This window comes from Triturus cristatus, chromosome 12 (genome assembly GCF_964204655.1).
Source record: "Triturus cristatus chromosome 12, aTriCri1.1, whole genome shotgun sequence".
Taxonomy (NCBI): domain Eukaryota; kingdom Metazoa; phylum Chordata; class Amphibia; order Caudata; family Salamandridae; genus Triturus; species Triturus cristatus.
Window position 1 is genome coordinate 486,737,403 of NC_140595.1, and position 72,089 is coordinate 486,809,491.

The following is a 72,089-nucleotide window of genomic DNA, read 5'->3' on the forward strand; positions in this document are numbered from 1 at the left end:
TATCTTGTAAGCACATAAAAAATACAATTATTACAATAGACACATAAAAAACACAGCAACAAGAAGCCAGTAGAAAATGCATAAGAAGATAAAAGGACCTAAATTGCCCACAATAAATTATCTAAAAAGAGAATTAAATAGCTACTGACAGTCTCTTACAACGAATAAGCCAGGACCATTTTAAAAATTTTGCAATTCCACACACTAAAAGGGGGGAAGTGTCCGTAGTTAAGATACGCAGGGCTTCAAGGTAACTACGTGTGCCCATATTGCGACAAAGGGGTTTCAACCAGACACTCCTAGGCCTTGCATAGTCCGGGCAAACAAATAAGACGTGTACAATGGTCTCGGCCTTACTTGGGCAACACGCACAGTTGGAAGAAATACGGGGCACAGGTGACCAACACGATACCAGTGCACCCAGGGGGAGGCATCCGACTCTGAATCTAAAATAAAGGGCTCGATCAAAAGGGAGAGTTATCAAGTCCAGGTAGGGTTCAAAAACCACAGTGTCTTTAATTTGCAAAAAGGCGACAGTCGACTTGCAGTGATTAGAGTTTGTAATTGTCCGCTCCGTACACCAGTTCCAATAAAGCGCCTTGACAACTTCTTTTGGAGGGGCTGAACGTGATGACCAACAGCCTCCTAGACCGACACTCTCCAGAAGCTTTTTAGTATCTCTTAGCCACTTTATCTTAGCCCAACCCCCCAAACTCATTATTTCCCCCAGGGCATCAGCATAAGATTTTAATTCTTCACCCCTCCAGATTCTTGTCCATAACAAAAGCGGGCGAAGCTGGGCCTGGTCTTTAATATTTTTACAGCCCATATCCAACCGGACAGGTACGGATGGAGTGCTCAGGGGCACGGAGATAAGGGATTTCAATAACTTGCTCTCCGCTGTCTCTAGGTCTTTCAAACAACAATGACCCCACAATTCTGCCCCATACAAGGCTGATGACACTACTTTAGCCTTGTAAATATCAACTACTGGGGTGAGTGATCTCCTTGGAGAGGCCCTGAACTCCCTCATAAGGGCACCTCCCACTCTCCTGTGGCTGAGGACCATTTTGTCAATATGTCTTGCCCAAGACATCCTATCCGTGATCCGAATACCGAGGTAATCGAATTCGGCTACTTTCTCTAGGGGGATCGAGTTTAGAGTCGGTGGGCGGCCCAGTTTCTTAGGAGGATTTAGGACTAGATATTTTGTTTTATCCACATTTATTGTTAATCCTCTTGCACCACAGAACTCCTGAAATCGTGTTAATAATTTCTGCAGACCTTGAGGGGTTTTCGAAATCAGGAGCGTGTCGTCCGCAAAAAGCAGGGTGGGGATACGGACTCCTCCGAGACAGGGGGCGTCGGCTGGTTCTTGTTGAAGATGTTTTACCACCCCGTTCACATAAAGTGAAAATAGGGTGGGTGCCAAGACACAGCCCTGTCTTACGCCCCTAGAGACTGGAATCTTCTCAGTGAGTTCACCGTTTTTGCCCCAACGGACCTGGGCAAAGGTATGGGCATGAAGGCTGATGAGAAGTGACAGGATGTAAGGGGGTAAAGGGGTAAGCCCAGCTCATGAAGTACCCTCCAAAGATCTTCCCGGGGGACTAGGTCAAAGGCAGTCTTCAGGTCTATAAAGGCCAGATAAAGACTGCCCTTGCCCAGTTTCACCACCTTCCACCCCAATAATACCAACCTAAACACCTGCTCAATTGTCCCCATTCCAACCCGAAAACCTGCCTGAAATTCTGAAAGAATTTTGTTCTCCTCCACCCAATGGAGAATCCTTCCAAGGATGGCTTTACCAGCTATCTTTTGGGTGGAGTCGATCAGACTTATGGGTCGGTAGTTCCCCGGTGTTTCCCTGCACCCTTTTTTGTAAATCGGGACCATCACCGCCCCTTTCCAAGATTCTGGTACTGCCCCTCCCATCATGATGTCATTAAGTAGTGCTGATATGACCCGTGCCCATTCCGCTGGATATGCCCTCATAAGGTCCCCCGGGAGGCCATCGGGACCCGCAGCCTTGCGTGGGGCTACCCACCCTATAACCCCCTCAAGCTCTAACGGAGTAAAAAGATCATAGGCATGAGGTTCAGATATTCGAGTGAGATCCACCCCCACATTACAATCCCCATCTGGAGGGAGGTATAAGGACCCAAAATGCTTTACCCAGCTTTGTGGCGGGATGTTACAGGGTCTCACAAGTGCATCGGGATTTTTCCGTGTACTTATAAGATGCCAGAATGCCCTTGAGTCCCTGGATTTACTGGCCTGGAGCAGGTCATCCCAATATTTGTCTTCCCACTCCCTCCTGGCTAATTTAAGGGAGTTATTGTAGGCCTTCCTTGCTTCCTGTATCGCAGGGCGGGACTTAGCTTTGATCGCCTCAACTAGCTTAGTCTTAAAAACCCTGCATGATTGGGTATACCAGCCATCAATAGGTTTTTTCGAATGTTTATTACCCAATTTGTTATAGTGTAGAGTAAAGACATTAGTTAAGGCTTCAATCAGGGTGACAAAGAGCGCACTCACTCTACCCACGCCCTCCGAAGATAATCCGAGGTTTAATACCGTATGGTTTAGGTGAAATTGTATTTCTCCAAGCTTCCCCTCTGATAAAACCAGTTTGGCCCATTTAATACGCCTACCACAAGGAGAGACTTCCGAGACCTCAGGTGGTGCTGTTACCCGGTTAATAGTATCCTTACTTGAGTCTCGCCACCATTGGGCCATACTCAAAGAAAGGAGGTTGTGATCGCTTTCAGACGAGGGGACCACCTGCATGTCGTTCACATAGGGCCACAGACATACATCTACTAAAAAATTATCTAACCTAGAGGTATGTCCAGGCCTATTGTAAGTGTGGGCGCCCACCCTAGTTGAGGGTGTCCTCCCATTAGCAGCCCTTAGATTGAATTCGAGGCTCAGGGAGTATAACTGAAGCGCCACTTCTGACCACCTTTTAATCGGTGGGATTTCCAGAGCCGGAATCCCCCACCTGGAATCCTCCTCTTCTTGGTCGAGGGAAGCGTCCGAGCCCAAGGGCTCGAACGTACAGTTCATATCACCTGCAACCAATATACGAGACTTATATGGGGTATTATTTAACAAAGTCTCGAGTAGAGATATTACAGGAGACTTTCTCCCGCCCACGGTTCCCCGGGCATAAACATTATAAACGTTTAAAACAACTCTCCCCCTTGGATCTATTAGGGTGATGTTTTGTATGTCAGGAGAGCCTGTGGGGAATTCCATAATTCTGCAATCAAGAGATGCCGCAACCCAAATAAGGAGGCCACCCGCTGGGCGCCCCCTCCCTGAAGACGAAACAAGCGCAGGGGCGAAATAAGAGGAAAAACCCACCCTGTGGACCGGCACACAACTCCACGTCTCTTGGAAAAGGCACAGAGAGTGCTCGTCAACCGGAGCAATAAAGTCAGGCAGGGCCAGCTTTCCTGCAATCCCTGCGACGTAGCAGTTTCTTTTATAGTTTTGGGAGACTCCCAGAGTGTAATAGCCTCTACCTTTTTGGGGTCCATATAAATGCCGTAGGGTATCAATAGGAAGCCAAGAAATTCCACTTTGTTAGTATGGACAAAGTAGTTCTTAAGCTTTCCGCAAATATAGTAAGATTGCACTCGCATGGTGAACATGTTCTATCAAAGAACTGGAATAAATAAGAATGATATTTATAAAAAAGGCACAGATATCGAGGAATTCATGAAAAGTGTACAGTTACATTATCTATTTGAAGCACAGGTTAAGCATTCATTGTTGTATTTGCCTTTAGTAGTGTCAGACTTTAATGCGATGCACTGCTTTCATGTATTAACAGTTCACAGCAATTTCTTGAAGTTAGTTTTCAAAAATGTCTATTTTTCCCTTTCACATAATCCAGAAGCAGAAATGCTGCAGGGAAAAATCGGTTATTGAAATCGGCATGTAAAATCAGTTTTTAGTATGAGAGACCACTCCCTATCTGTGTTTGAAACCATATTCCTGTTTTCTTTCGTGTCAAATAAAAATATACTGTGTTACAGATGAAGGAAGGTTCCAGAAGATGACCAATGGACAAACATTTCAGTCGAAAACAGTTAAGTATCACGAGAGTGACAACGACGGAGATTATCCTTCACTATTGGTCTTTAGAGCAAGCTACAGTAGAAATTCTTGGCGTACCTTATGTTCTAAGACATTTCCAAGATGGTCACCACTCCCACAAGAGCTACAGTACTAGTGGGACTCTCAACCATAACACACCTGTCACCTCCAAGCCTATTAATCGCCAGTGCAAGTTCCACATCGAATGCAGACGTGTGTAAACAAAAGGGTGTGTTTTGTGTTTTGGGCTTGTGTAGGGGTGAAATTTGATGTTTAGGCAGCGGGAGGATTGGTGGAGGGGAGATTAATTTCTAGACAAGACTCTTGTTCCAGGGTGGAGGTTAATGTACACCCCTGGAGGGTAAGCCGTGATCAATGACACTCTACACTGTAATTTGTGGTAGTATAGCACAATCAAACTTTACATATTTATTGACTCTGATTGGGAAGGGTTAAGCAAATCCATTCAAAGTCTTCTCTGTCACTCTATATATTGACCCTTAGCAGACTGTAGGTGGCTGAAAGGTCAAAGATTATTAAGGCACGTGCTTGCTTTCATTAAGTGTGAGTAGGAAATCCTATTGTGCTTGCCAGTGATGATTCTGTGCCACCAGCAGGTCTGAATCCAGTTGGCCAACAGTTCTACATGAGATCCCAGAATGATGCCTTTTTAGTAAGCAGTGTGAATTAGACATATGAGGTCAGCTGCAGGGGATGGGATACCTTTTTTCATGAATGCAGCCAGGGAATGTCCCTCAAGAAGTTTAGAAGTTTAGTCAGATTTATTGAATATCCTTCTGACAAATGTTTGAATGAGGAATAGGTAGAATGACGAGGTGGCAGTGTCAATGGTTCTACAAGAACACATTGAACTATTGGAAATGGATACAAAGAAAAGGATGGTAGTTTAATAATCCATATAGGAATTACAGTATCAAAACAGAGTAATCAAATCCTAGTATGTCCTACTGAAATGAATCTCAAATATGGCAATAGTTATTTAAATCATGTTCATTCAAATACTTTCCGGCAGACCCCACGTTTAATGAGAGTGTGAAAAACGTCCTACATGTGTGAGAATTTCTATCTTACCAGTTTTAGCTGGACATATCTCATCGCTCTCTGAGTTAACCTGTTGTAGACGAAGAATGCCAGATCCATTTGTCCTTTGTACATGGCGTGTCACTGAACAGGGCGATACCAGACCACAGTGTTGTATGTGACACCTAGTGGGGGCAAGGCATACCTGCATCATTGCATGAAAAATGACAATAGTGGGGTAAAAGAGTCATGCGCTTGTTAGCAGCGCATCTTACAGTATTTGTTATCCTGATAAACTATAAAACCAAAGCCATACTGTGCTGTGCTGGTAAAGACGGCTTAAAAACCTATGTTAGTCTGATCTTCATTCTTGATTTATTAATCTAGGAATTAAATGACTGTCCCTTGCAGGGGCTACCCCTACTATTTCCGTTTGAAAAGATAGTAAGGGAAAATAGGAAAAACAAGCCATCATATGATGTTCGATTACTTCATGACAATTGGTCACTCTTTTAGTAGCAGAAAAAAACATTAAAAGACTTTACATATGGCACACGCTCATAAGAACCAATGCTTCTCGAAAAGCAGATGTCCTTATAGCTGTAATGAGTATTCTAATAAGTAATCATTTCCTTATGTGCATTGTGGAAATTAGCCCCAAGTCGTCATCTGTCAATAACCATCCATAAAAGTGATGAGTCTGTTTTCAAAAGCCAAGGTGTAGTAATGGCAGTCCCATCCAGCTCCACTTAAAGTCATCATTAAGGCCCTGTTTATAGATAGCCAGTCTGTACACCAAATGTTGTTCTTTTACATGTACGCTATGTAACCTTTGGGTTGGAGTTGGGTATTAGCCAATCTTTTCGATAACTATCCAGAATAGGCCATCTTCTGGGTGAACTTTTGCTTAGGAATTTATTATAAGCTTGGTTGTCAGATTGCCACAGGTAATACTGCTGAAGTGTTCTCTGGTCCTGGGTTTGACCTGTTATGAAGGCATTCCTATATATATGAGCCCAAAGGGATATGTAAACCAAAAAACTACTCGCCCGCAGGTGAGTCAGAGCTATTTTTAGCACCAACTCTTCCATTGTGGGAGTGGACCTAATTTGGAAGCAACAGGTGTTCTGTCCATTCAGAAAGTCATTGAGCACTAAAGATGCCTTTGAATCTTGTTTTATCTTGACACATTTTCTGTCTGTTCAAGGACAGAGGTCAAATGTCAGTTTTTCTTTTTACTAATTGTTTCTTATCCTGAAAATGTTTTACTTTTTTTTCTCTTATTACAGTTAAAGATTGTTGTTAAGTGAGCTTTCTGACAATCACTGTGAAACAAAAGGCTGCAGTTTTTTTCTAATACACAACATTTAAACAGCTTTTAAACGAATAGAATGACAAATGTTTGCAGAAACTTGATTTCCAATCATTATGCACTATAATGTTTTATTTGTAAAATCAGCCAGTGGGAAATGTTGTGGCCATTTGAATAGAAAATGTGCTGATTGCAAATAAGTGTGCTTTCACTTCATGCTTCAGGTGTATAATTTTAAAAAGTGATCGTTTTTAAACATGATTTGTGAAACATTCCTGCCCCCGCTCTGATGACAATGTGGTTAATGAACTAAGAGGCAATTCATACGTCATGTGTATTCTATATGTTGCTAGATTTGAATTATATATGAAGCATACCTCACTTATTATAATACTATCCTAGGTTTTTCACAACAGATCTAAAAACGTTATTTAATTTTTGCTATTATGTGTTGTAAAATGTAGATGGGGGTCAATTTCATTAATCCAAATTGTGATTTTGTTTATGGTGTTGTGATCACCTTTCCAAAGCAAGAGCATAGTGTCTTTATATTGTTTACAGGGGAGAATGTTGCCATGAAATGTATTGACTGTCATAAATACAATTTGTTTCAAAATCATGAACATACAGGCAGGCCAAACCGGTTGCAACGGTACTCACTCCCAATAGAAGTCATACCGATCTAATGGCAAAAGTTTTGTTCAAATTGGAAAAAAATCACTGTGAGGCAAGCTCAACTACAGACATGAACAGAGAGATTAGAAAACTGTGAATCTAGTTTGAACCCATAAGTATTCTTTCCACAACACTGAGCATGGCTCCCTGTGGAATATTGATGTACAGTGCTTCCATATCTAAATTCACCTAGATTTCATGAATTGGATTAAAAGTAACATCCTTTATCAAATGGATAATATACTTTGTGTCTTTTTAAAAAAGAAGGTGTTTTCAAGACCTCTGGTGTAAAGAAGAAGTCACAGTACTCAGATGGTGCTGATTATATAGGTCTCCCGCAGTGAGGCAATGTTCCCTTTATTCATCCTATGTAGGATATAAAAGTTGGGGATGATGTAATGTTCAGCAGTCACAAATCCCCTTCTTGCGCGGATAACCATCCTGTAGCAAGTCCCTCTGTAACCATTTTTGCTATTCCGTTTCCTATTGTTTGAGTACGATTCTTGTACAATTTCTTGTGGTACTGCTCATTAATAAGCTGACAGATACATTTCTCTCGATAATCAGTTGGACATAGTAGGGGCGAAATGCATTTTTGTCTTCAATCCCTTTTCCTGTCTGAACTTAATGAATTGAAAACAGGATTTTTCTCAAATTAAGTTTGGACTTTTTTTCTGAAAATTTGGTATAGTTTGTATATGTATCACAAAGCGATGGTGTTCTTTAGCTGTGATCAAGCCCATACTTTTGTAAAGGACCGCCATTTACAAGTCAGTTGAACATATCGGTTAGGTTAGTCACCAAGCATAGGACTGGGAATAGTTGATTAGTTGTCCTCTCCCTCCGCACCAAGCCCTTATGGGGAATTATGTGCCCATAGTACCTGAAACGTGTCGTTGGCGTGATTTTTATTTTATTGGGGCCCCAGTTTCCACCTCCATAACTAACAGGGGGGAACCAGAACTGTGTCTGATGCATCTGGGCGCTGGTAGTCCCCAGTGACCTCCCCCACTACTAGCTTTACTTGAGGAAAGATCCAGTTTTGTGGGGTTAGTCTCATAGGCAAAGGATGCCAGTGGAACCTCAGTCTGTCAGTAAGTGGAAGCTTCAATTACAGCTCTCTTCTGATCAACTTTGACCCCAGGGAAACGCTTTTATCCGAAGAGCTCGGAGAATCTTCCACTGTTCCAGAAGGCAACAACCCAGGAGTGTAGCCACCTGTAGTGCAACAGGTGCAGCTGCACCTGAGCCCAGGGGTGTAAAATGCCATCTGCACCCAATGAGACACTTTTTCGCTACCCACCTGGAGAAATGAGACCCAGTTCCCTTGCTTGCACCGGTGCCCATATCAACCTTACTGCGCTATTGTTCCCGCCAAGCTCTGCTCGTAGATTCAACTAAAACGCAACACTATCCTCTTCACTCACAAACTTGCAACATTCTGTCAATCTGTCTCACTCAGCATTCTCACACTGCAATCACTACACATGCAGTGGCCATGTGATCACCACCACCTGCACAACCTCTTCCTGCAGCATTCTGCCCTTCCAGAATGTTCAATACGGTGATGAGCATGGGGGCGGAGATACTTTCATGGGGATCTTGAATCCTTGGTGACGTATGTCTTTCCCAGCAGTCTCGTGCACGATCATAGAAAGTTAAAGTGGCACGAATGTTGCGTGAAACGGAAACAATTGCTTGAGATTGCTCGAGTCTGCTTTGTTGAAAAGAAATCCAATATGGAAGCCTGCCCAGGATTCCGTGAAGCGTCTGTACACGCTACAATCTCTTTTAGGACCGTTTCCCTTTCAATTAATGAACGTCCTTGAAAATCAATAGAGAAAAAAGCGCAATCGTGAACACAAGATTTATATTTTCAAAGGCAATTTGAATAAAGTGCCAATAGGCTTGTGAATGCCATCATGGCTAATCACAAAAGCTTCTACGCCTGATAATCCTTTTAACTAATTAAAACATTAAGTGGAACACCTGCGATTAGAATATTTAGAAGAGCTGGTACTGCCAATCAAAAGTCATTAAAATAATTAGGCTATAAGCTGAATATTTATTCCCATCCATGGAGAGCCAGGAAGACATGGAGACTTCTGCAGCTTCTGTGATCATAAATGATGCATGAAATGTCGCTCGAGAGATTCGGGGCTGTTGCTAATGGCATATTCTCATAATAGCATAAAAGAATGCGAGGGATGTGTATTGTGCCATGGGCCTTGAAGGGCCTGCTTGGAGGCAGTGGCGTAATACTAGCCCCCGCATTCCCTGCGGTGCAGGGTGGGGCCCCTCCAGCATTGTGCTTGGGAGGCAGGCCCCTGACTGGGTTCTCCATGTACTTTGCAGTGGGCCCCTCAAGTTTCATTACGCCATTGGGGGCAGGTCATATGGACAGAGGTGGGTGGTCTGTTTAAAAGCCATTTGGGCAAGGAAGGCTGTTTCTGACTAAAGTGACATCAAACACACAGAAGATGATGGGAGGATGCTTGCAATAACTCTAACCAATGGCAATTGCTTGGGTAGCATTTCAACCCATCGTTCTTATGCCACCTCCGATTAGACCTAGCTATATGCAAGTCAGTCTTGACCCTGCTCTATTAGGAACAGTCCTGCCCGAACGGCCAAACCTGGCCCTCTCTGACCAAGGAACACAAGCAACCCAACAATTTTTGTCCTGATTGGAGCTCTTCAGTCTGGTGTAACTTGAGTCCTTCAGCACTGTGAGTTGATTTAAAGTGCCACTGCCAACTTGGCAGTGAATTCTGAAGCTAGACCCCTCATGTTAGAAGTCTATTTCAAAGATTTGCTTAAGTTAATGTCTCCCTCAGGTGAATGCATAGATGGATGGTCAAGATATCTGCCCATTTTTTATGATTCCACAATTCTGCCAAAGGCTCGATGAGGCACTTAGGGGCATATGTATGAAAGGAAAAATTAGTCGCAAACGCTGCGAATCGCAAAAAACAGCGTCTGCGACTGATTTTTCGCTATTCCAGATGTATGACACACTTCCACATTGAAAAATAAGAAATCGCTAATTTAGCGATTCCTTAGGCTGCGAAACATCAAAACTGCGAAAAATGTTGCGAATTCCTATTTTGCGATTTCTTAGCTTAGCGAAAATTGCAAACAAGAAATCGCAAACTAAGAAATCGCAATCTCATGTATGAAAAAGTCGCAAATTGCGAATTCACAGAATTCGCAAATTAAGAAATGACTGCACCCACAGACCATAAAGGACCTGATTGAGGAGCTGAAACCCCACTTGGAGCACCCTACACGCAGGACACAAACAATTCCCACACATGTGCAGGTCCTGTGCTCCCTGCACCTCCTGGCGTCAGGGAGTTTTCAACGGGTCATACCGGAGGTTGGTGGGGTGTCAGAGAGTGCACTTTCGCGCTTCTTTCATGCCTTCCTAGATGCAATGCTACTGAGGCTCTCACATCACATTTACTTCCCCACCACCCAACAGGCATTACAGCAAACAATACTGGACTTCTACCAGATTGCACGTTTCCCCCACGTCATTGGCTGCATTGACGGGACCCATGTGGCCATCACACCCCCAGCAGAAACTGAATATGTCTACAGGAATCGGAAATGCTACCATTCCCTCAACATACAGATTGTGTGCAACGCTAAGTATCTCATCACAGACATCGTAGCCAAATACCCCGGCAGTACACATGACTCTTTCATCTTCCGACACAGTGGAATACACAGACGTCTGAGTGCTGGAGAGTTTGGGGAGGGGTACCTGCTTGGTAAATACATTGCACACATCAATACATCGACTACATCACTTGAGGGGGGGGGACATTGACTTACCTATTGTGTTTTTTTCCATGCAGGTGACAGTGCCTATGCAGTGCGCGACTTCATCCTGACCCCATACCTGGATCCTGCAAATGCAAGTGAGAGGAGCTACAACAGGGCACACAGATCTACACGCTGCGTCATTGAGCGAACCTTTGGAATCCTGAAGAGCCGCTTCAGGTGCCTGCATAAAAGTGGAGGCGCACTGCAATACAGCCCTGAGACCTGCTGTAAAATCGTGGCAAGCTGTGCAATGCTACATAACATGGCAATGAGGAAAGGCACCACAATTGATGTGACCGATACAGACACATCGGATGACGAGCGCCCTGCTCCCCCTGCCAGACCAGCAGCAGGAGTTGGGGCAGCTGCTGGACGCCAGAGACGGACTGAGATCACACAAAACTACTTCTAGGTGAGTAATGATGAAATGAGACAACAAAGCTTGATGATGTGTCAAGTGTTTAATTACACTTCACATGCAAATAATAGTAATTGTCCCCAGCACATGTTGTACACACAGTGCAGAGAAGGCACAAGTAATAGTGCAAACAGCGTTTTCGGGTTAATGCACCCGTGTTGCAGTCAGTGTCCCCGCAGATGATCACCTCCGTCGGTGCCGTCCAGGGTGAGTGTCCCCCCTGGTGCTCCCTTGGCCTGCACCCTGTCTGGCACTGCGGCGTCTTTCACCTGGCAAGGTTGGGGTGATGCTGCTGCGACTTGATGTGTCCTCACTCTCAGCAGAGGCCATTAGTGCGCTGCCACCAGCATTGGCTGTCTGCAGCTGCTCCACAGCAGTGGTTACCTGCGCAAGCCCTCGTGCAATGTCCTGGCAGCAATGTGCCATGTCTACCTGCATTGTTACGCTTCTGCGTGTGAGTGCGCTGGTGGTGGTGCAGAGGCGGTTCACTGCCTTCGTATAATTGTGTAGGCGTGCATTGGCACGTCGTCCAGCCCTGTCATTGGCAGGTTGGGTGTCCCTCAAAGTGGCACAGAGCTCATGGATTGCCGCTGCCATGTTCCTATTGTCCTTATGTATGCGGCATAGCTGGCGATTTATTGACCGCAGTGCCTTACTTTGCAGGCGCTGTTACTGCAGCATGCTCTCTTCCAAGCCGGAGAACACGGACCCTTCTGCTTCTGTTGCAGTGCTGCTCCTGGGCCTTGATCTGGATGTCGCCTGTGCCCTTCGCCTTGGTGTTTGTGCGTCATGACAGGGCATTTCTGTCACACCCTGACTCCCCTCTCTCCTGTCGGTGTCATCCCCTGTTGCTGGGAATTCCTCCTCAAATGGAGGCAGTTGGGGCACATGTGCGCGCTTCCTGCGCTGAATTGGCTGCTGCTCTGTGTCATCGCTGGAGTCCGCAGGGTCTGCAGGCTCCTCTCCCTCTGCGCTGTCTTCTTGTGGCATGCCATGTGCTGTGGATGTAAAGGGGACTACATGAGTTTGTGTTACTGTCTGCATGTGGCAATCAATAAAGTTACAATTCTTTAAAGGCTAACCTCTGACACAGTTTCATTCACTTATCCCCAATACACACATGTTGCATTTAATTTTGATGGTGTCATGGACACACAGTCAGACACAGTACTACGAGTCCCATGATGCATTGCTGGGTGTGCTGTGAGACCTGGCCTGGATTGACATTTTGGGAGTTTACTATGCGCGTTTGGGGAAGTGCGCAAGGGATGGGGAGGAGTGCAGGTTGATTTAGCATGCATCTTACCTTGTCTGCTGGATGAGGGGTCGGAGCTGTCTATTGCAGCCACACCACCAACGCTCTCAGGCAGGAGAGTAGACTCCACTAGCTCCTCATGGGGGTTGGCTGCTCTGCAGTGGATGGTCCTCCTCCAGTCTGATTGGCATCCTTCAGTCTGGCTGCCACCCTCTCCTTGGACCTCTGGCGCATGTCGTACCACCGCTTGCGCAGCTCCTCGATGGTACGTGTGGTGACTCCAACAGCATTCACCTTGCTCTGTATTTCTAGCCAGATTTTCCTCTTCCTGGCCTCTGAGACACGCAGTGCCTTCTTCCCGAAGAGGAGCTCATGGCTGCAGACCATCTCCTCAATGAGGACCTCCTGCTCCTTTTCAGAAAACTTATGTTTTCGCTTTCTTTTCTCAGCATCCTTGCCCTGCTGTTTTTGGGTGGAATCCATTGCTGGTTGCTGTCTCCAGGAAAGCCTATGCACACTCCACAAGCAGCCTCTGGGTGTGGCTCAGGTGAGCAGGTGCAGGCAATCACTCGTTTCCTGTTTGTGATGTCATCAGGCTGCACCAGGCTTGCAGATTCCCGTTTTTGCGATTTCTTAATTTGCGAATTTCGCTATTAAGAAATCGCAAAACGGGATTCTGCGAATTATTTGCGACTTTTTAGAAATCGCAAATGATTAGCGATTTATTTTTTACATCCCGTTTAGCGAATCTGAATTTGCGAATCGCAAAATATCGCAAATTAGGATTCGCTAAAGGGGAGTTTGATACATATGCCCCTTACTCTCAGAGAGGTGCTGCAGAGTGTCAGGATATACAGCTCATGTAGGGAATACAGAAGCATAACAAAGAAAGAATGGCCAATCCCAAATTCATAACAAGGAATCTTTGTACGGCGGCTGCCACAACAATGTTAAGTAAATTGATAGATTGAATTTGGAGAAAAGCAGGCTTCTGCGCTTTTGCCTTAAGGAAATCCAGCATCTGCCTAAATCTGTTTATGGCAGACAAGCCACCAGAGGCACATATAGTGAACCCACTGGTTTCACAGTTGATTCTTCATTAGCACCTTCCACTAAAACAGTCTATTAATCACATATATTCACTTTACCGGAATAAAGGGTCCCAACAGTGCCTTTGAAGCTGATTTCACAAGGTCAAATAGGATGTTTGGCTTGAGGAAGAAAAACAAAAAGCTCCTAGTGGTAAAAAAATCAAAGTCTCTCGATGGTATAAGGTGCCTCTTGATGGCCAATAATGGATGCACGTTTGCTGGATGTATTGGAAAGCTTTTCTCTGTTGCTTCATCCTTAGTAGGAAATACAGAGGTTTTCTTTCTCCAGAAGCCTGAGGTGAACCTTACTCTAAGCCTGCCTGAAGCTCATTGTTAGCAACAGTGGATAGAATATGTCTTCTAAGCATGGATGTAGGCACAACATCTGTTCCGATGGTTCCTAGAAAAGTAACAGTCAATGGAATTCCACAATTGAGCTTATGTGGACTGGGGAAACACCAGTGGCAATTGCAAAAGACACCATCTCTAGTCACTTTGCTACTTAGGGTTGTTGGCGAAAGTGCCCCTTTCTCACATGCATTTAATTTGCTTTATAGCACCAATAGACCGTATGTTTTATGAGTGTTTGGTCTGGAGAAGAACAAACTCAGGATTTAAAATGTACCACAGTGGTTGGGGTAGGCTTCACTAATAAGAATGTATTTCCCAAATGAACCCATTTTATCAACATTAGGATAATGAAAGAGTCGGGGGAAAATAATGCTGTAACCTATACCATGCATTTTGCATGCAGCTCTTTAATGAGAGTTCATTGCGCACTGTGCTGTATTAGGATTGTAATTTATGAACTGCAGGTAACAAAATGATCTCTGTGACAAAAGCAGTTACTAATTGAGCTACCCACATAAAATACAGTTTAGTGGTCTGCATGGTGCACATTCTTTTCAGAAGGCATATTAACCTTCTGCGCTACTCTGTGATGAGTCAAACATGCCACTAGACAAACTCCAATCTCTCCCCAGCAGGAAGATTAATCAACAGTGTTATCTTGACATTTATATAAATGCTTGAAACTGCTGGTGCTTTTAAACCCACAAGGTATTTGTAAACAAAGTGTATGCAGGACAAAGATGGCGGACGGGTAAGAACTGTCTCCACTCCTCTGCCCGCCTGCGAGTTCTGGTTCACAATAGCAGGGCCCGGATCAAGACCGCAGCCCCAGCAACTGAAGGGGGGATCTCAGAGACCGCCTGCCTACAAAACAGGAGGTTCTGGCAACCCACGGCTGCATGACTCAACATAGCGATTAGGCGCAAGCTGCAGTGTGGGCAAGAGGGCAGCAGCAAACCCCATTCAGCAGCAGCAAGCCCCCTGTAGCCCAGCTAAGAATACAATGAGCTGGACCACCGCTACCTCCGTGAGAACCGGGGAGGAGCTTGTCCCTGCCCCGAGATCTCAGAGAGGAGTGGGCAGGCCCTGCATGCCACTTTGAGGGAGACGTGAGGCCCGTGCTCGTTTAAGGAAGAATGTGAGACAGCACATGGCCCTTGTGGAGCCTGCGCTGCAACCTTGTGAGCCCACGAGGCTTCCTGACCGTGGCAGAAGTGGGCACACCTATGGTGCTTTGGACCTTGGTCAGATAACTGACCCTGTCCCCTAGACATGGGGGGAGCAGAGATAGGGTCAACTAGGCCCAAGGCACTAGCAGTGACCTGCTTTCTCTATAAATAGCCCTATGAGATCACTTTATTGGGGGAAGATCCAACTGAGACCACGTCAGAGGGGTCGAGCCCTTCAGGCATATAGTGGCAAGCCGGGGACCTGTCAAAATAAATGACTGGCAGGCCTTGGTACTGTGGCTAGCAGGTGAAACCAGGGGTGCTGTGGCACAGGGATCTACGACTTCTATGCGGATGACGTGATAGTGGCCTTTTCAGACCCACTTATGTCCCTCCTTGCATGAGTCCAGGAACTGAAGCTCTTTGAGGAAGTTTCTAGGTTTAAGGTTAACCTTTCTAAATGCCAAATAATGAACCTCACTGTGACACCATCCCGCCAGGCTCAGCTGAAGGCCCCAAACCCGTTTGCTTGATCCACAGACCCCCTCCCATACCTGGAGAATCATCTCACACCTTCAACAGCCAAAACAGCAGAGGTTAATTATACCTGACCTATTAGTCAAGTGAAAACTGAATTACGGTCTTTGCACTGCTTTCATCTTTCGTAGATAAGCTGCATAGTGGCCATTAAAATTACTATTCTACCTAAACTTGTATATACTTTCCGAGCCCTACCAATAACACCACCCTAAAACACTCTGAGTACTATGCAACAGGAGATGACCACCTTTGTGTGGAATGGGAAACGACCATGCATGGCACACCACATCACATATAGCTCCCCAACAGAGGGAGGCCTGGGGGTACCTAATGTCACACGCTATTATCAGGCCATGAAGCTTCGATTTCTAGTAGAATGGGGGCACCATGAATCCGAGAAGCCCTAGTGTTTTATGGAACTGGCTATAGTGAGTACTCACAAATGGATGGCACCTTGGTTATCCCAAAGGAGCAGGGCGTGGGGACTTTATTCCTCACCAATTACACGGGTCACTCTAGCAGTGTGGGACAGAATGGCCTGTGCAAAACAGATTGTCGACTAACCCTTCAACACTGACCCCCTCTATGCTAACCCTGATTTTAACCCAGGCTTGCATGACAACCTCACCAAGTGCTGGCAAGCAGTGTGGTGCATTAAAGTATACAAAAATTGATGGATGGAATGCTTGAAATAATCTCAGCCACGGCTAATTACTCGGGCCGCATCTCAGGCCATCCATTTTGCACACCATGCCACCTCAGTTCGGATCCAATTATATGTAAACCAGTCTAGACCATGCTCCAATGGGAACAGTCCAGCACAAACTGCTATGCCAGGACTCCCTGTACTGGAACACAAGCAAACGAGGACCTATTTAACTTTTGTTACAGGCTCATCAGCCGGGCATACCTTGCTTCCAGTGACACACTGTCCCCTGGGGCCACGTCTGGGTACACCTTGTCCCACTTATACAGTATACTAAAAGTGATGAATGGAATGTTTGAATTAATCTCAGCCACAGGTAATTATTTGGGCTGCATCCTTGTCCATCATTATTTTGAATATCATGCGACCTCTGTTCGGACCCACCTGTATGCATATCAGTCTTGACCCGGCATGGTGCTGATGGATTGATAACCTAGTTGCACCAAGGGGGGGGCCAGTCCCATTGATACCCTGGAAAAGACTTTAATCTATTTGAGGAAGATTGTATGCAATACATTCAAGTTTAACATTATGTATCACACCCATCTGTCAGGTCACATGCCCACCACCCGCTACCACCATTTGAGAAATAGTTTCTGCTGAAAGACAAAGTCACCCACTTCATCTCCGAACTGTACTCCCTTCTGGGTCAGTTCCTTCCCCAATCCAAGAGCACCAGCCAACTAAGCTCGGAAGAGGAGATGGGGAAAACTCACTCATACCAATTATGGGAGGGCAGATTCTATCAAGCACACTGCACAGCATGTAATATGTTGAGCACCGAATCAGCAGTAAAGAATGTTACTTTCTGGTACTGGGCGCCTGCCAGAATACAGAAATGGTGTTCAGAACGCAATAAATACTGTTGGAGGGGGCATCGGGGCACTGGAAAATTGATACGCATACTATGGGATTCCCCAAAATTGGTTCATGTTTGGGAAAAGTTCCTTAAGGACATAGTTATTGTCTTTGATGCACAGCTTCCCCACTCACATACTTCTGGGGCTGCCTAATCCCTCACGTACCCTCACAAATCACGAAGAGGCAACCAAATAGCTCTAGCACTGAGAGCAGCACATCAGACAATTCTCGCACTATGGGGTTCAGACAAGATCTTGAAATATGCATCATGGCTTCATCAGCTATGGCATCACTTGGGTATGGTAAAACAACAATTGCCCTGGGTACCTATACCCAGGGCTTTAAGTGGGATGAAAAAACTGGGGGGGGGGGTCTCTCAAATGGGCGTGGCCAATGTAATTAAGGGCGTGGCTTAAAAACACATAAGCTAAAAATCTGTGTTTAGCATAGTGTGCCACCCAACTTGTATTTTGCTGTTGCTGTCATTGCATCCAGATATATGATACAACAAGTAACATCATACCAACAAGTCAGAACTATTGGCTTTGTCAACGGTTGTTAGTTGCATAGGATAAATAAGCAGCAACAATGGCTTGTATTTAATATTGAAAAAGCTTCCACTTACAGCCCTGGTGACACCACAACAGTGTTGCTGCTCCTGAGTTTCAAAAAGAGAAGGGAAATCCAGAGAGAAAATGACTCATTAAAGGATTTCCCTTCCTCTACAAGGCTCACCTTGCATGACGTCATGCCGTAACTTCTCCACTAGTGAGAAGTGAGCAGTGTGAGCACGCGCACATCTATGTGCCTGCTGTTACTGCAGTCCTGAAAAAAAGGGACCCTGTGACAGGGCACAAAACAGAGCCCCATGGGGACCCTTTTCGAGGCCCCGAATAAAAAAAAAAGCTGGTGTTCAGCACCGGTGAGACCAGGCCCACTTAAAGCCCTGCCTATACCTTAAAAATGCACACTACTAACATTCATCAGACTCATTCAATCAACCACCATTGAAATTCTGACAAAGACACACTCATCTGCCACACGGGTTTTAGAGAAAATACACGAGAGCCGTGCCACTGGTGTTCAGATCAGAGGCCAGAGTGAGTGAACAACACAGAAGTCCAATAGTTGCAGATTGTTTCAAGCATGATTCTGCTTCTGAATTCAGTAGCAGAATGTATAAATTGTTATGGATTTACTGATGGCAATGACATTTGACTTATATCTCTGTTTCACATATTTGGGCCAGTAAATGTGGAAATTTTAATTACAAGTTTATGCTTAGGGTAAGGACTCGGTGCCTCTTATACTGAAGCAGCTTGCTTGCGTCCACACTGGGAATATATAATGGTTCCTTGATGTAACCTACGCAATGTTTTGTATATGGTTGTTGCTATTTCCTTTTGCCTCATTCGTACTTCATTGTCACTTTATGGGGCAGAGACTGGTGCTGTGCAGTCTGCCTCTGCTCCCGCTAAGGTTTGTTTCTCTCCCTTAAGTTGTATCCATGTTCGCCTATTCCCTCTCATTGCAATATCCTGTTTATCATGGCAAAAAGTTCACATGATTCGTCTCTTCTGAATTTTTATAATCATCTTGTTTAGCCCTGTAAAGCGCTATGATACCCTAACAGGTCACGTTTGTGATCTCTAAAACACTAAATAAATAAATAAATAATAACATGGAGCCCTATGTGCAATGGGAGGGAGGTCCTTCCCTGTAAGGTAAGGAACGTAAGTGGTCTGGGAATTCACTGGTTTTTGGATTCGCCAAACATTGCTGTTAATGACAGCTCGTGTGGCAGTTCCATAAGAGGAAGTTCTAGAGATGGTGTTTGAGGCCACTACTATTAGTGGTTATTGAATGTATGCATTTACATAGATGAAGGTGACCATTGACAATTCCCTCATAATCCCCCTATCTTTATTAGACCCTTTGTGTTTTTGGGAACCCAAAAAGAACAGAGGAAAATACTTCATACTCCTTCTGTACACAGCCAGACCCACTTAGAACTACAAGTAGACACCCAACTACAAGGAATGGCCACTGAATTTAAAGTTTTTGGTTCCACTGTTCTTCTTGGCTTCCACTGTAAATACATTATTTGGATTTTTAGCACATAATTCTCCAATACTGAATTGGGTCAGCCGAGGGAACTGAGTTCTCCAACCCTGGTTTGCAAGTTTAGTTCAAGACAGCATGCCGCAGATTGGCACTAGGTAGGAAAAGCTGTACACATATTGTTACAATTTAAAATCCTGAAATCATTAGCATTCCCTAAACTGGCCTAAGTCTACTGCGGTCCACTGCGAAACAGCCAAATCTTGAAGCATTTATTGGGTGCTTCCCTGGTCAACATTTGCTTTCCCCTTAAAACCTTATTGACAGAATTTTTCGTTCCCTTCTTTGTTCCTCATAAGGGGTTTGTAGGGTGCAGTAAAGAGTCTGGACATGAGAAAGTCACATTCTGCTGTTCTCTTGCAAGAACACAAGCCCTACAATGTAGGTTAATCAGCAAGCTAATGGGTCTTAATTGGTTAGGTTAGGAGTGGCAATCTGCCTATGCCTTTCCCACACAGACTCATCGACATTTTACACACATTTAGCATTGTCTCACCAACGTTGTTGTATATTGGCCTCAATCTAACTCTCATATTGGGTATTAAAAATTCTAGATCTAATTATGAATATCATTTTTTCTTACTCTCTGACTAATCCTTTGTCATGAGGGCTTATACTATGTTCAAAATAGGTGGCTTTGCTCGGTTTGGGTATTCTGTTGGGCATGTAAGCCCGGAAGGCTTTCTTGAAACATTCTGGTCCAGTATCATATATTGCCTTCTAAGCAATACAGAGAGCCTTGAATTTCTTTCTGCTTCTTATGGGCAGCCAATGGAGCTGTCGCACCACATTGGATATGGGCTTGAACTTGGGGGTACCCAACACTATCACACTATCCTAGCGGCTGCGTTCTGTACCAACTGCAGGCTGCCAAGGACCGTTTCTTGGGCATTGATTAAAAGGCTATTGTAGTAGTCAACCTTTGACATGACCAGAGCACAAATTAGCTTTCTTTCGGTACTAGCTGGGATGAAAGTTAACAGTTTCTTTATTATTCTTAAAACATGAAAAGATGAGGAGACCACTGTGTTAGCATGATGTATGAAAGATAAATTTATCGTCAAAGATGACACCAAGTTTCTGGCCGCCTTAACAGGGATTGGGGGTACTCCCAAATTCTCTGGCCACCAAGTTGGGGACCATCCTGGGGCAAGGTTACCAAAGACCATTACCTCTATCTTGGCTGAGTTTAATTTAAGGTAATGATTAGACATCCAGGTAATAATGGCCAACATGCCATCATGAAAACAGGCCGCTACTGCATCTCCATCTTTATGCACTGCAAGTATCAGTTGCGTATCATCCGCATATGATGTAAGGCCCATCTCAAATGATTTAATTACTTGTGCTAAGTCAGTCACGTAAATGTTGAACAACATCAGACTTAGCGAAGATCCTTGCGGAACTCCACACAGGAGTGAGAAAACTTGTGAGTTGAAGTCACCCAAACTGACTGACTGGGGGTGATTAGATAGAAAAGAGGACAGAAGGGCTTTGGCCTTGTGCCCAATGCCAATGGCTGAGACACGATTGATAAGGCAATGTATAAACTATTTAAGCAGTACTTAAAGAGTAATAAAGTGAAAACACAACACAAGATAAATCTCACACCAATTTAGAAACAGAGTAAATTTTAATAAATTATTTGACACAAGAACAACAAAAATCCAATTTGTAAAACCAGAGTTATGAATTTTTAATGTTTTGAGTGGAAAAGAGGATCAAACCCCAGACGTCTAGTCTCGTGTAACTGGGGCAAAGTCAAAAGTTATGACCGACTGCAATGAAGCGTGGTTCAGATACACAAAGTGAATTGGGCCAAGTCTCTTCTTACCTTCAGACTTAGTAGAAATTTTGAAGAAAAATGTCAGAGATGGTAAAGTTTAGAGGGGCAAGGCAGCTGGCGGTGTCCGAGGAGGAAGCGTCTTCGTTGGGGAGCCACTGGACGACGTTGCTGTGAAGATTTCTACGTTGTGCCTTATTCTCTTTTATGGAAGTCAATAATATCCAGCACGATGAAGCTGCAGGCTTTAGCAGACAAGGGTTCCATGAGGTTGGATGACCTGTCTACAAGGAGCCACTGAACAGTATTTGCTGCTGTGGCGAAGAACGTAGTAGAAACTGCCAGAAAGTCAGGCCAACCGGGGGTGCACCTTGGGCAGTTTGGCGAACAGGTGGGTCCCAGTCTTCTCTCGGTTCTCAGAGCACCTTTTGGCAGAACGTTTTTTAAGTGCAAAGTTTGGGATTTGAGCTATCTAGACACCTTTAGCACCACTTCCAAATGTCCAGGAATTAAGGGGCACCACTTGGAGGGTCAGGACTCCCTCAAGCTGGATCCAGGTGCGGGTCCAGGATGGTTGTAGACTTTTCTGTCCTCGAGGCTCTGATCAGGAGGTCAGCCACCTAGGAGTTGGAGTCACTCTGGAAGTCCTGGTTTCAGGCATAAAAGCAGGTCTCCAGCAGCAGGTCAGTCCTCTGAGGTCACAGAGCAAGCTTCAAGGCAGCTCTTCGGTGCAGCAAGGAAGTCCTAGGAGAGTCCTTCCACAGCTCCAAAATTGAATTGAAGAGTGGCTCTGAGTGTCCAGTTTTTACACCTGGTGACCACTTTGAAGTGGAAGAAACTTTTGGAGTTTTCCCCCTGCAGACATGACTTGAATTTACTGCCTCCCTGCCCTGTTCCCAGTCTGCAATCACAACAGGCTACTGAGTTCTTTTTGTGTGAGCTTTGACCCATCCTGCCTTTGATGGACCATCCTACTAACACCCAGATTCTCTATTGTGCGTATGTCTGTGAGGAATAAACAAAGGTCAACTACACCTAGTCATGTGACCCAGGGAATAGTATGCAGGCACCAAATGGTCAGGATAGAAAATGCCAACTTTTTGTAGCAAAGAAGCCTACCGATTTTGCCAAACTCAGAACTGAGGCCATTGAATTCTTTAGGAAATTAGGATTAAAAGCTTTTTTTCACAATAAGGATGACACCGTCCAGGCTGAGCCATCAGGACTCAAGCTAAAATCTTCATTCTGCCCTCCTCCGCATTCAATACCTAAAGAATTTGTAACGTTTGAGCAAGCTGTTATGTCATCCATTATTCAATTGGAAAACAATAAACAATATTTTAGAAGCAACATAACCCGTGATCAACAAAGAGCAATACAGGAACTGCAAGAGGACCAGTCTGTAGTTATTAAGCAAGCAGACAAGGGGGGCGCAGTGGTTGTTGGGTCAAAAGATGGTTACACCTCGGAGGCAAAAAAACATTTGGACAATAGGAACTGGTTTTGACATATAACAAATGACCCTACGAGGGAGATCCAAGAGGAGATCCATCAGGTGCTTCAGGAAGGTTTCGACAACAGCATTTTGGGCCCAAAGGAATTTGCCTACCTGGTAAAAACAAAGCCAAGAATTCCCGTCATATACTTTCTGCCTAAACTTCATAAGATCCCCAAAATCCACCTGGCCGTCTGATTGTGTCTGGTTGTGACTCGGTCCTCGAACCGATTGCCCAGTACATAGAGGTATTTCTCAAACCATTCCTCCAGGAAGTGCCATCATTCCTGAGAGACACGATGGATTTTATCACCAAAATCGATGGCCACCAATGTACCATGGAAGACCATTGGCTTATGTCATTTGATGTTGTTTCACTTTATACCCAAATTCCTCAAGACAATGGACTCAAAGCAATAGAGGTTTACCTTGAGGCTGGCCCAAGACCCCATCGAGTGACTACCTCATTCATACTGACGTTGGCAGAATTGGCACTAAAAATTATTTTTTCATGTTTGAGAACAAGTTCTACATTCAAGTCAAAGGGACAGCCATGGGTTGTTGCTTTGCGCCAGAAATGACTGTATTGTACATGGCGCAGTTTTAAGAAAGATATATCATCAACAATAACCCTCATTCGAACCAAATAGTCCACTGGTTCAGATACATCGACGATGTTTGGAAAGGTACAGAAGAACAACTGGATATGTTTCATAACTGGCTAAATAATAGAAATCCAGATTTCCAATTCAGTATGTCCAAAAGCAAGTCATCGCTCACTTTCCTGGATGTTCAAGTTCAATCAAGCAATGACATACTGTATACAACCTTATACCGCAACCAACGGACAAAAACAAATCTTTCCACTACAAAAGTTTCCACCCGAGAAATTTATGTGACAAATTGCCCTACAGGCAATTTCTCCAAGTACGCCAGAATTGTACGAGAAAAGAAGACTTTTTCATGCATGCAGAAGTGTTGTAACAAAAACTCAAGCAAAGAGGATACCCATGAAAACTTCTAAAGAACTCAATGAGCAGAGCCTGGTTCACCCCTGTGAGACATTGCTTGTTAAAAAACAAAAGGAACGCAGTACTAAACTAGTATGTGTTTCCACGTTTTGCCCCCAGTCAACACAGTTCAAGAGGATCATACACAACAATTGGCACTTAATAAAGAACTCTGAATGCAGCCTAGAATTGCCAGTGTTTGTAATGAGGAAGAGTACGAGGGTGGGATCCCAAATAGTTTGTGCAAGTCTAATTAAGGCGAAAAAGCAGAGCGATTTACTTGCATCATGGAATGTGAAGCCAATTCAAGGCCACCACAATTATGGTATATGCAGTGTCTTCAAACAGAGGCTAAAAGGAAGTTCCTTTTCAGATGGAAAGCTCACCTGGACTCACAAGGAATTCTCAAATTGCAAAACCAAACACATGGTTTATGCTATTGTCTGCCCATGTCAAAAGATCTACATTGGCAAAACTAATCAAGAAGTGAGACAACGAATTATCCAGCATAAATCACGCATAAAAACGAACATTCAAACAGCACCAGTGGTCAACCATTTCAATCAAATGGGACACACGGAGAAAGATTTCTACTGGACTGTGCTAAGTGCTATCCAAACAGACCCCAGAGGTGGAGATATTGACACCAGGCTAATGCGTAAAGAAACAAACTTGATTATGAAATTCAGTTTGGTATTAAGAGTTCTGAATGAGATGTCTCGGTCTCTTGTAGTTGTTTCAACAATTAAAATGTTTTTTCCATTCCAAAAACAAGGTAGACACCGCTTTGGCTTGTGATCCATTTCAGGTTTTACATTATCTTTTATATATCCTTGTTTTCTTTTTTAAATCACTCATCTAATTTTTGCATCGAATAATCGTAAACAACGTTGGATTGTTTAGCAACCATCACCCTGAGGCTTCGCTTTGGTAAAAAGAACCATGAATAGTGCACCATTATAGAAGTTCAGTGACAATACACTACATCACCCAGAATCCTCGAGCAGGATCAGTTGCTGTGGGACACACCCAATTTACTAAAGAAAGGTCAGAGGAACACAACGCCATTATCCATGTGGCAGGAGAATGATGTGATCCAGAGGGAGCCCTAACAAGCTTTTGTGTAAGTAAAAACAAAGATCTGTTGCCTCATGTTTTAAAAGAATTAAGTATTTCGCACTCCCAGGCAACCCTGGAGTCTTAGCACCGGCGATAATATGCCATGTACCAAAAGCGCATACTTTAAATACCATAAGACTTAGTATTGCACGCTTGTTTTCTGTGAATATGCACACGGGTAAGGCGAATGCAACATAATTTGAATAGCAGCAAGAGTGAACTTGATATAATGCAGCACGAATGGCTTGGCAGCAAGAGGCTTCTCAAGTTTTTTGTTTTTAAAAAGCCGGAACAACTAATCTCGATTGCAAGCATTTTCCACGAGGCTTGTCGAGTGTTTATTGTGTTTTTTAAGTGAGCAGGCAAAAGCAAAGACTGAAACAAGTCAGTTTTGTTTTTTATAGAATGGAATCACACAGCTCCAGAATCCACTTCTCGACAAATAAAAATTACAGAGAATCGCTGGTAATAGAAGCTTTGTAAAATACCATGAACTCTGTGCTTCACTACCAATTTTAAAAGACCCTATTTATTTAAGTTCATCCCTTCCTCTCAGAACAACTTGAGCAATCCAGAAAAGCACGTCCTGCTCCTTTGATTTGGTGCACAAGTATAAATCCCTAATAACCTCGACAACTGATAAGTCGGATTCAAAACCTTTTGTCGTTCCCCCTTAGGTAAATTCATAACCATTGCGCCATGTGAAAGTATATTGGAGTTTGCTGCTCACTCAACTCAAGTCTTTTTCCTTCATCCTTGCAGAATTCACCAAACGCTTGACCTGAAGAAAACCCCCAAAGAAAGTGTGGTTTTGAAACGCGTAGACTGGGATCAATAGGAGATCCTAGTTCAACCAGCATCAATATGGACACATAAATTCATTTGTCTAATGAAACTATTGGAAGCCCATATTAGATACTTTTGGACCCTTTATACCTTCCAGTACTAAGAGCACTTTCTGTGAATGTAATGCTCTGGTCTTGTAAAATCTTGGATTGGGAAAGATGACATTTTAGCCTAGTTCATGTATAAAATTTGCATTATCACAATGTATATTTGATTTATCTTTCCATATTTCACACGTTTTTCAGATATTTTTCACTGTATATCTATCGAGTTGAATGTGGATTGTCCTCTCTTTTATCGCACCAAATGTGAAAGTTTAAAAAACTTTTGTGTTCAATCATTACTAAAACAAATTTGAGGTCATGATTATTGACTAAAATGTACCTCATGCATAAGTAAAGATGTGTTTAAATCTCACAACCACCTGATTTTTTTTATGTATACAATTGTCTAAGGCCCAAAGTGGTTGTAGGTAAGGGCCAAACCCCCAATTCACACAGAACTTTCTAAAAGTGGCATTTTCAGAGTTGTGACTTAAAATCTACCTTTACGATTAAAGAGGATTTTACAATACAAATAATCTTAGACACCTGTTAGAAATGGAGTCTCTGCTTGTCAGAGTATGCACCCTATAAACACCGGAACCACCACTCTAGAGTAAGCTAGATACAAACTAAAAGATAACCTGTGCTCACCCTCTGGGAGCTTGGCACCGAGCAGTCAGGCTTATATAAATAGGCAATGTGTAAAGTATTTGTGCAACATACACACAGTAACACAATGAAACCACCCCAAAAATACAACATACAGTGTCAGAAAGATAGATTATATTTTTATGAGTAAAACAAGACCAAAACTAAAACAATCCAATAAGTAGAAACTGAGTTATGGATTTTTAAAGATTAAATTAAAATGTAGTGCTTAGAAACAAATAGCGCTTAGAGGTTACTTGAGATCGTGCTGGATCGGGATAAATCCAAAGTTCAGGCCGACCGTGTTTGAGGGCTGGTCGGCTACAGGACTCACACAAGTCCCACTGAAAAAGTACCTTGGATGGAGGAAGCGTCGAAGACTCAATGCATCAGTTCCGATCCGCGCAGGCAATGAAGGCTTCGTCGATGAACCCCTTTATGATGCAGGCAATTCGTAGTCGCCGATCTGCGCTGTCCTTCACCGTTGAGCCGCGCAGTCCATCAAAGCAATGTCATTGATCAGCTCCTGCGTCGAAGGGCAATGTGTCAGTTCCAATCGGCGCGAAGTCGTCACTGCTTTGATTTTGATGGTTCTGTACAGCAGAAGCTCACTTTCAAGGGCCAAGGACTGGTCTGGCACCACTTGGCAGGGCAGGCCTTACAGATGGTAGAGTCCAGATGCTGTTGCAGGGTCGAAGCAAGGCCCTGATGTCCTTAAAACTTCAAAACAGGGGGCAAGCCAGCAAGCCCTTGGAGTCACTCTGAGTTCAAGTGAGATGTGTCCAGTCCATGTCCTCAGGATGGAAGAGATCAGCAGGCAACAGGGCAGCACAGAAAAGCAGTTCTTCCAGAGCAGCAGTCAAGCAGAGTGGCAATCCTGGTAGTATAGCAGTCTTTACTCCTGGCAGAGTTCTTCACATACCCAGCTGTGTAGTCTCTTGGTAGGGTCAGAGGCCCAAAACTTATACTCAGTTGTGCCTTTGAAGTGGGGTGACTTCAAAGCAGGCCCTTTCTTGACAGCCAGACTATCAATCGGGGGTAATCAGCCTTTTTTGTGGGAAACATGACACTGCCTATTCAGGTGTAAGTGTCAGCTCCCCCCTCTCTTCCTGCCCAGGAAGAGCTATAACAATACAGATGATTGAAGATGAGTTCCCTGTCACATCTACCTTTCCTGTGTTTATGGCTGTCTAGAGGGAATGCACAAAATGTAGCTGTCACCCACCCCATATTTGAATTGGAGATAGGCTGCAGGCACTCAGAGCAGAGAAATGTCCACTTTCTAAAAGTTATATAGGAAAAACAATGGTTCCTGTGGAATAATATACTATGAGGTTATGATACATAAGCACAATCGCTATATAGAGGGTTTAGATAATGGCAGAGCGCGATGGAACCACTAACACACCGATTACAGTGTAGTATATTTTAGGGATTTTTTTAAACAAAGTTAGGAGTAAACATTATACATACAAAAAAAAATATTTGTGCATAGTATACCAAGTGACAAAGGGAACCACAACCTAAGTGACAATGTGAATATTAAATACAAGGTTTCCACAGTTTGTACAAGTCGACCATTATCATAATAATTCAATGTGAACAGCAGCTATATACAGTGATATGTGCTGGGGAAATAGTTTGCTTCTTCTTTATGTCGATGGCGTTTTGACCCTCAAAACAATGTGGGGTCTCTTCAGGACTATTGATGAAGGGACATCTGAATATATGGTTGCGCAGCCTTGTGAAAATGATGTGCCACACGTGAAGAAAAGAGGAAAAAGGTTTACTCACATGAGGACCTGTCCGGGTCCTCAATGTGAGGACAGGCTGTCAATCCAATGGGGTATGTAGATGGGCCAGAGGGGCTCAATTAATTATTCACCACAGCTGTAGCGTTGTATAATCCCTTTGTGGATTAACAGTGACAATGCATTGAGAGTATTTCTCGGTAGAAGAATGGAAAAGCGGGACAGCGCTCTGGGTGTAGATTCAGAAAAAGCTGCGTCAGTCAGCTTGATCAGGTACAATGACCCCACATTGTTTTGAGGGTCGAAACGCCGTCGACATACAGAAGAAGCGAACCATTTCCCCAGCACATATCACTGTATATAGCTGCTGTTCACATTGAATTATTATGATAATGGTAGACTTGTACAATCTGTGGAAACCTTGAATTTACTATTCACATTGTCACTTAGGTTTAGGTTCCCTTTGTCACTTGGGACACTATGCACAAATGGTTTTTTGATGTATAATGTTTACTCCTAACTTTCTTGTTGAAAAAATCCATAAAATATTCTACACTATAATCGGTGTGTTAGTGGTTCCTCTATATTGCGATTGTGCTTATGTGTCATAACCTCATAGTATATTATTCCACAGGAACCATTGTTTTTCCTATATCCCTGGTTCCTTAGTGAGTAGGGTTCCCCTGTTTTTCTTGCACTTTCTAAAAGTGACCCTTTTAAAATAGTAATGGTAAATCCAACCTTTCCACTCAAGACGATTAATACTTGCATTTCAACGATATAAAACATGATACAGCTACTCCTTTCTGATCAGGAATTACAGCTTAAGAGGATATTAAGGAATTCCCATTGTTAGCCCATGAGAGAAGTAGGCCTCATAGTAGTGAAAAACGAATGTGGGTGTTTGTCACTCCCAGGACATGCAAAATTCGAGAGTATATGTTGTAACTTTTACTTACACAGCACCCTGCCATTTGGGCTACCTAGGGCCTACCTTAGGGTGACATGTGTAATAAAAGGGGAGCTTAAGGCTTGACAAAGGGTTTTAAATGCCAAGTCAAATTGGAAGCAAACTAGGGTGGGTGGCACAATCAGTGCTGCAGGCCCATTATTACATATAATGTACAGGCCCTGGGTGTATGGTATACCACTTTACAAGGGACTTATGAGTAAACTAAATATGCATTTGTGTATACACGAATGTTAACCATGTTTAGTGGGGAAGCAAATGCACTTTAGCTCTGGTCAACAGTGGTAAAGTGCTCGGAGACCTCAGGCCAACAAAAAGAAGGTCAGAAAAATAGGAGAAGGAAGGCAAAATATTTGGGGTGCCTTTCAGAGAGGGCCATTTCTTGCACTACCCCACCAGCCTAAAGTCAAGGTAGCCAAATAAATACCTTGATGGACTTCCTTGCTTAGGACGAAAACACCTGGACAATGGCCCATTACTGCAGGGGTTCTTGCCAGTTCTACTCCTGCCTGAACCCATTTGGATCCCTCTGTCTATGTTCTCTGGGGCCACTATGCTAATCCATAGGGAATCCATCTCCCTACTCGTGGACCCCATCTGTGCAGCACATAACCTTAGCTTGCTAACAGATGCATCCAGTAGGTAGACAGTACCACCATGGCCAACAAAGTGATATGGCCCAGTCCGTCCTTTGGGTCTGACTTCTGTCCCTAACCCAAGGAGAACTGTCCACAAGGACTACAGCCAACAGAGGCCACTGACAGCTGTCAGCGTCACTACCCAAGCCATCCAGGGATCTCTTTCATCTGTGGTTTCTCAGAGTGGGGGTAGTAGTCCCAGGTGTCTTGCACCCTTTGTCCACTCCACATCCCACCAGTTCAGGTGTGATATCTTGCAACTGGTCTTCCACCCTAGGGTCTGTACCCTTGGGTTGGACATGAGTCAGAGGTCAGTACTTCCTCCCCAGGCCACTCCATCTAGGGTTCTGCACCCTTCACTTGGGAGTGGATCCCCAAGAAAACTGAACTATTAGGGCACCTGTGGCTGCCACCCTTCCTAGTTCTCATTACACCAAGAGTAACTCATTCCCCAGAATGCATTCAATGAGCATCTGTGGGTCATCTCCCACCCCACTTTAGGGACACCAGAGTCAGAGGGCGGAAAAGTCCTGCCCATGTGCTGGAGCCACTCTGCACACCTTGCTGGTGTACAGCTCTGGGGAGACTAGCTCTTCTACAACCGTGGTCCTGCTAGCCTCCGAATCCCTCAGAGCAATGATTGGGACCCCATTCATTCCCACCTGGTGGAACTGACAAAGTGCCACCCTCAGGGATCATCAGCTCACCCTTTGAGACTATCTCCCAGCTCAGGGAGATCATTGCATGTTCTATGACCTGCCCCTGGGGACTACTTTCCTCTAAGCCCTCCTTGGCCACCCCTGTAGAGTACCCCTGCTTGTTTCCTAACTGAGAGCACTCAAAGCAGCGGGGTTAGAAATCGGGTACCTTGGTCCAATGCCCACCAGAACCATCCTCCTCCTTCTCAGAGGGGGAATGGGAACCCTTTCCTTCCCCGTTTTCCCTGGGAACTGTCTGGGTCTCTCTTGACCTCCCCCTCACTCTCTTGGCCGACCCTGAATCACTCTTCTTGGGTCACTCCCAGGTATCAATTTGGACACTCGTTGTCTACCAGATGTCCGCTTCCTAAGCAAGCTTCCTGGGAACAGAAATGTTACTATCAACCAGGTGTTGGCACAGTTCAGCTCTGAAAAACATGTGCTCCTTCAAAGTTAAGTTGTACAGCCCTGAATACTCATCATACTTGCTGCCCCTCACCCAGCCCTTCAGTGCCTTTTTTGGCATATTCCTGGAAATCCACCTGTGTTTGTGATGAGATCTTGTGGCTCCCCCTGAATCTTAGCCTATACTACTCAGGGGTCAGTCCACACTTACTGACTAGGATGGCCTTCACAGCAGTGTAGCATGTCTGGTCCTCTACCTCTAGTGTAAGGAGTGAGTCCCTTCACACTGTGGGCATATACCTCCATAAACTACCACCCCAGAACTCCTCTGGGACCTTGAGCACTCTTAGAGCCACTTCATAGGCTGCAGACCATTTGCCTAGGTCATCCCCAAACACATTACTGGGCACCAAATCCTTGGGTATCTGGACTCTGGACTCACCAGTGGACACTACAGGTATGCTGCCACCATTACTGTTGCTGGACTCCACTTGTAGTGCTCTAATATCCAGCTGTCTGAGGTTTAGACACTGGCTTAGTTTCCTCTCCTCCAGAGCCAACCTCTTCTCCTCTGGAGCCTGTTCCTTTTCAAACTTCAGTTTGGCAAGTTTCTCTTCGTGCTCTAACTTCAATTTGGTAAGCTCCAGCTTCCTTCCTCCTGTCTGCCGGCTCCTCTGGGGATAGGTTCTTGGAGGAAACACTGCTCCCTCCTCTGGGAATCACCACAGCTTCCAGTTCATTGTTGCCCCCTCCACCACAGGTAGTTCCAGAGCCACATCAGCATCCAAAATCAGGGTATCCTCCTCCTCAGGAATTTCCTGCTCCTCCTCCTCCATATTGGCACTCCCTGCAACCTGGGTCTCTGCCCAGACTCTAAAGGCTTTTTGCAACTCCGCCTTCCTGTTGAAGCCTCTTGCAGAAACTTGAACATCCTTGTAAAAATCTCTCAGCTGAGACCTCTAACCTGGCCAGCTCAAAAGCATTTCCTGCAGGTGCTGCTCTCCAGAGTGAGACATAATTTAGCAGAAAAACCAATCTGGGATAATTGAAAAAGAATGTAAATGATCTTATTATAAAGTTATAATGAACAATGATCTATTATATGGTATTGCACAAACACAAGTCCTATCCTCACCGCTGATCACCAATGTTAGAAATGGGGTTTCTGGTGATCAAGGTATGCATCCTGTGCAAGCAAGACCCACCACTCTAGTCCGGGTAAGTTAGATCCACACTAAAAGATAATCTGTGCTCACCCTTTGGTAGCTTGGCACAGAGCAGGCAGGCTTATCTAAAGAGCCAATGTGTAAAGTATTTGTGTAACACATGCATACACAGTTACACAATGTAAACACCGCAAAAATACTCCACATTGGGTTAAAAAAAATAGATTATATTTTTATGAGTAAAACTAGACCAAAATGAGACAACTCCAATAAACAGAACCAGAGTTATTTTTAAAGATTAAATCAAAATGTAGTGCTTAGAATGAAATAGCACTTATTTATGTATTTGTTTATTTATTTAGAATTTTCTAAAGCGCACAGTTACCCCCAACGGGGGTGTCCCGGCGCTATGTCAGACGGCAGAGGTAGGTACCAGAAGGGGTCTAGGGGCTGGAAAACAGCCAGGTCTTTAGAGTACGTTAGAAAATGGCTTCAGACTCAGCAGTACAAAGACAGAGTGGCAGGACGTTCCAAACTTTGGCAGTGATCACTGCAAAGGCTCTGCCACCCATTCTAGACCGACGAAAGTGGGGTGGTCACCAGGAGGCGAAGGTGGTAAGATCTGAGGGTACGAGTATGTTGAGAGTGCTTGAGTCGAGCTCTAAGGTAGGCAGTGCCACGTCCTTGGAAAGCCCGAAAAACAGAACGAGAGCCTTGAATTGAATATGTTTGTTCACGGGAAGCCAGTGGAGTTTCCTCAAATGGGGGGTGATCAGATGGCGATATGGAATTTTACATATCAGTCTGGCCGCCGCGTTCTGAATGATCTGTAGGCGTCTGATCAGATAGGCTGGTGCCTCAAGATAGAGACTATTTGCATAGTCGACATGTGAGGTAATCAAGTCATGAATGACGGTCCGGCGGGACTCCAGGGGGAGGAAGTAGAGGATTTTACGCAGCATATGACGTTTGCCAAAGCAGGAAGAGGACACCTGACTAATTTGGGATTTGTAGGACAGCTCATTGTCAAACCGGAACCCAAGGTTCATAGCCGAGTCCACAGGCTTGGGACTTAGGGGCTACTTGAGGTCGTGCTGGACCGGGTTGAATCCATAGTTCAGGCCGACCGTGATGGAGGGCAGGCTGGCTACAGGATTTACGCAGGTCCTGCTGAAAAAGTACCTTGGGTGGAGGAAGCGTCGATGTTGAAGACTCAACGTGTTGGTCCCGATCCGCACAGGCGATGAAGACTTCATCAATGAACCCCTTTACGATGCAGGCAATGTGTCGTCCTCAAGCCACGATTTCTGTCGTCGTCGAGCTGCGGAGTCCGTCCAAGCCATGTCATCAATCAGCTCCTGCGTTGCCGTTGAAAAGCAATGCATCGGGTCTGATCTTCGTAAAGTCGTCACTGCGTCGATTTTGATGATTCTGTACAGCAGACGCTCACTTTGAAGGTTCCAGGACTGGTTTGCACCACTTGGCAGGGCAAGACTCACAGATGGAGAGTCCAGGTGCCATTGCAGGGTTGAAGGAAGTCGTTGATGGCCCTGTGACTTCAGAACAGGGGCAAGCCAGCAAGCCCTTGGAGTCACTCTGGATTCAAGTGAGATGGGTCCTTCTCCTCAGTAGGGCAGAGATCATCAGGGTAGCACAGCAAAGCAGAAAAGCAGTTCTTCTAGAGCAGCAGTCAATCAGAGTGGCAATCCTTGTAGCGCAGCAGTCTTTACTCCTGGCAGACTTTTCACAGGTCCAGTAGTGTACTCTCTTGGTAGGGTCAGAGGCCCAGTAATTATACCCAGTTGTGCCTTTGAAAAGGGGGTGACTTCAAAGCAGGCCTTTGAAGTACGCAGATTCCCCTTTCTTCCAAGCCCTGGCTCCAGACTATCAGTAGGGGGTAATCAGCCCTTTGTGACGGAAACAGGGCACTGCTTTTTCAGGTGTAAGTGTCAGCTCCCCCTCTCTTCTTGCCCAGGAAGAGCTATCAGAATGCATATGAATGCAGATGAGTTCTCTGTCACACTTCCCCTTCCTGTGTTTGTGGCTGTCTAGAGGGTATGTACAAAGTGTGCTGTCACCCATCCTAGACGTGTATTGGAAACAGGCTGCAGGCACACTGAGCAGGAAGATAATTTCTAAAATAGTCATGTTAATGCCTGGAAACGTGCAATGGTTCTCCCCCTGCTAAAGAAACCCCACCTGGATCAGACAATTGGTCCAATTTTAGACCCATCTCTTAATTGCCCATTTTTTCCAAGCTATGGGGAAAAACATGTAAATACTCAACTTACCTCATTTGCGGAAACACAATGTGCTCTTCGCCCCTCCCAGTCAGGCTTCAAAGTTGGGCACAGTACCGAAACCGACCCTCCTTGTAGTCACGGAGCATTTAAGTCGACTCCTGGACTCAGGCGGTGTAGCTGCACTTATCTTATTGGACCTCAGCACGGCTTTCAACACTGTGTCACACGAAATTCTCATTGACAGACTGACCCAACGGGGCCTTCAAGACACAGCACTGGCATGGCTCTCTTCTCTCCTGATGGATTATACATTTCAGGTCTTATCGTCAAACTGTGTGTCTGACTCTCTGCCACCTATCTCTGGAGTTCCTCAGGGCTCCGCCCTTAGCCCTATGTTTTCAACATTTATGTCTGTACCTTGGTAGACTTGGTGGAAGGCTGCGGGCTAACTTTGAATTCATATGCAGACGACACCCAGATTATTTTCTTGTTGTCGTATGGGCAGAAAGTTAACTTGGAAGACCTCAACTCTTGTCTCATTCTTGTCTCCACTTGGATGAATACCAACTCCCTTAAATTAATTGGTGACAAGATGGAGGTGAAGGTTTTAAGGAGGAATCCTCTGCTTTGGGGGCCTCAGCATTGGCCTGCCATGCAGGGAATGCCACCTACCCCCACCAATAAAGTGAACAACCCTGGCTTCTGGTTCCATTCCACCTTGTCTATGAAGCCACAAGTGGACAGAGTAGCCTCCACATGCTTTGGTATTATAAAATGGCTTAAGAAGGTTCTGTGGATACTTCCTCTCTCTGCCCAGAGAACACCATGATATTATCCGGACTCGATTATGCAACATCCTGTACTTAGGGGCTGACAAGGCAACATTGAGACTCTTGCAGGTGGTCCAAAACTCCACCGCTGGTCTCTTATTTCACCTCTCTAAACATTCCTCAGCATCCGGGCTTCTTCGCCAACTACACTGGCTTCCTGTGGATAAGCTAATACATTTCAAAGCTTTCTGCTATGTGTACAAAATCCTTGCCTGTTCTCCTTACCATCCTGCTTGTACTTTGTACTCAAGCAATCAGTCTCTTTTTGTCGTTCCAAAAGTCAAACTCACCCAATTGGGTGTCTGATCCTTTTCCTTCCTTGGCTCTAAAGTATGGAACTCCCTTCCCGAGTACCTGAGATGCTGCGCCTCCCGTTCTTACTTCTGCAAACAATAAAAGACTTTGCTCTTTTAGCTCCTTCAATCTGGTCTACTTAAACCCGAATCAATGGGAAACGCTGGTGTGTAACTACGCGCTATATAAGCACTCAGTAATATTTAAAATGTTAAATCCAACTTAACCATTAAAGAGGATTTATCATTACCATTCTACAGATATAAAACATGATGCAGCTACTCCTTTCTGATTAGGAATGACAGCTTAAAAGTGTATTCAGGAATGCCAAATGTTAGCCTATGAAAGGGTAGGCCTCTCAGTAGTGAAAAACAAATGTGCACGTTCGTGACTCCCAGGACATGCAAAACTTAAAAGTACATGTACCACCTTTTACTTACACAGCACCCTGCCCTATTGGCTACCTAGGGCCTACCTTAGAAGTGACTTATGTGTAATAAAAGGGGGGTTTAATTTGTGGCAGAGGGTTTAAATGCTTAGTCAAAGTGGCTTCATACTGCACACAAAGGCCCTTTAGTGGCAAGCCTGAGACAGGTTTGAAAGGCTACTTGTTTGGGTGGCACAATCAGTGCTGCAGGCCCACTAGTAGCATTTTATTTACCAGCCCTGGGTATATGGTATGCCACTTTACAAGAGACTTGTAAGTAACTAAACATGCCAATTTTGTGAGTATGCATTAACGTTACCATGTTTTGAAGAGAAGCACATGCACTTTAGCACTGATCAGCAATGGTACAGTGCTCAGCATCTTAATGCCAGCAAAAAGAAGGCCAGAAAAATAGGAGGAGGAGGGCAAAATGTTTGTGATGACACTTCAGAGAGGGCCTTTTTCCAACAGTACCAAACACGACTTTTCTACCTGTTCCCAAAATCACTTATTAAATATAATAGGCAAATTCAATGTTATCCTATGGGAGAGGTAGGTCTCATAGTAGTGAATAATGAATTTGAGAGTTTTTCACTTCCAGGACATGTAAAGGTGCAACCAACTTTTTAAATACAATGCACCCTGAAGTATGTGTTGTTTAGAGCCTACACTACGGGTAACTTATACGAATTAAAAATTGAGTTTTAGGCTTGGCAATCTGTGGAGCCATTTATAGCAGCAAAACTAGTTGAGATTGTGAGCTATATAATATAAGTACACCTATCTATATCAGTAATGTAGACCTCAAACTTAAAAAATTGTATTAAGCTGTTTTGTGCCATCAACATTTGTTTTTCGTTGTTGTGTCATCTTGAAACAATGCATATGATCCTAAGGATGGTTTCACGTACCATTGACACAAGAGACCAAAACGTCCGTGTCCGCTCCACTTCTCGCACCAATACTTTTGGTACCTCGGATTTATTGATGAACACAGAGGACTGATTCTATACATAAAAAGAGTGAACGTTATATACATTAGTCTATGATGTGGAAATAAGACTTTAACTTCTTGCATGATTAATGTATGTCACATTGTATATATCGTTTATGTACCCTATGATCTGGAGTATTATTCCACGCAAACAATACAGAAGAATTAATTTAAATTCATGAATGTGTACGCCTGTGTTTCTCACGTTCAATGATTTGATTTCTTTATACCTTGAGTTCAACTCTTTGTCTTCATTCAGTGATATTAAGCCTTATATACACTTTCTGCTTTAATGACTCTCTAAATTACCCCCTTGTCAACACTTTACCCTTCACCTCAATACCAAAGGGGTCGCTAACCTGGCAGCAAGGGCCTCGACTGCCTGGAACACAATGAATGCCAAAACCCACTCAGATGCAGTCCTCCCATCGATTAGACAAACTATCCACCTCTCCAACTGAAGCAACAAGCCAGTATAATCAAAGCAAGCTGGTTAAGCTTAAAGAGGCAATTATGGGCATCATGGTGGAGGTCAAGTCATTAATGGAGGAAGTAAAACAAAATCCACAGTTAGAAACTACATTGATTAGGGCTAAGGGCACCACACGTGGGGATTGTGTGGGATTGCACAGGTGAACAGCACAGCACCCGAAGGCAATTTTGCCCCACATTCCCCGAATCAGAAACCAATAGGGTCCTAACAAATGATATGGCAGTCGAGCCAACTGCCAGACCCTCCCCCACCAGCACGGCAACAAGCTGCACAAAATCAAACACATCTAGCTAGATGGCTGCACTCTCCTCTTCTGTCCTCAATCCAGCAGCATCCATTCAGTCTTCATTGATATGCACATCTGCTGTAGCTATTCCATATGTGGCCCTGGCTGTCCCACACCTGACGGTGACACCACATACACCCAGAACCTCAATCACCCCGAGTAATCAGAAACCGGTTCAGATTGCTACGATGGCAAAACCAGTAACCCTCCCTTTGATAACCATTGCCACATTAGTATGAGGCTGCAGCTCATTAGTGAGGCAAGTACCCCTTGCTGCAAAAGAAGGCATTTCATAGCACAAATTAATTGACATGCTCACTCTTCTAATGCATGATAAGGATGACTTGGACATGAGGCACAAAGGAGTTGAGGAGGCTAAGAAGAAGGGTAGGTGCTACACCTAGTCAGATAAAACAATAGAAAATTGTCTCAAGACATACCCCAATTTGTCAGCAGTAATCATGGAGAAGCATCCTGTGGTATTGTCTCCTACTAGCACAAGGGATTATCTAGTAATTTAGGGTCTCTATTGATGCATAAAACTGGACCACACGAGGTTCTGTAGGGCTAAAGGTGAGACTTTATTTAAAGGGGATTGTCCATAAGTCTGTTCAGGTGTTGAAGGGTAACCAAAACACAAACGAAAGGGGGAACAAAATGCTGAATAAGAGCGTCTCCAGTTCTCACTCTTCACTTGAGATGCCTTCTTTCTCAGGTTAGTCCTTCTTTAGTCTTTCCCCCACCAGGGCCCGGCGTCCCCAAAAGAGAAACAGAAAATACAATACAGTTACTTGTCAGTCCTTAGCTCTATTTCCTACTACGGTGCGATCCCTTCACCAGTGCCTGTGTATCACCTGAAGTTTGGTGAGGAAAGGGGAAGGAGGGGACACAGTGATAGGGTTTTAGCTCAAAGTGTGCCCCTTTCATTCGTGCAGAAACCCCTTTAACCCCCTCCCTGCAAACCTCCTCCAATAGCCCAATAGGGACACTTGCCTGGAGCTACGGCCCTCCTGGACCACAGCGCGGGGTATCTCGGTGTCCTGTCTCTCTCGGGGACGTCCAGATACTGGAGCAGTGGTTGTTGTGGAATCCTCACTCTTCGGCGATGTTCCTCTCTCCTCGGTGTTCCAGGGCTTCTCTTCGACGCCGTCCTCTGCCTGGGATCTTCCTGATGCTGCTCCTCATGGTTGGCGTTCTGTGTCTCTCTCCTCGTGGTTCTCCTCCTCGCTCTTCAATACCCTTCCCTCCTCTTCTGTTTCTCGCGCTCCGTCTTTTCTCTCCTCCTCGGAGTCTCCCAGTGACGTCATTCCGTGCGCGTCTGCCGTGGCTGTACCGCTGACCTCCTCCTAGGGCTGCAGACACTCGGGCGCCATCTTGGAATTCTCTGGAGTTTTGGCCCCCTTACTGCCCATATCACACATCCGTAACAGGGGCCAGCACTATTCAATACTCTAGGATTATACACAATGAGGTCATCAAACCTTGGGATATGGGCTGGTTAATTTATGATAGGGAGTTCCACAAGATGTCCATGTGCCCAGATTTAGTGTGGGACCAGAAGGAGGTCTCAATGTGGATGGGGTATATTGGTAAATTAATTCCTTCTCACAAAGAGCATTCCACCAAAGGACCACATGGACAGGGACCCTCCAAATCCTATTTACCACTTCTCAAGCATAACTTCAAGCAGTCCTTTTGTGGGCCACAATGGAGGGAGGGGTCCCAACCCAATAAAAGTTCTTTCAAAAGGTAAGCTGAAGCATCTTGCAAGCTGATCAATACAAGCTCTTGCGGTAACTGGGAAAAGCATGTACGTTTGCCCATAACTGTACACAGTGTGGTACCTCCCATCCAGCATCAGCATGCAACGGGGTACAGGGAGGTTCACCAGCAGTGGATAACAGCAGTACCGTAGCCAGTTCAACATCACAGGGGCTTCCTTCACAACATAATTCTTCCTTCTGGCACCATTTTCTCAGCATTGTTGCTGTCAAAAGGCCCCTCGTTCATCATACTCATGGCCCTCTTTCATTGGCATCCCATCCCTAAAGAGGGACATTTACTAGCAACAGCTTTCTTGAAAGTTTTGCAATCCTGTGCACAAGTCTGATGGTCAACAGAGGTTCAAAGTATTTGAAGTCTGCCCTGGATCTATGCTTGGAGAGTCGGAGGTCTTGGATAAGTTAGGCAACAGTCACCCCTTTTACCTGATATATAGTATTGCCTTTAGGGTTTTCCCAAAGAAGGACATTTCACCTCATTTACCACATGTCCTTCCTGAAAAGCAACTCAATTAATGAATTGACTGAGAATGAGACATACTCTGTCACTTACAACTCTTTTGATGAAGCTATCAACATGGTGTGGCGGGCCGGCATGGGTGCCCTCCTCAGGAAGCCCTCTGCACCAAGGCAGACATTTAGTCAGCTTATTGCCTCCTTCTGGTCCATGCCAATAGCTTTCACCTCCTGGGATTCCAATGGTCCGCTTTTTCTACTTTCACAAATGCATCCTCATAGGTTGTTCAGACTTGTGTACTGACTTTTAAACCTTCAGCACTTTCCTTGAGTGGTCAGTCTTTAGAGCACACCCAGAAGGGTGGGTAGCACACTATCTCGACAATTTCTTCTTTATCGACAAGGCAGACACACAAGACTGTGAGACAGCCCTACATGCATTTCAGAGGTTAGCAGCAGAGCTTGGGGTCTCACGTGCCCCTGAAAAGATGGAGGGGCATTCACAGGTACTGACCTTCCTAAGCATTGATTTGGACACTGTTAAGGGCTTCTCCAGACTGCCAGTCGAAAAAGTAAAGGCGCTCTTGTCAGAGATCGAGTCAGTCTTGACTAGGAAGAAAGCAACGTTAGAGGTTATCCAAAACCTGCTGGGTAAACTTAAATTCACAGCCAGAACCTTTGCAATAGTGTGGGTCTTTGCTAGAAGGCTAGTCTGGGCAATTACCAAGGTTTCTGTTACAAAGTCCAAGAAACAGGTAAGATTTAGGACTTTATTTGGTACACCACCAACACAGTCCACACAATCCCAGTCCTTAAGAGTACTCCTCACAAACCCCGGGAGGCAGCAATAGACTGTTGGGACAGAGGGAGGAAGGTACCAAGAAGGCATGAACAGGAGGTGGGAAACCAGAAGGAATATACCATTAGGTTACAACACATCTCCCTGGGCAGGAGGAAAAACAACAACAAAGGGAAGGAATAAAGGAAGGGGAAAAAAAGGGCGAAGGTAGGGTTTAAAACATAAAAAATATAATGTTTAGCCCTAGATATAGTTTTTGTCCAATAGGGCAGCTGGAAAATTAACCAATATTATAGTCTTTGTGCCATGAAGGACAGCTGATATTTCTTGACAATCTACGAACAGGGTGAACGCTAGTAGGCGAGGTTATGACCACTCCTCCCCCCATTTGTGGATGTTTGCAATTGACCACTCTGTCCATTCCCCACGTTTGTCCATTTCCAAGGTGGACAACATTTCTTTCTACACTTGTAATTTTGACGGGTTCGGAAAACCTGGAGTGATTTCTCCCTCTAGCCAGTGGTAAATTTATGCGAACCCATTCTCCTGGTTTGAATGATGGTGCCTTGATACTCTTGCTATAGTCATACCTCATTTTGTATTTCTCTTGTTGGTTTACAATTTTCCTTACAATGTCCGACCTGTCTATCTTGCAGTCATACGTCTTATGCAGCCACCCTGCTGTGAGATTGGTTTTAGGTTTCCTTCCTTTTAGAGATACAAAAGGTGAAACTCGTGTGACAGTGTTGGGTGCTGTTCTGTACGACCATATCATTTCTTGCAAGGCTTGCTTCAGCTATACCTGTGGCTTCTGCTCTTTGTAGACATTCTTTGATGACCCTATTCATACGTTCTACTAACCCATTAGCCCTGGGACAATATAACGTTGTTTTCAGATTGTTAATACGTAGGTCAGCCAGAAAATTCTTCATTAAGTCTGAGGTAAATTGGACCCCATTGTCTGTTACAATTGAATCCGGTATACCTTCCTCATAGAAAGTGTCTTTCAAAAATTGAATAAGGTTTTTGGTATCAATGATGCTTACCCATTTGGTTACCACCCACCTCGAGTGATAGTCTATGAGGACCAGGATGAAGCGTTCATTAGCTTGTCTGAGATTCAAAGGTCCAATAATGTCTAGCGCCAGTTTGGACCATGGACGGTTGGGAACTTCAACCGGCGACAACGGAGGTTTTCTTACTGACAGAGTTTTATCACTTTTGGCACAGTCTACACATTTCTTGACTACATTTTCCACCATTGTGTCCATACTTGGCCACCAGTATTCTTCCCGTACTTTGTTTATAGTCAAACTCCGACCAAGATGTCCTATGTGTGCTAGTATAATGATTTTACATCTCATTCCTTCAGGAGGTACAATTTTCTCCCCACGATAGATAGTTTCATTAATTATGCTTAGTTCATGCCTCACTTCCCAAAATTTACTAACAGGGTCAGATAACATGTTCTTTTGGTCAGGCCACCCTTTTGTGATGAGTTCTTTTAGGGCTACTGCTGTTCTGTCAAGTTTTTCTTGGTTTTCCCATTCTTCTTTTACCAACCCAGTTACTTCTAGCACCACTATATCACTTCCTTCCTCTTTCGTGTTACAATCTACATTTATGGGGGCACGAGACAGAAAATCAGCTATCACGTTGTCTCTTCCCGGTACATATTCCACTTTAAAATTGAATCCTTCCAGTCCTATCATCCATTTAGCTATCCTAGGTGTCAATCTGGTGGAACTTTTGGTAGTGAATACGTAAGTGAGAGGTTTGTGGTCCGTCTTGATAGTAAATGGAATCCCCTCCAGATTTTTTTTTAAATGGTTAGCAGCCCAAAAACAAGCCAACACCTATTTCTCAATTTCTCTTTTAATGATCTGGAGGCAAATGCAATCACTTGTTCCGTGTTCCCTATCTTTTGTGTAAGACTGGCTCCTAACCCTTTGTTGCTGGCATCTGTGGAGAGATAGGTAGTTTTTGTGGGATCAAACCTACCTAGGAAAGGAGCTTTGGTAATGCAAGTTTTAATATCCAAAAATGCCATTTGGCAGTCTTCCTTCCGTTCAAATGGTTGTCAAGGTTACCCAATGGCTCCACCCTACTCACATAATTCTGAATAAATTTTGAGTAATATTCGGATAGTCCAAAGAAGGATTTCAATTCCTCTACATTGGTGGGAGCAGCTTCTTCGAGTATAGCTTCAAACAGATTCATTTTGGGTTTGATTCCTTCACTGGAAATTGTATGCTCTAAGTATTCTACTGATTTTACTCCTATTTGGCATTTATCTCTTTTTAATGTCAGACCCGTTTGGCTCAGCTTTTGTAGGGTAATCCTCAACCTGTCATTGTGTTCAAGATCATCTCTGCCAAAAATTAAGATGTCATCTTGAAAACGCAGTGTGCCGGGAATGTCCTTGAGCCCATGCTGCATAATTCTTGAAAAGCAGCCGCAGCGGATGCTAGTCTGAAAGGCATTTGGAGATATTGGAATGCTCCTAAGGGTGTAATGAATGAGGTCAGGTGTCGGCAATCAGGATGTAACTCCACTTGGTAATATGCCGACGATAAATCGAGGACACTGAAATGACTGACATCTTTAATGAGAGTGAGGATTTCATGTGTTCTGGGTAGCGGGTGCCTATCTACCCAAATATTTTTATTTAGGTCCCTCAGATCAATGCAAAGTCTGACTTCCTTGCTGGCAGCTTTGAACGTAATAACAATGGGAGATAACCATTGAGAACTCTCTGAGTTCTATGACTCCTAGCTCTCGTAGTCTATTTATCTCTTTCTGTAAGGGTTCATGCATTAAGTGAGGCATCGGCCTCACCTTATGGGTAGTGGCCTTGGCTTTGTCTTTAAGTTTTATGCAATGCTGATAATCTTTAAGTAGACCTAATTTATTGGTAAATACTTCAGGAAATTCTTCGCAGATAGCTTGGCCACAAACTGATCTATCTACTAAAAGAACTTGATCACAGCTGTTGGGATCGAGTGTCATACCTAGGTCTTTTTGATGTTTCCACCCATCTAAATTGGATCCTTTCTCAGATACATAAATTTTGCCTACTGTGCTTCTACCTTTATACTCAATTCTCAAAGTGGTCATCCCTAGCAAGGAAATAGGGTCTCCTCCATATCCTCTGGGTTTAATTTCCACATCTTCAAGAGTGCCTACTTTGTTAGGAAACAGCCCTTCAAACACTTTACTGTCTAATAAGGTGTATGGGGAGCATGAATCGGCGAAGACTCTGACCAACTTGTTATCCACTGTGATAGTGCATTCCGGAAAGTTGACCATACTATCCTTATCTTCTACTTGAAACACCAGTTTGGTGTCTGCAGGTATGGGTTCTGCTTCTATCAGAGAAACTTTCTTTGAATTTTCATGACCTGCTCTGGCTATGTGTCCTTTCTTTCTACACTTGTGGCATGTCGCATTCCTTGCTGGACAAGAAGGACTATTTGTTAAATGTGCTGGGTTTCCACACCTATAAAACTTAATTTTTGAATTCGTGCTTATAAGATTTTTCTGTTTGAGTTCTTTTTCCTTTGATGATTCTTGTTTACTAATAGCATTTACCTCATGACATTTGGACTCAGCACCTACATTTATTTATTTTATACACTCAGCTGTGTGTTCAGTGCTTAAAGCTATTTCTACTGCTTGTTTCAGATCATGATTTCCTGTTAATAGCTTCTCTTGAATGTTATAGTTGTTCGTGCGTCTGACCAACTGGTCTCTAATAAGATTCTGTTAGCCCTTCGAACTCACAAGTGTTGGATAGCCCTTTTAAGGCTGCAATATAAGATTTTACCTTTTCACTTTTACCTTGAGCTCTTGAGAAAAATGTGTGCCTTTCCAATATTACATTTATCGCTTTCCCAAAATGGTTCTCCAGTTTGTTCATTGTAGCTAAGTAAACGTTGAAATCTCCTTCACTTCCTCCTTCATCCTCTGTGTCAGGGTCTTCCAAGTTATTATAAATCTTCCTGCCTTCTACTCCTAGATTATGCAGTAAAATGTGCTGCTTTCTGAAGTTCAAAAAATGTTCCTTCCTATCGCTATCAAGTATGATTCAAATATTACTCTCCAATCCTTCCACGATATTGTAGGATCATCTTCTTCATTTAGAAAGGGAGGAGGTAATGCCATGTTTAATGCAGCCATGGTGTACTATATAATGTAGGCTCCTCTGAACAACTTAGGCACTAGAACTTTAAGAATGGCTGTGTTGTCACCTTTGTCCACCTTGAAATCTTTTATAGCAATTAAGCAGAATAACGTCTGAAACTGTATTTATCAGCATGTATGACAGACATTGTGTTGAGCTGTGCCCATAAGCACACAATTATGTATACCAGCTGTGCCTATCAGCGTGCAACCAACAAATAGCTGGTGAGACAGGCAGACAACAAGCTGTGCCCATCAGCGTGTTAAAATACTGCAATATCTCTTCTCTGAGGAAATAGCTTCAGACAATATGTGGCGAGGATGGCAAGATAGGCAGTGTCACAACTATGCCGTAACTAAATCAACACCAGAATTTGTTGATAGGCAGTAGTGGATAAGCTGTGCCTATCAGCATGCGCTCACAAATATGTATACCAGCTGTGCCTATCAGCGTGCAACCAACAAATAGCTGGTGTAGACAGGCAGAAAGCAAGCTGTGCCCATCAGCGTGTAAAAATATTGCAATATCGTTCAATATGTGGCAAAGATGGCAAGATTGGCAATATCCAACTGTGCATTAACTAAATCAACACAGACTTTGTTGATAGGCAGTAGTAGATAAGCTGTGCCTATCAGCGTGCACCATGAAGAAACACCGCTCCAGAGAAACACTCCTTATGGAAAGTGAGAATGAGAAAAAAAAATAGCTATTGCTGCCGACTTGAGGAAAATGCTGACAGGAATAGAAGGCCACACGGGGCGCTCGTACAAACTGAGGAGAGTTCAGAAGGACGGTAGTAATGCCGATCCAACTCACCTCACAATTACTCTCTGGGCAGGAATTCAAGTCTGTGGCCGCTCGCACAAGTCCTCACTACAAATACAGCTGAAGGAGAGCCCCGCTTCCAGAATCACCACCGGCAGGCTCGCGGTGTTCGCACAAGAAATACTCCCAAGGACGGCCCACTTGAAAGGAGATCGCTTACTGATCGCGCAAGGGTGAGCAATACTACAATCACCCCAGGGCGCCGCGCAGCCGAGCACTCACTTCATAGGCGTGGATGGCTCACCGACTTGCCAGGAAGATTAACACTGTGAGTTCAGTTGAGACGGTTCACAGCAACGGCTAGACCACCTCGATGAGTTCCACACAGCAGCGCTACCTTCAAGACTCCTCTCCACTTCGAGGACCCTTTTTGACAGGAGCCAATATGCCGACTGGACTGGACTGAATATTGCTGAAACAGCTGGGGATGGTGGTGTAGCTGCCCCCACACAGCGTTCGTCGCCAGTGTTACAAAGTCCAAGAAACAGGTACGATTTAGGACTTTATTTGGTACATCACCAACACAGTCCACACAATCCCAGTCCTTAAGGGTACTCCTCACAAACCCCAGGAGGCAGCAATAGAATGTTGGGACAGAGGGAGGAAGGTACCAAGGAGGCATGAACAGGAGGTGGGAAACCAGAAGGAATATACCATTAGGTTACAACAGTTTCCCTTAAACATCACCTGGTGAGGCTCAGCGGGTGTTTCAGAGAGGACCTCTGGAAGTGGGCCCAGTTCCTGAAACAAATAAATGGCTCTATTGTTTGGAGATCGCCACTTGCATCCATCCCTGAATTTTCTCTATTCAATGATGCTTCAGGAAGAGAGGGTTTTGGTGTGAATTGTGGGGCAGAAATGGCGTGCACAAAAGTGACCCATTATGGACCACAAATGTAAGGTCACCACAAGTATCACAGTGTTAGAATTGTTGCCCATAGGGGCTCCATTCCACGCTGTGCCCCACATGAATAAGATAATCCTCCTTTAGTCTGATACCATGGCATTGGTACAGGCAATCATTTTCCGATAAGCAGCCTGTCCCACAGTGCTTAGCCTATTGAGAGAACTAGTGAGGGCGGGCATATATACGAATGTGGAGTGAAGGGCTCGACATATAACGGGCACCAAGAATAATTCTGAAGATACATTATCTAATTTCCAGTGGCAACAGTTGCAGGCAGCATGGCAACAAGAGAGCCTTTAGGTGACCCCTTTTCCATCACAGCTTTGGCATCTCTAGAATTGGACCTGCGTCTTACGAAAGTAGAAGAGCTATTGGTGATACCGACCACACAGGCGCATTACAAGAACTGCTTTGACAGTGTCCCTAGGGCACCAGGATTGGCATAATCTCTCCGCTGGAAGCATGAGTACAGGACTTTATCCCGTGGGCTAGGGAAGAGAGAAAGATCCATGCATGGGTGACAAGACATCTCACCATGGTGGCTCATCACACAAAGCTGCATGGTTATTCTGTCCCTACCTGTTTATTTCCTATCAGTGCCTCACTGCAAGGCTGGGCCAGTGTAGGGCATAAGGTACCCTGCCAGTAGATCCCCCATAGAGTTCTACATTTTAAAAGACATGGATAAAATGGGTAAACATAATCACCCACTTCAGATAAGCAACAGCCCTGTTTTCGCTCAGCCTTTGTACTTGCCTCCTTTGGGGTTTGTAGATGCAGGGAATTGGTAGCCAACTCTTAGGGTAACAACATCATGCGGGTCCTGTGCATGAATGATGTAGCTGTAGACATGATGGAGGAGGGACTTGAATTAAGGGTCTCTAACTCCAAGACAGATTAGAGAGAACTGGGAAGGACGGTTTCGCTGCGGGCACAGTGGGATCCCATGTAATGCCCGGTGACAATGATCAGGGCATACCTGAAACTCTGGCCACCCAGGAAGAGTTACCTGCTGTGTCATGAGCATAGTACACCCTTCTCCCAGCACCAGTTTATTCCAATAATGGATTCCTGCCTTAGATTATCTCGCCACAGAGGGAAGCATTACTCAACTCATTCCTTTAGGATTGGGGCAGTAACTCTTGTATTTAAAGTGGACCTTGCCACTGTTAGTAGTAAAGAGTTATAGCAAACAAATGATGGACGGAATGCTGACAATGCAAACATTCTCCCCCAGTCAAAAGATCTGGGTTAAATCCATCGTTCTTTTGCCCACGACGCCACCCCAGTTTGGACCCAGCCATATACAAATCAGTCTTGACCCTGTGCCCCATGGGAACAGTCCTAACCGAACTGCAGGCCAGGTCCTCCCTGGACCAGAAACAAGCATCCTGGGACTGGTTTCAGGGTATATCACCATTCTTCAGCCAGGCTAGCTTGAATCCAGTGGCACAGTGAGCAAGGGACCCACATCTGGGCATCCAATGCCACTGAGGGCGAAAAGTGTTACAGCAAACAAATGATGGATGGAATGCTGACAATGCAAACATTCTCCCCCAGTCAAAAGATCTGGGTTAAATCCTTCATTCTTTTGCCCACTAGGCCACCCCAGTTTGGACCCAGCCATATGCAAATCAGTCTTGACCCTGTGCCCCATGGGAACAGTCCAGACCGAACTGCCAGGCCAGGTCCTCCCTGGACCGGAAACAAGCATCCTGGGACTGGTTTCAGGGTATGTCACCCTTCTTCAGACAGGCTAGCTTGAATCCTGTGGCACAGTGAGCAAGGGAACCACGTCTGGGCATACCCATCCCACTGAGGGCAAAAAGTGTTACTGCAAACAAATGATGGTCGGAATGCTGACAATGCAAACATTCTCCCCCAGTCAAAAGATCTGGGTTAAATCCATCGTTCTTTTGCCCACTCCGTCACTCCAGTTTGGACCCAGCCATATGCAAATCAGTCTTGAGCCTGTGCCCCATGGGAACAGTCCAGACCAAACGATGGATTTAGGCCCAGATCTCTGTACTGGGGTGAATGTATGACATTGTTCTGCATTCTATCCATCAACTGGTGTTTTTGCATTTGTCACCCCGAGTGGGACGGGTATGCCCAGGACGTGGGTCCCGTGCTCTCCATGCCACTGGAATCAAGCTATCCTGGCTGAAGAGGGGTGAAACCTCGAAACCGGTCCTAGGATGCTTGTTTTCAGTCCAGGGAGGACCTGACTTGGCAGTTAGGGCTGGACTGTTCCCATGAGGCACAGGGTCATGACTGATTTGCATATGGCTGGGTTCAAACTGGAACGGCATGGTGAGCAAAAAGACTATGGATTTAGGCCCAGATCTCTGTACTGGGGTGAATGCATGACATTGTTCTGCATTCCATCCATCAACAGTTGTTTTTGCAGTAGTAAAGAGTTAGGCCACAGGGAGTCACTGCTATAAAACGGCCCATATCACTCCCTCTGACAGGGGCTAACATGCAATGGAAGGGGTCCTCTGTCAACCTGCATGGGGTAGGGAGCTTGAACTATCACACTCTTATGGCTCACTTGCTGAATAATGCTGTTGCTGTTTTGTGAGTGATGTATGAGGATCCAGAACTGTCCTCTTTACATGATGTTAACATTGATCACTGGTGATGTGCATGTCAGTTTGACAGCTCTCACAATGGGGTTATAGGGTGTAGTGGTTTGCTAAATTGCCATTGTATGGTTTACCACAATTTATTAAGCAAGTGTCTTAAGGTGGTCCTGTACTTTATTTCCTGCTAGGGGTCATTAGCTGTACAGTTATCACAAGGGCAACGCAAAGAGGAGGAACTGGATCCATGGTGTCTCTAACACCAGTATAACATGGATGGTGTTTCTCACATGTGCACATGAGTGAACATTGTAAACAAACTTTGCCTAAGGTTGTACAGTAAGCCCAGGCACCCCCACATTCTTGAGAATCGCTTGGGGGTGGAACGCTTACACTCCATAGGTTGAAGTCCACTGGTTCAGGCCATGAAGGAAGCAATGGTTGACATCAGTAGCTTCATGGTCACTTGTGAACTTACATGGTCCGAGATCATCGACCGCCATTTATGGCATGAGAGCAGGCCAGAACCAGTGATCCAACCTTCTCGCTGGCGTGTCAACAATGCCATGCATAAGTTTACAGCGACATAGCCTAATTAACACATATAAAAGAAGTTATTTCACAGAGGATGGGGTTCACTTATCTCAACTGGACACCGACATACTCCTCTTAGATTTTAAGTAGTAGGGGAGGGTGAATAGGTAAGGCAATGTGGGTGCCTCAGAGCCGATGGTGGCCCCCTCCTTCGCTCAGGGGAGTTACAGGGCAATCCAAAGGATTTTGGTGCAGACCAAAACCACATGAGGGAGCCCAAAGGGGGTGATTCATTCCAATTCCCTGAGAATCTTTACAGCCGGACCCGGGATGAAAGCGACAGTGCCACATTAGTGCAATGGGCAGTTGTAAGCGTGAGCAACTGGGTGCTTGCCTGGTAAGGCTCCACCCCTGCATGTAAGTTCTGTTTCTGGACTAGGGAACCTAGAGTTGGAAGGGGAACCGACTCATAAGGTATAGCACGTAACTGAGGATTGTTGAGTCGATCAGTGGTTAGTCAAGCAGGAGGTCAGCATAAGTCCTTTCATCACTGGCCACCCTTAGATCCCCCATAAAATAACCTACTACCTTGTCTACTTTAAATAAACCTCCAGCAATGTTTCTCCAATAACGTGTGGTCTCATCTTGCGATCTTGTGCGCCTTTTCTTTGGGGGCTGCGCATTCATTTAACCATGGTAACAGGTGTGGGTCTGGACTATTGGTTATCGACACTATGTGTTGGGCTCAGACGAGCTTCAACTGTCCTCAGCAAAGACACAACATGACAAAGGAAGTTGATCATCCCTTGAGGAAGGCATTTGCAGCATTTGCATCCCCTGTGCCTGCTACAGTGAACTGCACAGTGAATGTTCACCAGTGTCGCTGCAGTGCCTTGTCCAGGGGTGGGCTCTGTGCACCAGGACACAAACACGAGGATTCGTTGGGCCAGGTCCGGATTCCAGACCCAGCTGAAGATTCGCTGCCGGACCCAGGATCCGGCTGCATCTCACGGCGATGCAGCACTGCTAACAACGACTGTTTGAGCCAAAACCATTCAATCCTATTTTAAATTACAAAGGCGGAACAATAACGCAAAATTAATTTGATCTGTAATTTGTTAAAATCTGACTTATTTGTTTAAACGGATTCATAAGCCATAGATGCATTGCAGTCTGTTTCGCAATCTGTTTCCTGCTTTTTTGATGTGGAGCAATATTATGGCTGTGGTGTGCCCTGGAGTTATTTTTTTTTATTTTTTTAGGCCTCATCCCATATTTTACTATTGGATTTGGTGTACTTTTTTTCCACCAAACTCAAGTTTCTGTCCTATGATTTCAGTGTAGTGCAACACAATGTTGGTTTTTGTACAGCAGTTACAAGTTCGCTTAAGCCGGCATATTCTTGAAGTTAACTTCAGTATTCTTCCGCGTTTATGGGAAATGGCCATGATACAGAAAAAAAATGAAGGCGCAGTAAACATTTCACACAGTTATGTTTTAAATGTGTATGAAAGGAAGGGCCTGGGGAGTTGTGCTACTGCTGTTTATATCACTTTGATTGATTTAAATTGTTTTTTCGTTTAAAACAGTAAAAGGTAAAAGCTGCTTTGCCTCCTGTGGGAGCCCCCGCATCAAGGAAAGATTCGATTGCGCAGTACCACAAGGGCGTTCTGTGGGCCCTGACAGGGATTCATGAATCTAATAGACGAGCAGGCATGTTTAATGTGGCTTTGAGTAAATCGGTTAACGCTGGTATAAAATCCACAGGGGCTGCGTCATCAGCCGGTCCTTGGAACCCCCTGAATGACTGACGCCCGTCCTTAGTCAGCAAATTGAAGATAAATAGATTTAAAATTGATTCAGGTGTCCCAACTGAATCTGTGAACAATAGAAAACAGAACTAAACCAAAACCAGTGGGAAAATTGACGTATCAAATGAAACCAACCGGCAGGGAGGTTTGTTTGGGCCTTGTGAGCATTTCTGGCACTAACTAAGAAGGAGCTAAAGTCACGTTTTCTTTACTCTGAACAATGAAACAATGACTTCGGTCCTGATGTAACCGGAAACAATAAATTACGTGTCGAAACGTCAACTCCCCCCCCCCCCCCCCCCCCCCCCCCCCGCCGCCCCCCCCCACCCCTTGGATGGTCTTTCTATTTAAATACAGGATGGATATTGTATACGACAAGATTCGAACCCCACTCAAGATGCTGGCAATAATCGCATGACAAGTGGGGCTTTTTACACATTGCCCTGGTCAATGTTTTTATGGTTTAAATGCTTGTCACGTGAGCACAGCCTCACCTGCATAGCATTGTTTTGTGCTAACTACTTCACTAGGATCCTTGTAAAAAGTATAAAGGGAAAGTATATAAGGGTTCAAAGTGAAAAGTGCCGGGGACTGTTTATTTGTTTATAAGTATAGTCGTTATATGAAGGACTGACCCTTTGCAAGAATATCTCAGTCACAGAAGAGGTTTGCAGATAAGAGAGTCCCACGGGACAGTGATTGGCTTTGAGTGCATTCACCCTGGTCGTCGTGGGCATACAGGGTTGTCCTTGTAATAGATAACATTAAAAAAAATATATATATATCTGACTTTACTGTAATTCGGTGCTCACGTAAAGCGCTCTAATGGCTTTGGGTCAGGTTTGCGGCAGTTTTAGCTGCCCTAGTGCTGCACCGACGTGAGGATTGTTGTGTGATCTTATTTTGATAAATGATGTTTAAACTGGGTAGCTTTGAAATTATAGTGTGCATACCCGCAGCTCAGTCTCCTCGTGAGGTTCGGATAAAATCTCATTATAGAAGAATGCTTTTGCAGTAGGTTTGTTTACACAGGAAAGTTGTCTTTTCTATTAAAGTGAGCGCTGGAAATTCTGGGATTTCACAGTTTCAAGTTCGTAATATGATGAAATGCTGCCCCCATCTGGGGATACATAGAGAAGACAGCTTTCCTCATAACTATCAACGAAGAGCAAAATGATTGCTGCTGTTTTGTGTGTTCCAAAAAGTGTATGCAGAATTAACTAAAATCGCTTAGGAGGATTGCTGCAAAACTGGTAAATAGGAGAAAGGAACGGTAATACATCTAATCATTTTCAAAAATGTTAATTGATTCATAACAACTCTTTCTACATACATTGATTTGTATCAGGAAATACATTCTCTCGAATAGAGAAGCTGTTGCAAAGAAATAACAAGCGATATTATTATTATTGTCATCGTCATCATTTACCACTATTATTACTAATTATAATATGAATAATGTATTACTGGCATCACGGAGGTCGTCATTAATGACTTTTCTTAACTTTGTGGTAATAGGAAGAGTTTAAAGCAACTAAAACGCTGTTCGATGCCCTCTTAAACTTGTATTGTATTTTGTGTAATGATTTATATATTTCTTACTACCCTGAAGAGTTATTGAAACGCGTTATGGCGGATAGCACACTTCCGTAACCCAAATGTAGTGGGTAATTCAGTGTTTATTAGATATTTATTGTGTATTGTTCGCTATTTGGTTAAACGTCAGTACTTTGTTAGAAGCATTCCCTCCCATTTCTTTTGATAGCTTAGGTTAGTAGAAGTTTGGTGACATTTTTAGTGAACGTTCATGTAAATTGGTAATGAGAACAGTAGATAGGCGCGAGGAGGCTGGATTATGTTACATAGCAAGGCGAGGTTACACAGGAGAGTTTGTGATTTGGGATGAGAATACCTGGAAAGGGAAGGAGAGGTTACACAGGAGAGTTTGTGATTTGGGATGAGAATACCTGGAAAGGGAAGGAGAGGTTACACAGGAGATTTTGTGATTTGGGATGAGAGTACCTGGAAAGAGAAGATATCCTAGAAAAGGCGAAATATTATTTCAGGGAATGACTACCAAGAGATTTGTGAGCGAGGGTAGTCTAGCTTGCTTGGCATCCATGTGACAGAGTAGGATATTCTCAGACATTCAGGCATGCCGAGGATGGACTGTAGGGAGAGAATAATTCAACAGAAAACAAAGAGAGAGAATAATTCACTAGCTATAAAAGCAAGGTTGATTTCCATGCAACCTGTGTGCAGGTGAAAACCTATTGCTTCCTTGATTGTTCTATTTCACTGATGATGCTGTTGACCCATTCGGTCTGTTTTTGGTTCCATGTATGTAGAAGTTTATTTAGATTATTTAGATTTTTTACTTGGCTTTTTGCGATATGAGGCACCAAGTTATGTGGTATGTGCGGATAGCTAGTACTTTTATAATTTGCCTGGTAACACTTGGAGGATTGGACCATGTTAGACCTGGCATCCTTGGCGTGGTTTTTCCTGACTTTTTGCCTCCTCCTCTTGTGTTTTTGATGCTGTGCTGGAGTTCGTTTTTGCTGGCTTAGATGCTTTGGGCACTTTGCCACTGCTGATCAGTGTCAAAGTGCAAGTGCTCCCTGTGTAAATTGGTATTGTGATTGGTTCTCCCTGATAGGCATATTTGGTTTACCAGTAGGTCCCTAGTAAAGTGCACTGAGTGTGCCAAGCCTGGTAAATCAAATGGTACTTTTGGGCCTGCAGCACTGATTGTGCCACCCACATGAGTGGCCCTGAAAAAATGCCTCAGGCCTGCCTCCGCGTGCCTTTGCACAGTTTGTTAATGGCCATGTCGATTTGGCAAGTGCACCCACTTGCCAGGCCTTCACTTTCCCTTGTCTTACATATAGGACCCCCCTGTTATGCTCCTCCCCCCCCGAACATCGTGCGTACCATGTACACCTCCGACCTTGCGGAGAGGTGGCGGGGGCATACGGCAAGAAATCAAAGCAAAGGCCCTTTGGGGATGGCTGACCGAGTGGTGGGGGCAACTCGAAAACTATAACAGAGACGGACAGACCATACGCCAGGCAGCGGGACTACAGTTCCCAGGTGTCCCAGCTTGCCGTTACTGACGCCGCTCCCGTGGGCGTAACCCGGAAGCGGCTCCTGTTTAAAACGCCGCTTGGCGTTTCCTTCGCTGCTGGTTATTCCTGGATGCAGCCGAGGACTTCTAAGCAGTAGTCGATTACCCGATCTACAGAACCACCCGTGTAGGGTAAGGGTGCACCTGCACCACCGTGAACCTTGTGAGCCGACCGGCTCTCGTGACATTAACGCGGAGAACGTGTTGCTCTTCGCAAAATCAGACGCTACAGGCGTTGTTTGTATTCTGGTGAGCTGAGCACCGGTAACATTGTCATGCCACAGCCAGTCTTGAGGGGGTTAGGTGATTAGGAAACCAGTACCCCTATTGAGGCATTAACCTGTGACCAGCGATACTTACGGAGTTGAAAGACGTATTTTAACTCACCTTTCCTTGTATGCTTTAACAGGGGGTTTAAGAGGTGGCAGTCTGCTCTTCCCCTGTGACGAGAAGCAAGGCATTGACTCTGGTGTGTGTGAGTTCCGGGCGCGGCTGGGAGTTGGTGCATGGTGGATTGTGAAGGGTGCATGTACTTACCAGGTTTCCTTTCTCCATAGAAACCATAGTGACATACAGAACATATTATTGATTGTGTGAAGTCCAGGATGATTACACCTGGAGAACACGAGTTTATTTGATTTACAGGTGTGTTAGATACAATACCCTCACAGGCTGAAGTTACCTCCATTAAGGGCCAGGAGGCTAATGTTGTAGTGTCTTTTCCTTTTCAGATCTCCCTCCCAGCTGTTCCCATCCTTTCCTTCCCCCGCTTGACCATCCCGCTCTCCTGTGCTTTAACAGCAATCAGGGTTGGGGCTGTCGAGAGAGGGACCCCTTTTGGCATCGAACCGCTCCCGAGGAATCTTCGAGGCAACAGAATAACCAGCCCACGAATTGAATTCCTCCTGGGCGGGTCAATGCAAACATGACAACATTAGAGGAGGTATTGGGTGCCCTGTCATTAGTGCAGCAAGAGCTAGCCGCCTCTCGGGCAGAGACAGCGGCCTTAAAACAAAGATTCGAAGGGATGCAACGAAATCCCTTCGATGCAGGTACAGGAAGGTTTCCCTCAGGGAGCTTTTCAGCTTCAGCCACCCCATTTAGCGTAGAATTCCCAACGCCTATTCAGCTTGCTGCACCAGAACGGTTCTCAGGAGAAGCCCATAAGGTCCAGGTGTTCATTACACAAATTCTCCTGCACTTTTCTTGTAAGCCGAAGGCATTCCCTTCTAACCAGTCTCGGGTGGCCTTTACTATTTCTTACTTAAACGGCGATGCTGCTCAGTGGGCCGTTCCCTTAGTAAGGCGAGATGATCCCCTGTTGTACGACTGGGACGCGTTCCGTGAGGAATTTGAACGTGTGTTTGATCGCAGGGCAGCCACCTTTACAGCTGACCGTGAGTTATTAGAATTACGACAAGGGAACAGGGACCTTGTAGCCTACGTAAACGCCTTCCAACGGTTGGTTGCGGAAACAGAGTGGCCAGATAGTAAACAAAGCGCACTGTTTTATCAGGGCCTCAAAGATGAACTCAAGGACGCCCTAGCGACGATCGACCCGCAACCCACCTCCTGTCGAGCTCTTATAAGTTTAACCCAGAGGTTAGATCATCGCCTAGTAGACCGCCGTGAAAATAGAAGACGAGGAGATAAACCCACACTCAGGTATGACAGAGCTAGAACAGTTCCAGGAAGTTATACTACAGCACCAGAACCCATGGAAATAGGTTCGGTACGGGCCCCCCTCACCACAGAGGAAAAAGAGCAAAGACGCAGGAATGGATTGTGTTTATACTGCGGTAAGAAAGGCCATTACGTGAAGGATTGTGTAGCAAAACCTAAAGGGAGGGACAGAGAGCTGTTAACTCGTATGGGAGGCGAAGGCACGAAGGCGGAAAACCCCAGGGCTCAAGAAATCAAGAAGGGAGGTCCTTGGGCATGAAAACAATCCCTTCGGTTCAAAACACCGTTGAAGGACCGACATCCCACTTCCATGTGCGGCTACAAGTGCACCTGGAGGAACGGGAGTGTTCTTTTACAGCCATGGTGGATTCAGGAGCCACAGGCCTATTTATGGATAAAGAACTAGCTACCTTATTGCAGATACCATTGATACCCAAATCCGAACCGGAAATAGTGATGACCGTGGATGGGCGGCAACTGCTTTCTGGCCCCATTCGGCATTGTACCAAAGATCTGGTAATTTCCTGGGAAGACCATCACTGGGAAACACTCAGTTTCAACGTCATACATGCACCCCAGTATGGGGTTATCTTAGGCCTTCCATGGCTCAGAAAGCACAATCCAACCATTGATTGGGAGAAAGAAGTAATTGACTTCACATCACCCTATTGTAAGGAACATTGCTTCCATAGCCACAAACCAGGGAAAGAACCTTTCACAACACATGTGATAGCCACAGCTGAAGAAAAGGAAGTCCTTTTACCATCCCACTATCAGGATCTTAAGGACGTATTCGACGAGGACCAAGCCAATGTATTGCCACCGCATCGCAGCTACGACTGCCAAATAGATTTGATACCAGGGGCAGTGGTGCCATGTGGTAGAGTGTACGCCCTCACCGAGCCGGAAAATAAGCATCTGCGCCAGTATCTGGACACCTACTTGCACAACGGATTCATAAGGCCATCCCAATCACCCGCAGCTTCACCACTCTTTTTTATACCAAAGGCAAACAAAGAACTTAGAGCCTGTGTGGACTTCAGGGCGCTGAATAGCATTACTATAAAGAACCGGTATCCCTTGCCGCTTATTCCCGTGCTATTAGATCAAGTGCGTCAAGCGGTAATATATACCCGCTTGGACCTAAAAGGCGCATACCACTTGGTACGGATGCGCAAAGGCGATGAATGGAAAACTGCCTTTCGTACCAGATATGGGTTATTTGAGTACTGCGTTATGCCCTATGGACTATGTAATGCCCCAGCCGCATTTCAATACTTTCTGACAGATGTACTTCGGGAATTCCTTGATATCACGGTCATCGTATACATCGATGATATTTTGGTATATTCAGAAAGAGAAGAAGACCACATAGAACATGTTCGGGCAGTGTTGCTTACTCTTAGAAAACATCGCCTATATTGCAAGATAAGCAAATGCGAGTTTCAGGTGAGAAAGGTAGAATTCCTGGGAATAATTCTATCAGCTGAGGGACAAGAGATGGCGGTCCGGAAGATACAAGCCGTCCTAGAGTGGTCACCTCCCAAGAATGTGAAAGAGCTACAACGTTTTCTGGGATTCGCTAACTTTTATAGGCGTTTTATTCAGCAATTCTCACAGGTATCAGCCCCCTTAACAGGACTGCTGAAGAAAAACGTTGCCTATACATGGACTGAAGATACCCAGAAGGCTTTTGACAGGTTGAAAACCGCCTTCACCACCGCCCCTGTTTTGGCTCACCCTGACACTGAAGTGCCCTATATAGTAGAGGCAGATGCATCGGACGTGGCGGTAGGGGCCATTTTATCCCAAAGAAATAAGGATAACGGGCAACTACATCCGGTGGCTTATATGTCCCGTAAGTTGAACACGGCAGAAACCCACTACACGATAGCGGAGAAAGAACTCCTAGCCATCAAAGACGCCTTTCTGGAGTGGAGACATCATCTAATGGGAGCCAAACATACGGTCACGGTTTATACGGACCATAGAAACCTGCAATTTATGAAGTCAGCCCGCTTGCTTACACCGCGTCAACTACGATGGATGTTGTTCTTCGCTGAGTTCGACTTCATAGTGACGTATAGACCAGGGGCTGAGAACCGGAAGGCAGATGCCCTATCACGTCGTGACAATTCCCTTGCTGTTGAACAACCTGAACTACACGCCATCATTTCCTCCGATAAGGTTATCGGTGTAATCCAAACAGATAAATTCCTGGACCAAGTGAAACAAGCCATGAAAAAGGTAACATGGAAGAAATGGATGGGAAAAAATACCGAATGGCAAGTAAAAGATGGCCTTCCTATGAGGAAAAATCAGTTGTTAATTCCAACCGCTATTTTAAGGAAAACTGTCTTCAATTGGTGCCATGAGAATCCATGTGCAGGACACGCAGGGATTGAGAAAACCATGGAGAAAATATCCCGAAACTTTTGGTGGCCCAAACTCAGACAAGACATTTCTGAAAGAATCCAACAATGCACAGTGTGCAGCCAGGCCAAGGCAGACCACAGGAAACCCTCAGGATTGCTGCAACCGTTACCCACTCCTGAAAAACCTTGGGAAAGTGTATCTATGGATTTCATTGTAGGATTACCTATGGACCAAGGTTACACAGTCATCCTGGTGGTAGTGGATAGCCTTACAAAGTTGGGTCACTTTATTGCATGTACAGGCCTCCCTTCGTCATCTCAGTTGGCAACGATATTGCTTACAAACATCGTTCGTTTTCACGGCCTACCCAAAGTTATCATCACAGATAGGGGCCCTCAATTCACCAGCAGGTTTTGGAAAACCTGGTGCGCCACCCTGCACATTTCAAACAATACATCCACGGCGTTCCACCCCCAAACAGACGGACAGACAGAGCGTCTTAATCAAACGTTAAAACAATACTTACGATGCTATGTCGACCAATCAACAGAGGAATGGGTGGATCTATTATGGTTGGCCGAGGTTGCTTATAACGATGCCCGGCACAGTTCTAGTAATCTCTCACCATTCTACTGTACTTATGGATTTCATCCCTGCTTCCTCCCCATGGCAAAACCTCACGGCAATGAAAGGATACCTAAGGTACACGAACGAATTACACTCATACAAGAGAACTTGAAGAACGCTAGGAAGAACCTACAAAAATCTAAGGACCTATACAAAGCACAGGCTGATAAACATCGTAGGGCGGGCCCAGACTATAAGAAAGGCGATTTTGTGTGGCTTTCTACAAGAAATTTACGATTTCGCAAATACAGTATATTTAATCCGCGGTACATTGGGCCATACCGCATACTGAAAAGAGTCAACCCGGTGGCGTTCAAACTTGCCTTGCCCTCACACATGAAAATCCATCCGGTTTTTCATGTTTCCCTTCTGAAACCTTCAACCAGACCACAACAACCACCACAGAACCCGGTATTAGTAGACGGGGAACCCGAGTACGAGGTGAAAAAAATCCTTGATTCCAAATGGAGACGCAAGACCTTGTGGTACCTTTTGGCATGGAAAAACTACGGACCCGAAGAAAATTCATGGGAGCCAGCGGCGAATATACACGCTCCTCGCCTAGTCGCTCTTTTCCACAGAAACCATCCGAATAAACCTGGTCCTCGGAAAGGGGCCCCGAAAGAAGGATGTGCTGTTATGCTCCTCCCCCCCCGAACATCGTGCGTACCATGTACACCTCCGACCTTGCGGAGAGGTGGCGGGGGCATACGGCAAGAAATCAAAGCAAAGGCCCTTTGGGGATGGCTGACCGAGTGGTGGGGGCAACTCGAAAACTATAACAGAGACGGACAGACCATACGCCAGGCAGCGGGACTACAGTTCCCAGGTGTCCCAGCTTGCCGTTACTGACGCCGCTCCCGTGGGCGTAACCCGGAAGCGGCTCCTGTTTAAAACGCCGCTTGGCGTTTCCTTCGCTGCTGGTTATTCCTGGATGCAGCCGAGGACTTCTAAGCAGTAGTCGATTACCCGATCTACAGAACCACCCGTGTAGGGTAAGGGTGCACCTGCACCACCGTGAACCTTGTGAGCCGACCGGCTCTCGTGACATTAACGCGGAGAACGTGTTGCTCTTCGCAAAATCAGACGCTACAGGCGTTGTTTGTATTCTGGTGAGCTGAGCACCGGTAACATTGTCATGCCACAGCCAGTCTTGAGGGGGTTAGGTGATTAGGAAACCAGTACCCCTATTGAGGCATTAACCTGTGACCAGCGATACTTACGGAGTTGAAAGACGTATTTTAACTCACCTTTCCTTGTATGCTTTAACAGGGGGTTTAAGAGGCGGCAGTCTGCTCTTCCCCTGTGACGAGAAGCAAGGCATTGACTCTGGTGTGTGTGAGTTCCGGGCGCGGCTGGGAGTTGGTGCATGGTGGATTGTGAAGGGTGCATGTACTTACCAGGTTTCCTTTCTCCATAGAAACCATAGTGACATACAGAACATATTATTGATTGTGTGAAGTCCAGGATGATTACACCTGGAGAACACGAGTTTATTTGATTTACAGGTGTGTTAGATACAATACCCTCACAGGCTGAAGTTACCTCCATTAAGGGCCAGGAGGCTAATGTTGTAGTGTCTTTTCCTTTTCAGATCTCCCTCCCAGCTGTTCCCATCCTTTCCTTCCCCCGCTTGACCATCCCGCTCTCCTGTGCTTTAACAGCAATCAGGGTTGGGGCTGTCGAGAGAGGGACCCCTTTTGGCATCGAACCGCTCCCGAGGAATCTTCGAGGCAACACCCCCTATGGTAGGCCCAAGGTACCCCCCCTGGGCAGGGTGCAGTGTATGTGAAAGGTAGGATATGTGCTGATGTGTGTAACATGTCCTGATAGTGAAAATACTGACGATTTCGTTTTTCACTATTGAGAGGCTATCTTGCCCCATAGGACAGAATGGGGAACACCGTGTTACATTTTACAAGCATATCTTCCCATAGGGATAAGATGGAAAATTTTTGTTTGGTATCCCCGAACTTAGAATTTGATAACACATCTTTTAGTAAAGATGGTTTTTAAATTGTGTGTTTGAAAATACCACTTGTAGAAAGTGGACATTTTCTTTTTCAACCATCCTTTGTGCCTCTGCCTGTTTGTGGGTTGACTGTTTGGTTTCAGTGTGACAGAGACAGAAGATGTGCATTCCCTGTAGATAGCCTCTGGGGGGGGGGGGGGTTGAGGTGTGCCTGGCCCTTCCTGGATGACTCAGCCCTGAGCTGACTAGACCGTGTCTGCATATAGAGTGGTGGGAGGAGATTTACCATGCACCTGAATGGAGCTTGTCTCCCTTACACAATGCTGTCTCCACCTCCTGTGATCATGCTGCATCAGTAAAGGCAGAACTGGTTTGAACTGGGCTCAGAACCCCTTGCACAAAGAGAACAAAGGCATTTTGGGGTATAAGTATCAGACCCAGAACCCCACACTTTTAGATCATCCCTGGAATTCAAGAGGACCCTTTATCAAGGAGAAGTGCTGGAGAGACTGAGGAGAAGTACTGCCCCTTTGCTGTGTGGGGTTGTCCTGCAGTTGCTGTTTCTACCAAGGGAAGGGGAAGGACTTTGCTGTGTGCTGTGTCCCCTGCTTGAAGGAGATCTTCAAGGGCCTGTGTGTGCTGGTCCCCTGTTCTCTAGTCTCAGGGACACAAATACTTCAACCCCAGCTCCTCTGAACTCTGCTGCTGTGAGTTCTGACCTGCCAAGAGGTGCCTGTGCCAGTTGTGGGCCTCTGGAGGTTGTTGCTGCTGTTTTGGAGCTGGAAGAAAGAAGAAACTCAAAGAATTACAGAAATCGATGCATTGCTCTTCTTGCGGCTGTTTTTCCGACTCATCATCACGGCGCAAGAAGAATTTCCACGCATCGCTGTGCTGCTGCGAAAACCGACGCAGCGCCTGTCGCCGTGGTAAGAATCGATGCATCGAGGGATTGTGGCTGAAGAGGACCGACGCAGCGCCACTTGAGTCACATCGATCGCCGACGCATCCTGACTTCCACGCATCATACCTGTGCGGCAAGTTTTCCCAAAGCATCACCTGCGAACCGGAACCATCACGAACAATCGACGCAGCACTCCCCATACAGACCGGATTCGAGGCAACTCGTCCTCTGTGTGTCGCAGAACTGTTGCGTCACCTCCCCAAGGTCTCAGGAGTGTCGCATCTCTTTGTTTTCCGACTCTGCGTCTGTTTGGCTTTTGGAACTTTGACGCATCTACAGGTTTGAAAGTCATATTTTTAACTGTGTATGTTGGATTTTTGTCATTTTGGTCTTGTTTAATTTAGATGAAGATATTTTTTTTTTCTAAACTAGTGTGGTGCTCTTTTGTGGTGTTTTCACTGTGTTACTGTGAGTGTTGGTACAAATACCTTAGTCATTGCCTTTGGGACAAGCCTGTCTGCTTGTGCCAAGCTACCAAGGGGGTGAGCAGGGTTTATATAGAGTGTGTATCCCCGTTACCCTGACTAGAAGCAAGGTTCCCTATTTGGACAAAGGTACCTACCTCTGCCAACTAAAGAACCCCATTTATAGCAGACCATCTATGGGATTTGTCTTGAATTATGCTCTTAGGAATTAGTTTGAGATAGAGGTACAGGACACATGCTCCTAGTGGGACATGGTTCTTCTTAAAATTAGTAAGGGTTTTTTTTTGTCAAGGTATTTTTGCTGATGTGGTTCTTTCTTGTTCTTAGATGGTCCTAAATGGGCCTTTGTCTGTGCAGCAGAGAGGCCAGACATTGAGATCATGTAGATTTTGTGTTGGATCACGTTGAGCATAACCTGAACTCTTTTCAGTTGCTCTCATCTTAGCCAGTATGGAGTTCAGTAGTTTTGGGTCTTAAATGGACAAGCCAGTGCCACCAATGGTTGTCTTCCTATAAACTGGAATTAGTACGTGTCTTGCCAGATCGGAACAAAAGTTCCAGGGTTGGGAGTATTTGGTAATTTTTGCTTGAATGAATTTTGTTCCTTTGCCATTTATTGCTGTGTGTGTGATGCATGCTTGCTAGAACGCGGATCTTCCTGCAGTTGAGAGCTAGTGCAGACCCTTTGGACTGGGTGGTTGGGTCATATATTTACAATAAGTAGTCTTGCTGCTGAGTTTTGGATTCTTTGTAGCCTTCTGATAGTTGAGACTGGAATGCTGTAGTAGAATCTATTAGCATTATCAACTTTGGAAATAATGAGTGATATTGTTGCTTTTATCTTTTGAGGAAATCCAGGATATTGAAAGATGTATCTAGGAGTTTTCACTGTGTAGAAAGTTGCTTGAGACAAGCTATCCACTTGTCTAGTCATGGAACGTGTAGAGTGAAAGAAGGTTCTGCAATTTCTCACTTCCTTTGCTATTTTTTTTTCTGGTCTCAGTTCTTCTGGCTAGACGGTCATCATTTTTCCATTCACCACAATGTAGTATTTCAGTTTTTGAAGCAATTATCTTGAGGTGATTCCACGTCATCCATGATCTATGGCTATGAGGCATGAGTTTGAGTTTTGATGTTCCTATATCTCTGTGATTTTCCAGTTTGAGAGTTATGTGTGCCATCTGCATAGTTTTTGTAGATGAGTTTGACACTGTTGATAAGTTTTAGTAGAAGTTTCATGTGTATGCAGAAAAGTAGAGGTTAGATGACAGACCCTATTGGTACTCCCACTTTTATTCAGTAAGGATTTGTAATGTAAGGTAATGTGGATTTGTAGACCACTGCTTGTCACCCGTGAGGGTGTCCAGGTGCTGAGTAGGTGAGAGTAGGCATGTGGTGAGGCTGGGCCTGAGTACAGGCAGTCTCGATGGTCTCACAAGGAGACTAATTGAAAAGCCAAGTCTTCAGCTTCTTGTAGAATTCAAGAAATGATGAGAAGCCCTGATGGTTTGGGGGAGGTTGTTCCAGGATTTGGTGGCTTAGTAGGAGAATTCTCAATCTCCCATTCTGCTTCTGTGGATGCAGGGTGTGTGTGCAGGTGGGAGTGATGCAGAGTGAAGCTGTCTGGTGGGTTGGTGGAAGTGAAGCCAATGATTGAGGTATGCGGGTCCGTTGTTGTATAGTGACTTAAATGCATGTGGGAGAAGTTTGAACTGGCAGCGTTTTTGGACGGCAAGCCAGTGGAACTCTGAGGAGTACTGTGGTGTGGGAGGTAGAGGATGAGTGGCAGTGGCGTTTTGGATCGCTTGAAGTTTGTGAAGATGGGTTGGGATGCCGGTATAGAGTAGGTTGCAGTAGTCCAATCTGTTTGTGCATGATGATACATCTGGTGTCCAGTGGGAGCCAGTTGAAGATTTTATGTAGCATGCGGAGGATGTGGAAGCATGTGGAGTTGACAGCGTTGACCTGGGACTTCATGGTGAGGTTAGTGTCCAGGATGAGTCCTAGGTTCCTAGCATAGTCAGTTGGTGTGGGCCAGAGTTTGGCAGTCCACTAGGTGGAGTCCAAAGGTGAGCTCTTATTTCCAAAGATCAGCGCTTCAGTTTTGTCGGTGTTGAGATTGAGGCAGCTCTCTTTCATCCAATTTGCCACGCTGGTCAGCCTTTGATGAGAAAACGGGTCTGTTGTAGTATTTACACTTTTCTTTCTCTTTTCCTTAGCTCTCATTATTAATGTTTTCATTTGCCTCTTGTTCATGTAAAAAAAACTATTGAATTAGGTATGTACATTTTGGATGATTATTTTACAGAATTCATAACATATGGCCTCTGTTGTTCTGAGAAGCCCTGCCTGTTCTATGTTGAGCTGGTGGCTGCCATCAGATGGTGTTGATTTTGCATCTCTTTGAGGATTCTCTTTTTGCAATAAACCTCCATACCATGCTTAGGTTGGGGCAATCATTTTCTTGTAAAAAAAATTAAAAAAAGAAAAAAAATTAAGCATGCAATAAGCTATTGCCAGTTTTAGTAGCTGGTTGGTTCTTTTTGTTGTCAACCACTGTTTCCTAACATGGAGTCACCTCCAGGATTATTTACAAAACCATTACTATGGTCTAACATAGGGATTAAAGGTTGTGTGATCTCACATCGGCTCCCACATTATGTTGTGATATGACGCCACTGTGCAGACAGGAAGTTCTGCTCTAAATGAAAAGTTGCTTAAAGTGATTCGCTTTCTCGCTCAAGCGCCCTTCACGTGACCTTGCTGTCACACCAGGCTGGGCTTGGTGTGAAGCATCAATATTCATGGTATCACAACTTGCTTCTTCCTCTGTGCAGTTCTAAATGCAGCCCACACAGCCTGCTCCCTACAAAGATCTCATTAAATCACGTTCTAGTTCTCAGAAAAAACGCACAAAGGTGCAAATTGAATTTTGTTTTCGTGGTGATGATCATTATAATAGTGAGCACTAATTATTTGTGGAACATTTATTTTTTGGGGACAAAGCTGCTGGATTTAGAAATATATATATTTATTAGAACCACAGCTGAACCAGACTACATGGGGAGTATCATAAACGATATGTGTGCCCATGCAAAAGTTGGTGTAAAACCACTGTTTGTAACGCTGCAGACTCATTACAGTGATTAATTCACGTAGGGCCCCGTTCACATTAAAATTACTAAATCTGCACCCATAGAAGTATTGCTGTGAATGATTTAATACTTTTTAATTTTAAATTAACAAATATTGGCAGTAATATGCAGCCCTAGTCACATGTTTTCAGACATATTCTTAGCAATGTCATGTAACATTTGTGGACATTGCTTTATCCCCAATGAAGAATTGTACTCATAGTTTATTAGGTCGAGCTTCAATCGACCTGTTATATCTCTTCTGTAGGGATTGGCAAACCCACTTATTGGCTACTATCTTTGGCATTCAGAAATGCTGGCTTCTTATTGGTCCATTTCTGTAAAAGTCCCTCCTTTGTGTGTTTAGCTCTCTTTCCGGCGATTTCACTCAGAAAGCATTTTGGTCGGCCATCACACAGTGTAGTGTGTGATGGCCCCTCCTCCCATCTGGATATTGCATGTCAGGCGATGTTTTTTTTTTTTTTTAATAGCGCGAACCTGGACCCAAATGTTGAGTTGATCGTCTGCCTGTGTAACTCTGCCTTTCCCTGCTCTGCTCGTGTACCTTCCCTCTCCCACGCTCCATCCGCCTCCTCCTCTTCAGTCAGGCGGGGCTCCCCGTGCTCCTCCCTCCTCCTCGCAGTTCCTGGTGGTGAAGCAGGCTCCCTCTGTTTTCTTAGATTGCCTCTCACTCCCTGGACATTGTATCAGCCCAGCGCCGGCTGCTCTAAGGGCCCCGAGAGCTGCCAAGCTGGGCACCGCTGCCCCGGTTGAGGACACCCTGTACATTCCATATTGTGCGCACCTGCCACCTCCTGCACAGGGAGCATGGCACGGTTAACAGTCCTCCATGCCCGATGACTTTACGGGCTGCTGGGCAGCACTCACCGTGACAGCCCGGTGGTCGGCTGAACCGCTCCTGCCCTCGCCGGAGCCCTTGGCCCGGTATGCCCTGCACGCACCGGCACAGCTCAGTCTTCATACCTGCCCTGTGCACATATGCAGTTGACCAGGCAATAGAGGGAGCAGTGCTTTGCATGCTCGGTGGGGCAGGGCACACTTACTGGCCGGCTCTGGCCCCTCGCCTAGCTACACAGGTGGCTCCTCCTCTCCTGTACCTGCTGTGCACCACAAGGCTCAGTGCCGCCCACCTGGTGCCTACAGCGGTGTTCCCAGGTGCTGGTGTTAGTACAGCTCTGGCCAGGCTTCAGCGTGGTGGAGGGGAGTGCACCATGTGTGGCTGAGACTTTTTGTGTGTGCTTCCTGCACCACTCACCTTTAGTGCAGCTCGCTGTGCACCACCCCCCATAGTCCACCTCTCCTAACACGACAGTCTCTTTGTTTCAGGGTGTTTAGATTAATGGTATGCCTCTGGATGCAGGGCTGATGAGTTGGCAGAGGGTGCTGGGGCGATGGTGGTGTCTCCCGGAGTGGTGGTCTTTGTTGCTTCTGAACAGAGAAGCTATCATGACTGTCTTCAGACAGGAAAATGTAGAGGATTTTTACGATATCGGGAGGAGCTGGGCAGGTAGATGACCTCCATCTGTGCTTCTAATGGGCTGCAAGGTGCCTGGCATGGCGAGCATGAAAACATGACAAGAGGCTCTATCCCAAGGGGCACATGTCTGGCTTGGAGTAGAAGAGCTCTTAGTGATGTCATGCCTTAAGTTAAGCTAAACACACAAGATGATGGACGGAATGTTGCACATTGGCAAAACATTCACTATGTAAGGTAAAGGGAGTGGGCAGATCAGGAAGTGGGTTGCTGTGAAAGTTTTTGAATCTTAAAAATGTAATGTTTTGTTGATCTGTGAGTGGGGATTTCATGGAAATTAGAAACCTGAATTGGCAATCCACGCCTTTCTGCTCCATTTCATCCACCTTGCGTTATTCTGTTTCGCTCTGCTTTGATTTGTAAATTTCTTCTCCTGTTTCTATTTGTTCATCTCTATTTCCTGCATTCCTACTTTGTTAATTTCATCATTCTATCTTTATTGTGCTGTTTCCATTTTCCCCCTATTATCTTTTCACCCCAGTTTTCCCCTTTCCTCAGATTCGTTTCATCCGTTTCATTTTTCTCCTTTTTCTAGCATCCTTTCTGTTTCCATATTCTTTCCTCTTTCATTCCTTTGGTAGGTAAAAGACATTGTCATTGACAATGCGTATACCTCTAACTCTCACAAATGCGAGACCAATTGGCATTGCAGATGCTTGTTTTTGTTTTACATCCCCATGACGTTTTAGGGTGTTCTGCTCCCCTTAACACCCTAGAAAGGAATTTATTCTGGCCATTTGTTAGAGTAATGCTCAAGCCATTTCCTGAGTGGGTTAGAGTCAGAGAGAAGTTTGTGAATACTGCCAAACACACAAGTTTGAAAGCATTCAAAAACTTTCACAGCAACCCACTTCCGGATCTGCCTACTCCCTTTACCTTACATAGCGTTTATCGCAGTGCAGGGACGTAGCACAGGCCCCCACAGACCATGTGGTGCAAGGGGGGCCTCCAACCATTAAGGGGCCCCAACCACTCCTGGGGCCCCCTTCAGACCAAAGCCAATGAATATCTGTTAAATATGTAAGTCCCAGGGGCCCCTCCTCAGATTCTAAAGGAGGGGGCATCATTTTGCGTCACGCCACTACAATTGTATAATAGTATGCTTTTGTGCAATATAGTAATTCATTTTAGCCTGCCCTGTTTCTTTTTGTGGATACCTGAGCAGTGTAAATGGAGCCATGTCTGTCTTTAAATTTAGGTTTACAGCAAAGATTCTCTGGAAATGTGGCCCCAAATCTAAAGTGTAAGCGCATGTCCTCTATTGTGATTAGTGTACATGCATATATTACCTTTTTAGTCAATGCACATTTTATTAACTTGTTACTAATTTAGAATACAAACGTTTTTGTTCAGTATTTCAAAACAGTGCAATTATGAGTTACAGTGCCAAAAATGTGTTTACAGTAGAGTAGCATATCAGAAGTGTTTTACATTTTAAATATTATCCTGAATAGAAACAATTACAATTTTACCTCTTTCAATGCACACTTTTAAAAGTATTGCAATAATGTATTTGTTTCCATATTCTTAAGGTAGGAACACATTCACAATATGAGTAATGAAAAAAGTAAAATGCCCATCTACCCTACCCACATCCAAGGACTTGTGAAGGCGTACTTTGTGCTTGATATATTGCTGTGATAATTAACGTAACCTTGGCCTAGAACGCATTCTTTATGCTGGAATTAGAGCTACAAAACATTCTACTTTAGCCACGTGGTATGGGCATCTAAAAGTCAGACAGCACAATTCATTTTAATTGGTACTTGCCTTGATGAATGTAGACCACCTTTCAACACCTTAACGGCAACAATTGCTGGCAATATGTGCCCATTTAATATTGAGTTCTTTATAATTTGTGAATGCTCTCAGTTATTACTAACTTGTAAATGATCAGGCAATATCTGGACTCGAAAGTATCTCATTAGGAAAGTTACAGTGGAATTTTGCTCTTTTGATTGCTTTCTTTAATTTATTTTTACCGGTTCATTATTCAGGGAGGTGTTAATCCATGTGTTTCCCTAGAGATAATCCTGTAGGCATCACGAATATTCTGAAAGTGCTCTTTCATATACGAAAGAAAACCTTGCTCTGTCATTTGTTTCTTGAGAACAATTTAGTGAACAATAGTTTTATTTTAATTTTAAACACTGTTGTGGTACCAGAATAGTGTAGTCAGATTATCACATGACTATAATATCGTGTGCTAAATTATACTGTTGGTATAATATTTAACTCAGACAATATTTCTGACAATATTCCAACATACAGCCATGTTCATCATTACCGTAGAAGGGTGGTGTTTACAAATACAATAAACATTATGTTTTACATATCCATTGTTTCGAATTTAAAAGTTATCTTGAAGGTAAAAGTGAAGACTTAGAATTCTGCAGTTTGATTTTGAACTTAATGTTAACAAATCGGATGTATAGCTAGCAAAGCAATTAGAAGTTCTTGGTGATATGCGGGCATGACTTTCCAAGACTGACACAAGTCTGTGAATCTTTGAGTGACGGGCTGCTGCAGAGAGCGAATCTGCAAAGCTTGCAGAAATTAACTTCAGCCCTCATGGCTATTTTGACCTGGTGAATCGTGAGGTGAATTATCTTGTGTCCAACAACTTCCCTAAAATGGTTTGTAGTTGTGTATAGTGTGGGTTTGTTTTTTTACAGTAATAAATACAACATGTCAATGTTTGTATATTCTTTTATTCATGTATGTTACTTATTTTATTTAATGCACATTTCTAATTTTATTGTCGAAATACACTTTTTTCAAAGCAAAATATATGTAATTTAACATGTTACAGTGGTACAATACTTTATATACGTTTTTGGCATAGTAGCACATGCATTGGATTTTTTAACACAATTTTAAGCCTTGTATATTTGTAAACATTTTTACGCAAATAGTTCATACTTATTTTTTCATACATGTATTTTGTACACATAGTACATTGCAATTGTAGAATGCATTTTTATTATAGATTAATTAATACTATTTAATTATTTTTATAGTACTATTTATTGAATACTTTACATCAGTACTTTAAATAGGCAGGTGCTGGCCGGTACTGAGTACCTACACTTCTTTCATTTGAATGGGAGAGTACCTGCACTTCTCAGCACTGCTGCAATACATTTAATGGGAGAGTACCGGCATTTCTCAGGAGCAAATAGCTAATATGGATAGTGAGTACCTGCACTTCTATATTTCCATTTAAAGCTCTAAATATACATTTGTTTGTGGTCAATACATTGTTTACCATTTTTAAACATTTTTACTTCATTTTCACATAAATTTCTATCACTTAAAAAAAAATTGTAACATTTCTATTGATTTGTATTGGAAAATATTCTTTATTATATATTCATTTAGTGACAATATTTTTATTATGCCTGTATTTTCTACTCTATTAGTGTAATTTTGAGGTTGGTTCCATTTGTGTTGGTCGAGGTTTCCTTTTGCTGTATATTGAATCTTTCTGGTTTTGTTATGGGTATTTTAAATTATAAAAAAAATATTTTTATGTGTCAATCTTATTTTGTATTTGAATTAAATATTTTTACTGATGCATTTTAGACTGATTTATAAAAATAATGATTAAATAAATATGTATTGAAGATTAAGGAAAAATGGGTAAGGAGTTTGTGTCCAGCACTAGGTGTGTTCTAAATGATAGTTATCCTATTAATATTACACAAGTAAAAATGTGAAGACCTGCAAGAGTCACCTAGGAAAATTGAGAGTGCAATTCCATATTCTCAGAATTCATTTTACCAGATACAATATTTCAATCTCATTATTAGCAAACCAATGTTTTTGTAATCATCAACATGTAATAGATATTTGGATGACATTTATCACTTTTCTTTGAGTATTATTATATGTATTAATTTGATTGGGGAAGAAACAATAGTTAATATAAATCATAAAATTAACTGACTAAAAGCACAGCCAGCACATGCTTTGTGACACGTGTTACTTTTTCGAGGCTGTAAAAAAAAAAAAAACATAATTGCTGCAAAATTTGTTTACCACCAAAAACGAATACTACACTCTAAAGAATGTGATCAAACCCAACAAAAACACCAATATTTATAACAGTAATTGAAACTTAAAAAATATCTGCCAAGAGTTCTTAAATAGACTGTTCAGAGTTTTTAAATGCAATCCATTTGCTAAGTAACTTAGCGTATCTAGGCTTACATTCTTACTATACAGTGAAATAAATATCACAGCTTGAATATATAGCATTTTTATCAACTAGTCATAAAAAAGCACTATTTAATTGCCAGTCATATGATCCGCATAAGTGTTCAAAAGATTTCCAAGCAACCTGAAAGTCTTAAAAGGATTTATTTCACAAAAACATATTTAATCACCAGCATTTGTATTCACTTATCTGCACTGCTTTTTCATAATGATATGAATATTAGGAAAATATTTATAACATGTAATATTTCAATAGAAACAACAGTTGTATTTCAGTGACTGCATTATCTATAGTCATGTGTGCCATTGACTACAATAATGAAATCCAGAACAGGAAATCTAGTGCTTTTTTAAAAGGTAGGAGGATATATAAATGGCGACTATTGAATGAATATGGTTGTTGATTTTCATGTGATGTCCAGCTGGTCATTCTAGCAGTACGTTTGTGTATAGCAACCTTGAGGATGGGACCTTAATTGTTAATGTTTTGGGATTTTGATTGTGTTTTTTGG